This window comes from Hyalella azteca, unplaced genomic scaffold (genome assembly GCF_000764305.2).
Source record: "Hyalella azteca isolate HAZT.00-mixed unplaced genomic scaffold, Hazt_2.0.2 contig3780, whole genome shotgun sequence".
NCBI lineage: Eukaryota > Metazoa > Arthropoda > Malacostraca > Amphipoda > Hyalellidae > Hyalella > Hyalella azteca.
The window spans coordinates 187,770-259,858 of NW_025934016.1; the positions used below are offsets into that span (position 1 = coordinate 187,770).

General features: G+C 38.3%; 4 protein-coding genes across 10 annotated transcripts; 2 read left to right on the forward strand and 2 right to left on the reverse strand.

The window, feature by feature from the left end:
* Positions 1 to 2,174: 2,174 nt before the first annotated feature.
* On the forward strand, positions 2,175 to 19,013 carry LOC108676557 (elongation factor 1-delta). 4 transcript variants are annotated; one of them, XM_047879770.1, is made up of 9 exons: positions 2,175 to 2,258; positions 12,717 to 12,825; positions 13,284 to 13,310; positions 13,818 to 13,901; positions 15,226 to 15,313; positions 16,665 to 16,855; positions 17,702 to 17,900; positions 18,285 to 18,400; positions 18,945 to 19,013. In XM_047879770.1, exons 2-9 carry the CDS (start codon positions 12,736 to 12,738, stop codon positions 18,981 to 18,983), a joined length of 834 nt encoding a protein of 277 aa, XP_047735726.1. In that variant the 5' UTR covers positions 2,175 to 2,258; positions 12,717 to 12,735; the 3' UTR covers positions 18,984 to 19,013. The 4 variants fall into 4 exon arrangements, with proteins under 4 accessions (XP_047735726.1, XP_018020135.1, XP_047735728.1 ...); XM_047879771.1 differs by lacking the exon at positions 2,175 to 2,258 and adding an exon at positions 9,641 to 9,717; XM_018164646.2 differs by lacking the exon at positions 13,284 to 13,310.
* A 7,730-nt stretch (positions 19,014 to 26,743) lies between these two features.
* On the forward strand, positions 26,744 to 32,372 carry LOC108676551 (dehydrogenase/reductase SDR family member 4). The gene is made up of 7 exons (XM_018164638.2): positions 26,744 to 26,945; positions 27,483 to 27,591; positions 27,742 to 27,762; positions 29,200 to 29,292; positions 30,280 to 30,360; positions 32,153 to 32,160; positions 32,333 to 32,372. Exons 1-7 carry the CDS (start codon positions 26,833 to 26,835, stop codon positions 32,370 to 32,372), a joined length of 465 nt encoding a protein of 154 aa, XP_018020127.1. The 5' UTR covers positions 26,744 to 26,832.
* A 5,362-nt stretch (positions 32,373 to 37,734) lies between these two features.
* On the reverse strand, positions 37,735 to 44,051 carry LOC108676556 (persulfide dioxygenase ETHE1, mitochondrial). Of its 4 annotated transcripts, none has more exons than XR_001931182.2 (7): positions 43,601 to 44,050; positions 42,921 to 43,065; positions 41,878 to 42,063; positions 41,508 to 41,690; positions 39,561 to 39,677; positions 39,186 to 39,342; positions 37,735 to 38,255 (listed from the first exon to the last, which is right to left on the reverse strand). XR_001931182.2 is itself a non-coding variant. In XM_018164645.2 (7 exons), the coding sequence occupies exons 1-6, from the start codon at positions 43,790 to 43,792 to the stop codon at positions 39,260 to 39,262; spliced, it is 906 nt and encodes a 301-aa protein (XP_018020134.1). In that variant the 5' UTR covers positions 43,793 to 44,051; the 3' UTR covers positions 37,735 to 38,255; positions 39,234 to 39,259. The 4 variants fall into 4 exon arrangements, 3 of the variants coding, with proteins under 3 accessions (XP_018020134.1, XP_047735725.1, XP_018020133.1); XM_018164645.2 differs by having other exon boundaries at positions 39,234 to 39,342; positions 43,601 to 44,051; XM_047879769.1 differs by lacking the exon at positions 37,735 to 38,255 and having other exon boundaries at positions 38,572 to 39,342; positions 41,508 to 41,645; positions 43,601 to 44,051.
* A 16,733-nt stretch (positions 44,052 to 60,784) lies between these two features.
* On the reverse strand, positions 60,785 to 68,496 carry LOC108676554 (blastula protease 10). The gene is made up of 12 exons (XM_018164642.2): positions 68,481 to 68,496; positions 67,764 to 67,870; positions 66,768 to 66,927; positions 65,745 to 65,935; positions 65,509 to 65,576; positions 65,267 to 65,393; positions 64,329 to 64,455; positions 63,945 to 64,079; positions 63,507 to 63,605; positions 63,010 to 63,166; positions 62,468 to 62,626; positions 60,785 to 60,893 (listed from the first exon to the last, which is right to left on the reverse strand). Exons 2-12 carry the CDS (start codon positions 67,863 to 67,865, stop codon positions 60,890 to 60,892), a joined length of 1,329 nt encoding a protein of 442 aa, XP_018020131.2. The 5' UTR covers positions 67,866 to 67,870; positions 68,481 to 68,496; the 3' UTR covers positions 60,785 to 60,889.
* Positions 68,497 to 72,089: the final 3,593 nt, after the last annotated feature.

Sequence of the window (72,089 nt, forward strand, 5' to 3'; positions counted from 1 at the left end):
GGCTTGGCGAGATCTCGAGGTTGCGTGAAGACACGTGTAGTGAGTGGTGCGTGGTGTTGTCGGCGTCACGTTTAGAGGCTACTGGAGGTACGTGGAAACGTAGGCACTTGGAGATGTGGACACGTGGAGATGGCCATAAAGGCACGTGAAGATAACACCGTAAGCACGTTGTAATATCGCTAAATGCGCCTGGAGAAAATCACTAAATGCACGTGGATGAAGTCACTAAATGCACGTGGTGAAAATCACTAAATGCACGTGTTAAAAATCACTAAATGCACGTGGAGAAAATCACTAAATGCATGTGGGGAAAATCACTAAATGCATGTGGTGAAAAACACTAAATGCACGTAGAGAAAACTACTAAATGCACGTGGTGAATGTTGTTCTCGCCTAATATCAGGCGAGTCCAATCGTTCAACGTAGACAATAAATTAGTGGTGCAGGATCTACCGGCAATAAAATCATGTTGACAATCTGATAGGAGATGGTGAACAGTCAAGTGATCAAAAATCCTATCCCTCACAACAGATTCGATTAGCTTACAAACAACACGTGCTTTCATTGACCAAATCCTATTTACAAGCGGAATTTTATCGCTAGAAGTTAATCTACAAATTCACTTCCAGCGAATCGGTCAGTGCTACTTGCTTGGCGGCCGTACCGCAGTGTGAAATGGAATCGCTCCTGAAGTTTAACACAAGACGACCGGCGCGGTCGTCACTCGTGAATAATTGTTATTAAACGTAAATTATCTGAGTAGCCATCAATATCCTTTTTTTAATTCAGAAAAAATATCGAAGTTAATAAAGCAAAAAGCGACTCTGCGTCACAACTCAGTTTGGTTGAGCGACGGAAAGTAAGTGTTTTAGTTCGGTCAAGTTAAAAATGTTTAGATGAAGTCGATATGATTAACCAAGTTTGGTTGAACAACTAACAACAGTGTCCGGTAAATTAAATGATAATTGATCCGGTGAAATGAAGGAAGATTAGCCATATTTATTTGAAAGATGTAGAACAAATAGAATCGGTGGAGTGGAGGATAGAAATAAGTACAAAACCCGTACCTTTCTCATTACCGCACAACTGATCTAAGTCTTCTGGCCACCGGGCTCCTATGGGGAAGCCATGCAGGCGGACCCATCGTAGCGTGATCGCCTCCCACATCGCGGAAACCACCACACCACACAGTCCTAGCAGCCTTAACATCTCCAAGTCTTACTCACTTCCCCCTATTGCTCGGTCCTGGCTCAGCTACTGTCAGGCTTTTGCAGCCATCTCGCATCCTTCATTTTCAGGATGGGGTGCTCTCCAGGCACTGCTTACTCTGTGCATGGGGATTCCATCCACTCCACGGAGCACCTCATCTGGAGCCTGTCATTTCTACGTACTTTCCCATCTCCTCTTTGTAGGACAGAACTCCCCAATACTGCAGCCTTCTCGCCTCCCTCCTTTCGTAATCGTCCCCTCTCCTGCGCCCTCTCCCGCTCCCCTCCCTCCACCTTCAGCGTGACTGTTGTGACCTGATGAACAACAACAACAACGTCTCTGGTAAAATAGGATGTTTAAGGGACATGCATTTATCCATGTATACATTCGGAAGTCCTTTTCTGTTATAGTAATCATAGCAATCATACTTAAAGTTGGGTGCGTTTTGATTACTAGTATTTAATCAGTGATTAATTGCAACTCTCTCTCTCTCTTTATATTATTTCTGCCGTGACCCGAAATTAGGAGAAATTTACATGCCCTATAGCAAGCAGATACTTTTCATGAATAAGATACATTTAGATACTTACTGATATTGAAACCTATAATTCGAAAGTTGACTCAGAAACAATTTGTCAGATTCCAATATTTCAGTCTGATAATTAGGAACGACCCTCTACTGTTATTGTTTATGTTGAAATCGACTAAAATATATTTTCGAATGGAAACCATCGTATTATTAATAAAAACATCAACGTTGCTGGGCCTACGTTTGTGACAAGTGTTCAGGACAAATTTCTAAGTTCGCCCATTTGCATTGTGGTCAAGGGTAAGAAAATAGCTCAGTTCAACCTTCCAAACATTATTTATGTGGGTTAGTAATATCACTAATATGTACGTTTATTTCGCTTCTATAGTCTCGTTCGCTTATATTTTGTTAGAACTTTTCGCTAGATTACACTTCTCTTGAAGGTATTACCCCTCAAGTCTCCAACTCGATGCTTTTTCTTGAAGTCTACAGCTAGTGTAGTTCGGTTCTCAAGCAATAAGTAAGTGAAATTATAAAATTTGGAATGATAAAGTACTGATTAAGAAACTTTTTTCATTCTTAAATGATTTATACGTGCTTTTATTGACCAAATCTTATTTACAAGCGGAATATTATCACTAGTAGTTAATCTAAATATTCACTTCCACTCTTCCAGCGACTCTGTCGGTGCTAAGTGCTTGGCGGCCGTACCGCTACCGAAGCGTGAAATGGAATCGCTGAGCGCTCTTGAAGTTTACAAAAGACGACCGGCGCGGTCGTCACTCGTGAATAATCGTTTATTCGTTATTATACGTAAATTATCTGAGTATGCTTATAATTATGTTAGTCGTCGCAGACTCGCAGTCTTCTAAGCTCTGATTTATTTGTCTATGTTTATGTCTGTTTCAATTCTGTTAACTATAGTAGGCCTAGCGCCCTAGCCCTACTGCCCCTACATAAACATGGTCATGGATGATGGAAGCTTGGAGATTAGAAATTGCTATGGCGGTAGATGTTCATTTGATTTTGTGTCCTCTGTGGCTCTGTCAGTTGTCAATCTAAACTTGGTACGTACAAGCCACAACTCACAAGGTAGCTACTTACCTACATCCAGAACAAACAAAAAAATTAATTTGCTCAATTTGCTTTAATTGTTTCTGTTGCTTGGATTTTTTCATGGCTCTATTAATTGCCTAATTATACCTATTAACCTCCTCTCCTGAGGCTCCTGGAATCCTGGCACATTGGCACGGTGACACCTCACACGTCACACCTGACAGCTAGTATGGAATATATCTACTTGGCGAGCCGTGACTGAATTTTTCGAGCCGTGGTTTTATGGATTTGCCAGCCGTGATTCCATTTCATGCGAAGTGCAAACCGCGATTTTTTAATCGAACAAAAATTTATGACATTCGAGCCGCGAGATTTCATACCTACTGAAATTATATGATATTAGAGCCGCGATATTTCAGACAAAAATAGGACTTTTCCAGACTAGCCTGACAGGCTGACAGTGGGCGATAGGTTTAACTTCGTTTTGTGCCAGTTATTTCAATAAATATTATGTAGAAGCCCTTTCTTCATTATTTTTTCCACCTTTGTTTTTGTTAACAATCAAACACAATATGGAATCTCGAGGAAGCTACAGAAAGTTTTCATAATAAATGAAAGAGTTGTACTGAATGCGGCAAAAAAACTTACAGGCACGCAAACTGCTTTAAAGGCCAAGCCTCCTGCGATTTATTATATTTGAGTTAAAAATTAATATATGTATGATCATTAATTTGTATCTGTATTCAGTCCTCCTTATATTGAATTTGTCAGTAATTGTGTAAAAAATATAATGATTGAAATCGGCGTGAATACGTATGGTAATACATATAGCGAATACGTACGGTAATTAAAGATGAATTAGAACCATCTGGAACTCGATTGTTCAAATTTATTGCCGAACATTTCCTTACCTTATTACTAATTAATATGAACAATTTTGATGATGATTTTTTCAGCTGCGGAACCCAGCATGGAGAAGGTAGTCCCACGATGGTCAATGGAAGGTCCTGCATCATCACGTCATGATATGTTGTCTGTCTGATGAAATCATCAGCCTATGTGGGTCATGGGTCAAATCTTAAACTTACTTCAGTAGAAATTTTCTTCTTACTAACAAACAAAATTAAGTTTGTATCAACGAATACAATATACACAATGGAGTAGTCAATATTAATAATACGTTTTTCAAAGGTTTTCTGAATTAATTTTCATATTCAAACAAATGTACTAAATCAGTTTGATATGTATCGCTCCACTCATGAGCACTGAGACAAATGGGTGGGTCTGGATGACCCACTTTGATGAGTCAACCATGTCCAAATGTCGATCCACCCATTAAATTTCAGGCATGACTCTCTTGTGGCATCAAATCTCCTTTGAAGCCACCCGTAGCACGGATACATAGGGAGCGTCTGAGTGTCAGAGCGACTTATCGCCACATGTGAGTCATACCTGAAATTTAAAGGGCCCGAAATAGGTCAGTATTATCCACAAATGTGGCAAGCGAGTCGAAAAAGTGCATCGCTATTCGGAGGCGGTTCACTCGTCAAAGTAAGTCATCCAGACCACCCATTTCTCTCGGTGAAGCATTCACTTTTACACAGTAATTGTAGGTGTGTTATGAAAGGCTTCGTAAACGATTTAAAGATAAATAATGGCATCTAATATATTAAAATGCATGCCAAATTAAATAAAGTTATTTTATTACCACATTTGTTAACACGAATACCAAACAAGATATTGTTGTTTTATTTCCTTACATGTGATATGCAATACCAAACAAAACATTTTTTCTTCACCCTTGATGAGTTTCGTTATTATAATTGGTACTCGTGCTTTTCATATGAATATTAATCTTAGGTGTCAAGTCGTGAACACTCTATGTAATTGCTTAGCATTTACTTGCACAATTATTTGCTTAGCATCCACTCGCACAACTCGTATAATGAATATTTCCATAAGCCCTCTGCAAGTTTAAAGGATGTGTCCGCAATGTTAATCGCGTGTCCGCAATCCGCATTATGAGAGAAGCCACCAATTGACGGCAATAGATGGCTATTTAGATGCTTGCAGTTGCTGAGTTACTTTAAGTTTATCTGTGAAAGAAGTTACGACGAATTCAGTACAGCCTTACATGTAAATGTAATGAATTATTTTTTGTGATGTGCTTTTTTAGGGCTTTTGACCATTACTGTTGAAATTGTAGCTCTACGGGCACGGTTAAATTTATCCATGGCGATGGGTGAAAATATCCATGGCCATAGGCCACGGGTGAAATTATCCATGGCCATGGGTGAAATTGTGCCATGTGCACGGGTGATTTTTGCTCTTCTACGGGTGGCTCCTGCCCATTATTCCAGTCTGGCTGGTAGCCTAGTGACAAACCAGAGATTTTTTAGAATCAGTTAATTTTCAATTTCCTAATTTTCTGACGATTTAAACCAAATTCTTATGTATGATAATGCTGGTATCCATGACCATGATACTTTACTGGTCTACTTATAGGACTGAAAAATGAACTTGAGAGAGAGTCTAAAAAACTCTCTGCTTTGCCAATTGCCACTATGGCTGGTAGTGCCGTAGTGGACTAGTGGTAAACACCATAGGCATAGTGTAAACTGTAAAGTGACAAAGCAGAGAATTTTTTAGACTCTCCCCCAAGTTCATTTTTGAGTCCTATAAGTAGACCAGTAAAGTATCATGGATACCACATAGGCTACCAGCATTATCATACTTAAGAAATTGGTTTAAATCTTGAGTTTTTGAGCAAATTGAAAATGAACTGATTCCAAAAAAGCTCTGGTTTGCCACTATGGTCACTTCACTAAAGTGTAAACACTAAACTAGCAACTGGCATCTTGTGTCTGGTATCCTTATGATGCAGGCACTGTAAGAGTATTTTAGTAAGTTTTTAAAATTTAAACTGCTGCTGAATATTTTTGAATATTGCTGCTTTGAATCCAAAAATAATTTTTTATGAATTTAACATCTTGTGGATGTGGCTCAATGAAGTTCCTAGTTTTCTTTGCAAATAGTACCAATCATATTTAGATTATTAATATATGTGGACAATATTTGTGCTTTTAACAAGTGTTAACAAAATGTAAAATGCTTGAATGGCAAAAAATATCAAACAATAATATGCAAATATAAATACTCAATAGAATAAAAGAGAATTTTTTTATCTATGTTGAAGTTACTTGAGAAAGTGGACATGGGTTATATCATAAATAATTGTAAAATACCTGCTATGAGGGCTGCCCTCATAGCAGGTAGGGTAAACGCGGTATATTCCGACACATTAAGGACGCATCGAAAAATGAAAAACTATAAAAAAACCGTATGCATTACGTAAGTTCTGTTGCCTTCACATGACTCTCAAATCACTTCACTACGCATCAGCAACGATGAAACGTCACAAAATGTTGCCATATTTATTAAAAAGCCTTTAGAATGGAAACCTACCAAATCCCTATATTCCGTCACATTGTGTGGCAATATTCGCCACGTGGTGAGTCGTATTGCGTCAGCGCTTCAAATTTAACTGATACGTATTGCCGACATCCACGTGTTCGAATTCCGTTTGCTGTGTGAGCTGTATTGGGATACAACACGGCTTTGAATTAGAACACTAACGAATATTGAACACTACTTAATTACGTTTTAATTAACAGCTATTAGGCTTTTAATTAAGCAAATTTCAATTTTTGTACAAAGCTTTGAACGATCTGTGTGTGTCCAATTCAAGTTGTGTCGGAATTAGTTTTCATGTGTCTAAATGCAACATCTCAACTTAATCATCTATTAATTTATTTATGACTTGAAATCAGCGAATACAAGTATACTTAAAGGATTCCTAATATATTCACAGACGTATTTAAAAGTCTCAAACCATAATATTCTTCCTATAAAAACAGTTATTCACTATTTGTCAACTGTCAAATTTGACACATTTTTTGATGATCTCACCAGGTGGCATGCATTGTCTCTCTTTGGATCTCAATATTTTCCCACTAGATGGCCAAGACCTAGTGTTTTTGCAGTATTTCGACACGCAAATGTATGACGTCACAATTTCAACCATCAATGATTGCATGGAACTAAAACAAAGCTTAATATAAAGGAAAAGCTGGAGAGGTGACGGAATTACCTACGATGTCGGAATATACCGCGTTTACCCTATTTTACAATCATTTATTTACAATCTCCTTGCCCTCCAAGGGCAAGGAGAATGGATGTTGGTGTGCATGTGGGTGGCTTAAGGTTGAAAATGCTTCTGTATGCTGATGTTGCTGTGAATATGACTGAAAATAGCAAAGAACTGCAAACTGCAAAGTATGCTGGACCAGGTTGGGAAAAGTCCTACTTTTTTCTGAAGTATCGTGGCTCTAGCATCATAACTTTAGTAGGTAGGAAATCTCATGGCTCTACTGTTATGCATTTTTGTTTGATTTAAAAATATCACAGTTTGCTCTTTGCAAAAGTGTCATTCCATAAAAGTTTCAACTTCCGCAATTTGCATTATTTCAACCCTCCTGCCAAAATATTCTGCAAAACGTAATAATTGTAATGATAACAAGTCAACCTAAATGTTTTGTTGAAGATTGCGCATAGTTGTGGTCATGTCAGAGCAGTCAGACTGCATTAATACAGCAATCCCTTGATTAACGCAGTTAATAAATCCCAGAGTTTTACCATGTTAAGCAGAACCGCACTAATCAAACTTAAGAATATATGGGAATAATTATAATGAATCCTCAAAAATAACAAAGTTACATAATAATTTTTTTTTCCACTAAAATTCATCATATTTTGCTTAGTTCAATTCATCATTCAAGCTTAGTCTCCATAGTGATATTTTTACATTTAAGCGTTCCCTTTTTGTCCATAATTATGAAGGTAATTTATCAAGGAAAATTATGTAGTTTGATAAAAGTGAGCAGTAGATATGGCAGCGATCTTGACCAGTTGAAGGCTAACAAGTAACTAGAGCACCGGCATGGCGCACTTACCGGCGAACGTTGCCAAACTCGACCATTCGAGGTATGAACGAGACAAGTCGCGGTTAAACTGACTGTGTAGTCAGTACGAGTGCCTACGGAATGGGACCTTATTTAAAGAATTATTGGCTGAAATTCATAAAGTAACAACATTTGGCAAATTTTTCCAAAAGTCGTAACAAAAGTAACAACATAAGATCTAATAAGCAAAAAGTAACGCTTTTGTTACAAACGTAACACCTCTGGCTAGAGGCATGAAAATGATGCGTTGTGAGAAAAAAAGTTGCCCTAATCAAAACTGGCACTGCGTAGATTAAGGGTAGGTTGCAAATTTTTATTCCGCGTTGAACAAAACTGCGGTATTCAAAACCGTGCTAATCAAGGATTTGCTGTACGTGTTCAGCTTAGAGTAAAGACAAATGTTATTGTTGCAGTTTGACTGTTTTAGGGCAAAATTAGAGATTTGGAGTAACATGTGCACACACTTTGGCCTATACTTTCGAAAAAAGTTAAGAGATTGTAAGTTATACAGCCAATCATTGATGGCTTTTCAAGCCAAATCCACCAATCATAGACAAGACAATAGAGCGCAAGTACTTGCGTTCACTTAGCAAGTTTTGAATGTATGGCCCTTTGTAAATAAGTTTACTGCTTGTAAATGGCTTTTCATGGCTGAGATATGGAATTCACTGCTCAAAAAAAATTAAATCTTGGCTAAAAGGAATGGAATCACGGCTGTCAAATCCATAAAACCACGTCTCTAAAAATTTAGTTGCAGCTCACCAAGTACCGGTATGGTAGATATATTCCATGCGTATGCTGGACTGTGACCGAGTATGGGAGTGACTTCAATGCGTGATTCAGTGCAAAGAGCCAAGTACTTGTTGTGAATGGATTGGTTGAGGATATGAGCCGAGTGTAGATGTAGGGAGGGAGATTGTTAGGGCAAATGAGTACAAGTACTTAGGGATGTGTGTGGACCAGGAGGGATGTCGGAGAATAAAGGCCAAAAATTTAAGCAAGGTGAATCAATGGTTGGGTATACTTGGAAGTGCAGCAAAAGTGAGAGCAAGTAAGTATGAAGTATTGAGGGAAGTGTGGCAGTGCCTAGTATTAGGTATGGATTGGATGTGATAGCAAATAGTGATGGTGAGCTAGAAAAACTGGAATTGGTACAGAATAGAGTGGCGAGATTGGCACTAGGAGCCCCATGGTGGACTGCAGTAGAGGCCCTGAGAGGGGAAATAGGATGGAGTACCTTTAAGGCAAGACAAATGAGATAAGTTTTGAGGTTTAAAGTGGGACTGGAGCAAATGGACAATGAACATTGGGCACAATAGATGTATATGTGGAACATAAATGTGAGCAAATGGGCACTTCGATGTTGTGCATTGGTACGCAAGTGTGGTATGCATGAAGCATGGGTGTGCCTAGGGCCTGCTGGCCTAAAGGATGAATGGGTGGGGGCAGTATGGGGTACGTTTGGGATAGAGTGGAATGAAAAAGAGTGGAAAAGAGAAATAAATGAATGAGTGAAAGACTATGGGCTGAAGGTGGGGAAGCAAGGAATAGAGGGAAAAAATACTCCAAAACTGTCTCAAATGAAAGCAATGCCAAAATATGAATGCATGTATGATGGTAGTAAAGGTGAGGACCTTATGTTTTGTGTGAGAGCAGGGGTGCTAGGTGTGAATGGACATACATACAGGTGGAATAAGAGGAGGGAAGATAAATGTTTTATGTGTAATGGGGATGAGAAGGAAACTGTGGTGCACTTGTTGATGGAATTTGGGGCTATTAGTTCTTCTGGACTGCAGCCTCATAAAGAAAGATTGGCCAAGTTCATATGACACCCACCCACCCAAGTTCACCCAGCTGCTTGACTACTGTACTTTCTGGTGGAACTGATCCTTTTCCTAACTGGTGAGACAACTGTCTTGTGTTTTAGCCAATCTTCATGCTGTCATCATAACCCAAACCTCTCACTGTTTTCTAGCAACTTATCTTTGTGAATCCTAGCATGCTGCACCCACAATCCAAACCATTCTAGCAAATTCCCATCAAACGCCTTCATCTCAATCTCGGATAACTTTAACAACCTCATCTTGGTCATGCTGCTGTATTCTGACAATGGTAGTGACTGCAAGAAACTCAATTTAAAACTGCAAGGCTGCTTCCACCTTCACCTCTGCATCGAGAAAAATTTTCTTAGAACATATTTAGAATTCTCCCTTAATGATACTATCTTCAGTTTCCATTTGATATTATCTTCAGCTAAGTCCAGTTCTTCTAAAGTTGGAAAACTAAGTATACTGTCAAACAGAGTAAAAAGGGATTGTTTTGAGTGTTTTTTTGGTAATAACTTCTTACCATGAAACATTTCCCAAACAAATTTAGGCTCATTTTATAGCTCTTTGCGAGGGCTATCGAATGGCATCTTAAAAAAATTCCATATGCTAATTATAAGGTGCTAGATGCAATATAAAAGGCTCCTGAATTTATCTGGAAACGGGGTAAAAAGGGACATTTGAAATAAAACTCAAATTTAAATGTTTGAAGGATGCAGAGTGTACTCACCTATTACCAGCAGTTCTCCTAAGTCCTCCTTTTCCTTTTAGATGTAATGTAACAACGAGGAGCTCAACAAGCTTCTTTAGGGAGTGACCATTGCATTGAGTGACCTGGATGTTAGGAGTTCTGCCTAACATCCAGGCTGTTCTGCTCCCCAAGAAAATTTTATTTAAATTTGAATTTAGGATTTTTGCTCAAATTTAAAATATAAGTGAAAATCTTTGTGATTAACCCATATATTATCTTAACTGTGGCCTTTGCTAACAGAGGATCTTCTGTAAATGTGTTTTAGGGGTTGTCCCTAATTACCCCGGGGGTTGTCCCTAATTACCCTGGGGGGGGGGTGTCCCTTCTTACCCTGTCGCATGTAAATGGCTGCCATTTTTTTGGAATGAGGCAAATTCTGTCGATTATGTTTTCAAGCTGACACCTGTGTGCAACTTTTATGTAAATGAATTTTTTAATACGGCAAATATTTTTTTTGCTCCAGACTTTAGTAGAAGTAATTTCCCAAAATCATACTTTTCACACTTTTTTTCAGCAATTTTTTAGAGATGGTAAACGTTTGATTTCTTGACTAGCTTTATACATACCGTCAACCAGGGCTACTCGGGACGGGCGGGGTAACTCGGGACAGTCCTCCGACACAGCGAAAAACTGTTTTAGTAGCAAAACTAATTGAAATATTGCAAAACTAAATATAGTGGCGTAAACGTCAACATTTTTCCTATCTATGTAGTACGTATAAAGGAAGTTCAAAAATACTACATTCACTAGCTTTGAAAAATTCCTGAAAAAAATGGTGAAAAGCGATATTATGAAAAGTTACTTCTGCTAAGGTCTGTAGTAAAAAAATATTCACCGTATTAAAAAATTTTACTTGCATAAAAGTTGCACCCATGTGTCGGCTTGAAAACGTAATTGACAGATTTTGCCTAACTCATCAAAAAGAAATGGCTGTCATTTCCGCACAGCGGGGCTACTCGGGACACCCCTCCGGGGCTATTCGGGACACCCCCAAAAGCGCATTTACAGTAGAACCTCAGTTAGCAAAGGCTCCAGTTAAGAAAAAAATTGATTAAAAAACAAAGAATAATAATTTCATTTACCTTGCTGAGCAAAAAAAAGTTCACTTATCAAAAAATTAGTTCATCATCGATCATCACAAAATTGTGCATAGAATGTCATATTTAGAATTGTGCACCAGGCATCATAGAATGAAAAGTAATTGACCTAAACTATGATTTATTTCTCCAAAACATATGATGCTTGTCACTAAAACATTCCTTTCTGTTTCAGGTATGTTTTTCGCGATCTTTTCATTGCATTTTCTCATTTATGGAAAAAATGCACTATTGTGCTTGCCATGTCCATCTGTCTGTCTGTCCGTCCGTCTGTCCATGACCTCAAGTTTTTGTCAACGAAAAAATGCGCTCTCTGTCACTCACTGCAGGAGTACTGAGTTATATTTTTTTATAGTAAATTCACTTAACCCAATTAAAATGGTGTGAAATTACAAGCCATCCTGTAAGCTTACAGATACAGAAAAAATGCTATAAGGCTGCTGATATGAAGCTTGCAATGAACAAGGTTGTTGTAAATGCTCAATGGCATGTTCCATGGATAGGGTAATATCGCATCAATAATACAGTAATATACAGTAATATATAATACTGTATTTACTTAATATTATACTGTATATAATATACAGTAATATAATGTAATATACAGTATAATACAGTAATCATCTACAATGAAAGAGGAGGACTTCAGAGTACTGTTAGTAATGGATGAGTACACTCTGCATGCTTCAAATGTTTTAAAATGAAGTTTTATTCCAAGTGTCCAAGTAGCCCTGTTCGACGAGGCTACTAAGGACACTCTTTTTTTTTGCTTCTGGCACCTTATGAATAGCATATGGAATTTTTTTGATGATGCCATTTGATAGCCCTCACAAGGAGCTATAAAATGAGCCTAAACTTGTTTATGAAATGTTTCATCATAAGAAGTTATTAACAGCTAAAAACAAAAAAATGCTCAAAAACAAAAAAACGCTCAAAAACAAAAAAAAAATGCTCAAAAAAAAAAAAAAAAAACGCTCAAAACTGTCCCGAGTAGCCCCGGTTGACGGTAATAGATAGTAAAAATGTTGAAATTTACGCCACTATTTTTAGTTTTGCAATATTTTGATTAGTTTAGCTGCTACAACATTTCTACAAAATGTGGGACGCGCATCCTGAGTTACCCTGCCTGTCCCCTTTTACCCCGTTTGATGGTATATGAAAGTCTACTCTATATGTATTACCGTATATGTTTGGCCTGTTGCTTAAATTATGTAATTTTTATTTCAGACTCTTCACTAGTCAAATCATGGCCCTTGAACTAGCTTCAGAGACTGTTTGGTTTGAGAAGTGGCGGTATGATGATGCCGAGTGCAAATATCATGAACAGAAAAATCAGGTCAGTTCTTTTTATTCTTTTCATGTGATAAGTAAGAAGTAAATTTTGGAATAGCCTGTGGGTGCAAGAAAAGGTATTTTCCTGTTGAGATATTAAATCTTTTATCATGACATTTCTCTTATCCATATTATGCATTGAGTTGGTGTAAAAAGTGCTAAACTATTACTTGATAAATATTAGATTTTATGACAGCACAGCTCTATTTGTTTAATCCTGCACAATTACTACTTTTTTCTGCAGAATTTTCATTGGATTTATGGGAATGAACTGTATGGACATCTTCATTTTGTAGACTTTGGCAGCTGAATGATTTGTGTTGGTTCCTCTCTTTGAACAGAATTGTATAAATAATGGTAAGATGCTCCTCAGTATGCCATTAATGGCGGTGTTTATTTTGGACCCACACTATAATACTTTAGCTGATCTGATGTTTCTTATCTTTCATGCTGCCTTCTCAGAGATCAAGCTCAATAATGAGCTGCAAGGTGTGTTAATTTTATACAGCCACTCTTACCATCCTCTTATTGTTGCCTTCTATCCATACAACCTTTTAATTATATTAATATGTACTTGCTCTTTAAGGTCACTATTTATTAGTTGGATTGAAAATTCCCGAACATGAGACTGTAAATACAGAAAAATACCTATTCAAAAATTGTGAATAATGGTTTTCCAGACATGAACTAACTCTAATTGTAAAACTATTTTATATAATGTAAGATTTTAAAACAGTAAGATTTCATAACACATCCACTTCTATACTGTTTCTGGCTATTGTTTCATATGTTTTGTTCTTGATGTCAGCTGCTCATATCACTAAATTTCTCCTATCACAAATATATTCTTGAAATCACATCCTTTCCTCCAAAGATAAATTAGTTCTTAATTCTATACAAACCATAAGTCAACTTTCATCTGACATTTTCATCGAAGATGTTATTGGGTTGAAATTTTGAAGGATTTGTGGTAACTGGAGGTTGTCTTCCTGGCAGGCTTCTGCAACCCCAATGCTAGGTTCTTTGGCCAACCAGATTGCAAGGGCTCGAGAAGACATACAAAACAGTCGTGCTGCCTCAGTGAGTGATCAGATCCTGCCATAGAGCTGCTTCTCTGGCTAGTGCATCTTAACTGTTGCTAAGTAGTGGCAAACTAGAGCCTATTGTCAATGGCATTGATGTTATGCACTGCTTCAGCATCTGCATCCTCATTTATGGTTTGGAATAATTTTACCATGCTAAGATATTGGATGGCAGCTCCAGTTCTTCTGAAGATGCTGGATTAAATTGCTTTGTAAAAGCTCATGTTTTCTACTGATTGTTTACCTGTGGCTGCATCTAATTGTTAGTGAAGCCCTTCTCAATGCCATGATAATTCCCTTGTCTGCATGATCTAATCAAGGCTTTATGTACATACCTTTTCTTTTTGCCTTGCTTGTGCCATTGTGTCTTCTTGGTTGTTGCTCATCTGCTTTGCTGTTGTTCCTTATGGATGAATAATTTCATCCCTACACTCGCTTCCTTCTAGAAAGATTTACTTCATTTTGCCACTTGTATTTTCTATGTATTTTGCTTTTGATGTCTTGTTAGCTAGGAGTTAAGAATCCAAAAGAGCAAAATTTGGTAATTTAATGCCATTTCATAAGCATCTTCATCTCTTTTTTTAAGTGTTCATTTTCCTCAATGGTAGTAACATAACCACTGCATTTTGTTGTTTATTGCTGCAATAGGATGCTCTGACATTCTTTTATGTTGAGATTAGAAGTTTATTGCATATAACTCCAACACTTGTTTAAGTTCTGTCATGGATGTTATGATTGAGTGACTTTCTTTTGTGTCCCATGTCTTGTTGATGTTCTTATACATCTGGCTCTTTTAGCATGTATTCTTTGTATAGCTAGTAATTCTGTCTTCACTGTACTAATAAAATGCCATTATATCATACTGATTTTTAATTTAAGGCTTTTATGTATATTCTACCCTAATATTTTGTCTTGATCAAAATACAGAATCAATGATTATGTAATAGAGTGAACAAAGGCACTAATCCCACATTGACAATTTGTAATTCCGCATTCAAATAATCTCATCAGTAAGTAATCTTTCGACAATTTACATTGCGTTAAATCTCTATTTGCTGCTAATCTTAGTATCACAAGCTATTGTTTCTCCACACAGATTTGTTAGCATGATAAATGTTAATGTGTTCCACCTCTTCGTCTCAGCTTATATTCATTTTAGCTTATCGCTGTGACTGCTTCCTTCTTTCAATGATGTCATAATAAACCACTTGTTTTGATATTTTTTGCATCATAGGAGTGAACAGTTATTACATTGTCTTCTCTTCTGTTCAATGATTTAAATTTAAAAACAGTTTTGCTCTAACTGCAGTTTATTGTGACAGAATCTTCTGCCATCAAGCATTGGAGCTCCGGCTGATGTTGTCAATCGTATTACGAAGCTGGAAGGTGAAAATGCTTCATTACGTAAGAGTAAGTTGTCTATGAACTATTCCAAGTTTATTGTTTGTTTAAATGCTGATTGTTATAACCAAAGGCTGTGCTTTCTTCACTAATTTTGTGATTGTCTTCACTTCTGGCAGTAAATGAAATAACTTCTTGTTCTGGCATCATTCATTATAAAACTGTGCACAATGAAATTTATAATCAATGAGAAAATTGGTAGCTGGAAATACTCTCTGGTTTTCAAAGTTACATTCAATAAAGAACTAGGTATTACTGCCAACTATACCAATACCGTAAGAATAAATGAATCAATATGACAGGCTCTAGTTTAGGGTTTAGATAATTTTTAGCTGATCAATAGGGATTTTTACCATCATGCTTCAGTTTAGAAACATGCATATGATGAGATTATGTACCTATTCCTATATTTAATTCTAGATCTTTTACAAGGTCTTAACAGCCCTTTTGCAAGCATTAATGGCTACCTAACCGGAACTTTTTAATTTATTCTATTTTATCCTATTTTAACACGTTGACTACGATTGGTTCACCTTGTACTTTTGTTTCATTTTTCTAGTACTATTATGGAACAGGGTTGCCAGACTTTCTTTTTTTACCGGACAAATTCCGCGATTTAGTTTTTTCAATTTAGGTAGTCGGCTAAAATTTATGATAGGGGTTGTAAGGGGCGCTTCCTAATTAACTAAAAAAATTGAATTTTTACACCGGAACCTACAAATATACTAGTATATATTGAGTTATAGGCCTTTTTGGCCTTTTTGTTCACGGACTTAATTGGCCGTTTTTTAGGCCATCTGGCAACCCTGAATTATGTGCCAGGAGAAATACATTTCGTGGTACGCATATGTACCAATACGTAGTCAACGTGTTAAAAGTTATTCTGGAGCTAATTATATCCTGTTTACTGTTGGAATGTTGCAACGTCAACAGAATCTTCAATGTTTCTTGTGCAAAGTCAATTATTAGATATTTTACAGTAATCCTTCAGTCACATATCATTTGTGAATTGAAATTTTTGTCTAGATGTACTTGAAGAAAGAGCTAATCAATGATAGACGAGGAGATTCCTGTAAGCCATAAAATTTCCCAAGAATTTCTTGTGAGAATTTTAATCAAGACTAGAACTGAAAAGAAAGAGAAACTTGACAATTGTTTGGTAGTTTTTGTATAGGTTTCACGTAGGCTACTTTTTTCCTTCAAATTATAATTTGGATGACAATAAGATTCGATATATTGTGAATGCAAACGAGCAACTTGCTAATTAATCATAATTTCTAGTTGTCCATTGAACTTATTTTTAAGAACAAATTCTGCCGTGTTGTGCTAATATTATTACTATTGAATCCTTATTTTTCAGGCGTGCAGAGTTTAGAAACCACATTGGCCCAAGTGACAGCGCGGCTAGCGGCGCTCGAGTGTTCCTGCTCTGCTACTGCAAAAGCCTCCCCTCCTCAGCTGCAGAAGCCGTCGTCTCAAAAACAAGAGCAAGACAGCAAGGCTAACGACGACGACGACGATGAAGATGTAGATCTTTTTGGCTCTGATGAGGTGACAAAACTGTACAGTTGGTGTTGGTTCAATTTGAATTTTTTGACAATTTTCAGTAGTTATGACACAAAACTACTAGTACTCAAGTGATAACATAGGTAGGCCTAGGATATATGAATAGCTATTTTGTAGTTTTGTAGTTAGAATTACCATAATGTGAATTGGTTGGAAGCGAACAACCTAAGTTTTGGTTACATACTAATCATCTAAATTTGACTGAATCTTTTAATTGTTATTAGATGTAAAATAGTTCATTCGGACCAGCTGTGTAGCCTAATTTATTTTAGTAATGCAACAAAGCAGAATATGTATGGAGGAAAAAGTAGGTCGTGAAAACAGCTCATTATTCTAACAAATGAGGCTTGACCTCTTCAACGACTAGAATTTTGGAACAAAATTTCTAGGCTATAATTATCTTAATATTTTTTTCATTTGCGTTAATCTAATGTAATGTTGGTTAAGAAACCTCAGAAAATCGAGTGTCTCTTGCGGCAATAGGTTAAGTGATACTGTAACTCAAGGATTATGGATGATAGTGTGCCTTGAACCAATATGAATTGGTTTTACTACTGATATTTATGATTAATGTGCTCTTTAGTACACGATTTCTACTTTCAAAAATTGTATTTTAATCATTATTTTGTTCAATCTACCCTGTAAATGATTAGTTTTAAATAATTTCCGATACTTCATAGTTTGTATTGTGATTGAAGTTAATGATAACTTAAGTACTCCACTGTGAAACGATCTTTGCCATAACAATCCGATCAGTTACCTATTTTTTTAAGAGTTTATTTTGCACGTAGGAACTTTCCAGCCCATGTGCATTAATGTTGTTGGTTGCAGGAGGAAGAAAGTGCAGAGGCAATCCGTGTGCGAGAAGAGCGACTCAAGTCATACGCTGAGAAGAAGAGCAAGAAGGCGGGACCCATCGCTAAGTCGTCAGTCCTGCTGGACTGCAAGCCCTGGGATGACGAGACAGATCTTAAAGTCATGGAAGAACACATCAGACGAATTGAGATGGATGGACTTGTTTGGGGAGCAGGTAAGTCTTTTATTTAGTTTGTATTTTTTTAATACTGTTCATGACAAATTTTCTCGGATTTTACTGGGCACTGGCTTTCGTTGCGAATTATCACTGTTATTGTATTCAACATTGTGCGGTTTTGTTGACCCTATCGTTCGAAAATTGGGAAACTGGTTCTAAAGAAAATATGAATTAATTTTCTTTGGATAACTTGTAACTTTGAAACTTAATTTTTTTTTTATAATTTTAGGCATTTGAGCTCAAACGAGGTGTAGCATTCACAGTTTAAAGAGGCATTACAACGCAACAGCACTCATTTGTTGTTGCCTAATATGCTAACTATTGCTACGTTTATGACTAAATTATATCACTAGCCTTCGCTACACATTGCTTGTGTTACAGCTAAACAAGTTCCTCTGGCTTTTGGCATCCACAAACTATCCATCCTATGCACGGTCGAGGACGAGAAAGTTTCTATCGATGACCTCAGCGAGAAAATTCAGGAGCTCGAGGATTATGTGAGTAGCATCTGCCTCTTACTATCATATTTTAATTAATACTGATTTTATTACAATTGCATTATGAAATGCCTATTCTTTGTGGCTTCACTGGCTATGGAATATGATTAATTCCATGCACCGGCGTGACAGCGTGTTGTGTCCTGTTCCGTAATTCAGCCTATAATTTGATGCACTAGAATGACTAAAGCTTCATACCTTGGAAGACAGCATAGAAACTTTCTTTCTGTTCAATAATATGAAGATTGAGCCTTACATGTTATTCATAATATGTCATCGTGCCTTTTTCTTGATGCACGGATGTTCGTGCTGGTATAGCGTGCTGAGGATATCATTTCTTCTGATGAATGAGATGAATGTTATTCTTTTTTTTTTGCCAATTTTGAGACATAAAACATTTTTAATGGGAACAATTATGTAACATAACAAAGGAAAAGCGTTATATCTGATGCACTGGCTAAATTTGTGCCCATTATACTGCCAATACAATTTCACTCGCCCCGTGGAAGTCTGAATCTATTTAAGTTTTCCTTCCTTTCAACAGGTCCAGAGCGTAGATGTAGCCGCCTTCAACAAAATCTAAGCAGCCTTGCCATTAAATATTAATGATTAATGCTGACTTTTTTTATCCATTGGTAATATTAAGCGGCGTGCTCCATATTTTTTGCGTTAATTTGACTGTATTACGACAATATGTATAGCGTGCTCGTAGTTCGTAACTAACAGAGCCTTGTGAAAGTAATAAATATATCTGCTTGGTAACGTACAGCATTTTAGTACCACATGACTTCTACATACATTTTTGGTTAACATAGAACCGTTTATGTTAGAATGTTTAATGAAGAGAGAAACGCATGAAGTTGATGTATTAACTCGAGCTATTTATTGGAACGTCAGTTTTTGTCAAGTTCTGGTTTATCTCAATTTTAGTAAAGAAAAATCCATTACTCTTCAAAAGTCTATTTAGCTTCTGGGATTTTCTGGCGTATGTTTATACGCCTTGCTGATAACAATAATCTCGGGGACTTCATCGTATCGGAATTTCTACTGTCGAAAAAGTGAAGTGTGTTTTCCCGTCTCATGTCGAAATGCGGTTGTCAGTTGGAGTGGCCCCAACGCGTGATCTGTTATTTTGGGCGTTATCAGGTATTGATAGTGTCAGGGACATGTCATCTGATTACAATCTTAATAATGTCATGGTGTTTACATTGCTACGTTAGAGAGGTGCATGCATGGTGAAGGTCACAACTAGAAACTTTTCTGCTACCCACCGAGTCTTTGGCACATCTCTTTACTGGGCACATAAGATTTGTTGAAGAATAATTGGTATTTTGTTACTACTGGTATTCCAGCGCGTTGATTCGAAACATCGCTGGAAAAAATGAATTTCTATTAGAAGAATAATATTCATAATACGGTAAACAGAGACTGTTCAGCGCCACCAATGCGCTCAGATCTGAGTGTTATTTTAACAAAACCGTCCTTTTCATACCGTCTGCCACGGAGCGTGGACGTTCTGTGTAAATGTGAAATAGCTTTGGTTTTTTTACAACACTTCTACTTATCCTATCGATCAGATTTTGTACGCTTGCGTAAAGTTGGAGTCAATGCATGAATCAAATGACAAAATAAATGATTTTCTTCACCTATGGACACTTCGAAGTGGAAACTCGATTATATATATTTCTATGAAAATTACAGATCAATTCATTAAAAATATTCAGAGTTGCTTCATAAACTAAGGAAACAAACTGTTCAAAATTTCATAAGACTGCTTGCTGTAGGTGTGGAATTATTTAGTACCAACCCTAATTACTTGGGTGTATGGAAAAACCTTAAGATGTTTTGAACGGAGGGAAACATTTTTAATCAAATCTTCGTAAGCGCGTCTGACTGAATCATCCATTCCAAGTTCATGAATGATGTTATCCTCCATTTCAGATGTCTAATGCTTCTTCATTTTCTCTAATTATAATAGTGCCGGCGCTGATATGCCAAGTTTTCACTGTCGCCCATACATGTTATTTTATTTCGTTGTTCACGAGAAGTCCAAAAAAATTTAACTCAGTACTCACTGCAGTGAGTGAGAGAGAGCGCATTTTCTCGACGAAAACTTGAGGTCACGGACGGACAGACAGACGGACATGGCGAGCACAATAGTGCATTTTTTCAAAAATTAAAAATGCGCAAAAAATGGCCTTTTGACTAGAGCTTTTTAAAGCTAACGTTACATTAAATAACTACTGGACTGGATGTCCGTTTGGTGGATGGCACCGTGTGGTTAACCTATACGCCTGTTCGCAGAGGTAAAATTCTATTTCGGTAATACCTAGAGCCAGATACTCTGCTATATGATTATTCTCGTACTTATTGGATAATCTGTCGATAATTCAACCGCAAATTAATCGAAACTATGAACAGACATGTAACTCTGCTTGACAGAACGTCAATCCCTAACCTTAAGTCTAAACTGATTAAATGAGTGGCAGGTATGAACACGTTTTTATCTGGGTTGAAATAACGGATGTTTCCATGGCGGTGATATCAGGATAGGAATGAAAGAATAACGAAACAGCTGCCGCGCAAATACTACGGGATTGGGCCGGCAAGGATTGTAAGATGAACGGAGTAGGACGTTTGGGTCACTGCATCTTCGTTAGTTCTGATTTGATTCTTTGAAAAATTTCTCACCCTATAGTCAGTTCTTTATAAAAAAAATAAAATTAAAAAAAAAATCCATGAGTTAAAGTTACGCAATGGAGGCGTCACTAGATTCTTTAGGATGGGGGGCAAAGCCCCAATATTTAAAACCATATTTAAATTAATAACGTCAGGTTGGATGGTTATTTATGTGAACTAATATTCAGGCATCATGACATTACTTTATTAGTATTAAAAATAATTGTAATAATTTTAAGGAATGAACATACAATTATTTAGGGGCCAAAGAATATTTTAGGAGGGCTGTAACTCCCCTAATACTATCCCATGCATATGTTCCCATAGGATGATCAGAAAAAAAACCTTTTCGTAAATTTCTGCCTCGTACTACGAACGTTTTCATGACAAAGATATTTACTGGTTAGTACAACGTATGTATGGGATGGCGTGGGTCTCTTTGACAACTTATGCCTTTAAATAAATCGACGACTGTAATCTAAAAAACAGTTATAATGATGAACAATGTCTACAATGCACGCTACGCAGTAAAGAACACGCTGCGCAATACGAAAAGTGGCGCCCCTAGGATCTAAGGCTTGTCTTGAGACGCAACTCATCTTTTTCTCTGATTGATCACGCGACAAAGTTCAGGGCAAGTGGGCGATCAAACCTTGACCTGTGAGGCGTCGCCAGATATGAATCCACTGTATTTCAACGTAACCACGGAATTTTGAGGATACAAGAGCGTTTGTATAGCGGTTAAATTAAATACGGCCGGTATAGTTTCATCCTTCGTTAAAAGCATTCTAATTTTTTATACAGTACTAACGTATTTCTATTTTATTAAATTTAAAATTGACAGTCACGATAACTTTGCGACTCCAACCATTGATGGAACCTTCTTGTATTACTTAAACTTGTCTACATCTTATCGATATCAAACCTAATCTCCTTTTACATTTCTTTTATACTTCTGATGGAATAATAAATTTTATCATACTTATTCGTTATAATGTCCTCACAAACTCACACATGACATAAAATATGAATACTTTATATAAAAGCACAAATGTTATTTAACTCATGAATTATGATCATGCCCATTTATGTTATGTACTATATTTATTGACATAACATTTTTCTACACTAATTATGATCCCTCGTACTTCAACATAATATATATTTCCACACGAGTAGTCATAGCTATTTTCTCCGTCAGTGATAACTTTTTTCAATATGACAAAAATAATACGCTTATCATTACTTTTCCAAATAATATCGTAACCTAATTCTACATGACGAGTTACCCCACTTACTTATATTTACGTCGCATATATGAGTTCTCATATATGTATAGGAACCTTAAAAATAATCAGTTTCATCATGTAAAAAAGTAGAAATTAGAAACTTCTCTAAGGAAGTCTAGGTTAGGCAGTAATACGATGGATACACTGGAATGATTATAATTAATAATTTGAATTAAAATGCTATAGAATCCAAATAATACGCTACAATCAATAAAAAAAATAGTGCATCAAAAAATAATGATTGTGAGAATTTCCCGAAGGTTTTCTTCCTTATCTGGAAGCAAGTCATGCAGCGTACGATTGATAAGGAGATTATTTGTATACCGTAATTACGTTGATTAGTTGAGTGTTTATTAGAGAAATCGAAACGTGTGATAGCTTACTGGTGCAAACAACATGAATTGCAGATATCAGTTATTAATAGATTCTTCGGAAAATCTGCTGCGATTCGGTTCTTGAGTATGAAAATCGTTGCAGTAGCATTTATAGTAATTAGTCAGCTTACATATTACTCCCGGAAAATAATACGTTATATTATATGTGCAGTCCATTGTAATTAAATATGCTTCTTCTTCACCTTGCTTCTTGTTTAAAATAGAATTGATCATTTTGAATCTTGCGTTCCTTATTAAAATTTATTCTATCATGCCGAAGATAACATTTGTTCTAACTATATGCCGCAATATCATATTTGGTAGAGTTTAGGGTGCCTGGAGTTTAATTTAGCTTCGTTCACGATTTTTTTCTTGAAAAATTGAATTAAAGAAGAGTTACGGCAGGTGTTCTGAAAAATTTTGCAAAATCCGGATTTTTTGTTCGAAAATTTTGCGATTAACTTGCCAACGAATTTGTATCACATTTATATATAAAAAATGATAGCAGAATAACCCCGCATTGTTCTGAATTAAGGACAGGTCAACAGGTTGAGGTCAGCCTGGCATGTTAAGAACATGAATGCTGTACAATCAAATATAATTGAGCCATGCACTGAGAATGATATGCGAGCATTTATGAAAAATGTGTTACCATTTCCTCTGCTCCAAGTCTGAATTAATTGCGATGAAATTTGTTCTTTATGAGGAGCTATTAAAAAATAACTATCCGACGATGGAATCTCTGATACCGAGGGAGGCTTGAGATAACTGGACACCGTATATAGAATTCATGTTAGATAAGTAAATAGAATGCGTAGTGCATGCGATTGTTGATCGTATAGGCGGATATGAAAAATAGGTAAGATATAACAACAATTGAGTGAGCGCAAATCAAAGTGTAGGTATGCCATCATCAGTATAATCAAACAAAATAGAAATTTGGCAGGTCAAATAATCCAGATGTTTCATTTTCAGCATTTGCAAAATAAAAGACAACTGGTTGTCCCTTTAATAATGAGCTGTAATGAGCTTATTTTGCACTGAATAAATTCTCGGGACTAAATTCGTTGCAGGATTGTAGGGGTCACGCTCAAGCAATACACCGGTGTGTTAAGATCTTGCTTTGGCTTCCATTAATGGCACAGCTGTGAAGTTCTCTCGCAAAAATTCGATGAGTCATGAGGAGGAAGTACATACATATAGCTCTCTGCCTATATATGAGTGGATGATTCCTCTTATCTTTTATCTAAAATCTTCTCGATAGATGAGCTGTCAACCGGATGTCCACTTTCAGGATGAATTCCGATGTCATCTCATTCAAATTCCTTCCCTTTAGCAACACAAATGTCATCAGCTCCTGTGTACAAAATAATAGAAGAAATACTTCCAGAACCACGCATCCAGAATACGAGCGAACTCACCAATTTTTTATACCTACCGATATTTTATTAGGCCTTAAAAAAAGGCGATGTCCAAATTCAACTTTTATCCGCGTACTACATCTCAGACCAAGTAGGTCCGAGAAAAGAATTCGAGCACACGTTCTCGTATACAGAAATCGGGAGGAATACAACTGAGTCTTTAGGACAGTACAGCATCGTTGTATCAGACGAACACTCGGCCCAACATGACTGCAAAAAGAAATTAACTAAACTCTAAAACGTCCAGAAATGGAAGGGTGCGAATCATATGGTTTTAACAAGATTTCAAGCTTTGCCAATATGGACACAGTCAAGTATAGACAAGTAATTTCTCAGAAAACACTCCTCAAACTTATAAATGCAAACAAATAATTAAGAAGACAAAGTCAAGGCTGTAGCAAATCTTAATCAAGTTTTGAGTTTCGAGAATCGAAAATTGTATTTCACTGTGTCACTTCAATTAATTACCCTTTCTTCAACGCACCTTAAAATCTTTTGCGACCAGCTGTTAATAATTTAGAGAGGCAATTAAGAGACCATGCATATATAGTGGAAAAATATGAAATTATAAATAAAATGTAAGAACTCGGTTCTTCTTATCAAGGTAGGAATACATATTAAGATATTCAATTAAAGTTAAAAAGGCTAAGGCCAAGGCGGTTACCTATACCACAGTAAAGGGCAAAACCCAAGATTAAGTCCGCGTTTGCCTCCTGAGTAAAGTAAGGGCAAACATGCATATAAACGTAATTATTTTGGCAATTATTTAGAAATGCGTCTTGTAACTTGATAATAAATGATTGTTACATTCGAAATGTCGCTAACGAAATAAAAATGTCCATCGGTACCCTAATTTTATATTTAACAGTGCAAATTAAAAATACTGTTCGATATATTAAAAAAAAACGAATAAGAAAATTATCAATAAAACAAATTCTCTGGTCTTCAATGAAACCTGATTAAAGGAACAAATTCTGCCAACCTATACTAATTTAACGTAAATGAACATATCGAAAACTAAGAGTGATCGCTAAAAAAATTAATTAAGAAGGTATATATGACGTTAATTACAGAAGCGCGTCCAAGACAATCGGTCTTTCACCTTCTAGTTACAATGCCAACCACTGAACCACTATTTATAAACATATACTATCAACAGGTATGGAGGAAAATAATATAAGAGTATAAACGCAAAAATATCGGAATTTTCTAACGATCTTGACGTAAGAGTTTAAGACGATAATTTCTAGTAATAACAGAGAATAGGATTTTATGAGGCAATCATTGTATCGCCGGACCTTCATGATCAATTTCAGCGGTTTCGTATTGTAGTGAGGTGGTTCCTTCTGTGGATTCACTATAAATGAGAAAAAGGTAAAATTCTTGAGAGAAAAGTGAAGATTTTTTATTTTGTTTTAGAATAGAGTTAAAAGTTTAACTGACAATCTTGTGGCAGGAGCAGCATGACAGCGCTCAACATGCTTCGAAGCTCCACACAAGTTTAACTCATCCCCGGGCAATCAAAAGCGAATATGATTTATTGTGATTTCAAAATAAAATTATTTCTCATGGTAGGAATTCTCGTATTTCTTACCTTCCAATATTATATGACATATAATATGCAATCGTAGTAACTTTCTCAAATCGTTCACTTTATTTCACCATACGATATTATGTGCAATCTAAATATTTCCTCGCGAATTTGCCATACGCATTAGAACTGAAATACAGTTTCTCAGCGTTTTATATCGCTATTCAAAATTCTGTTATTAATATTTTTCGATTCGCAATGACGGGCTTAATGTTTTCAATTGTTATCAACAGATTTACAAATTCTTCGTTGCATGGTTTTACATACAACTTATTCTATTTACTTGTTCAAAACAACTTCCGGCTGCTGGCCTCTGCATGATGGGAGTATGGAGAACAAATGCGTCACGATGACCCAGTCCCACGACATTTTGATGTAATATACCGAATAGCATATATATACTCAACCTATCGATAGAATATAAGAAAAAATTTTGAATTAGGAATACCCACACGTACGATGAAAAACAAACATCATCGTGCATATAATACAACATGTGCTCATTTACATCCCAATTGGCTGCACAAGAGATCATGGATGATAGCGATTACGAAGATAAGAAATCTAAACCAATAGAAATTAGTCATCGCAATCTTTCGAGGTGGCCGAGACTGGAGATTTGCCATCAACCTGGCACGAATTTTCTTCCGAGGTTTCTTCGGTGGTCGCTAAATTCTGTTGGTTAGTCGAAAACTTCATAGGCGCTTGGAAACATATCTGCTCCTCTCACCTCACAAATCAGCGTTCCCTCAATGATTGGATGATTTAGGAGATAATACTATGAAAAGATGGCTGAGTCCAGATTTCACGAACGACAACGAGTTAGCTAAGCTACTTTATTCGGTTTACAGTAATTCTTTGTAATTTGGTTTCTCCGATCAATTTTTGGTTCCATTACCTGATTTCAGGCGGATCTCCTGCTAAACATGTTTTCTAGGTTTAATTCGTTAAGTTTGGAACTTTGTACCTATGTATGTATGTATGTATGTATGTACTAACTGCATTTATCTTTTTCAGGATTTCCAGGTGAATTTCAAAGATATTTTGCAGATTGTTAAGCTAAATTTACACCACAAAGATGTTCTCTTCAAGCAGATCAGCCCTCGCCTCCGCACGCCAGTGCAGGCAAATGTCGCACGCAAGCAACAAACTCAGCGGTCAAGTGGCCGTCCTCACCGGCTCTACGGACGGGTAAATAATGTTCTCCACGATCTAATAAGGAATTTATATGCCATTTCAGGTTTTAATAACCATATTCCAAAAAACTAATTCATCTGATCAATATAAAATTCAGCAGAAATTTTTAGATTACTTCATTACAGCTTCGAATTCTTCTATCTCGCTGTCTGAAATGTAAGAAAAATATATGAATACCATCGCGAAATTACCACAATAAATAACTGCTTAATATAATATTATATTAAAATAATATTTTCATATCCCTCAACTTATCTGTACCTTAAGGTGAAAACATGGAGACTTCCACATGATATTCATATCGTCCCACATGAAAAAACACACTTGTTAATTATTCATACCGAACTTCCCCCCGTAACAAACTAACCTCTCTTTATTCACCATTAAGATATTCCTCTCATACCTTCCCAACCTGTTATTCATACCTAAAGTTCAAAATTACTTATAGTTCTTATAATAAACTACTTATTACTTATAATTAATACAATTATTTATAATAACTAATGTTCAAGTTGCTGCGTCAATGTACAGCATGGGGCTGGCGATCGCGAAGCGCATGGGCCAGGAGGGCGCGCGCGTGGTGGTAAGCAGCCGGCGGAGCCACAACGTGGAGCGCGCCGTGCAGGAGATGCACGAACAGGTTAGTGAACTGTTTACTATTGTTTAAATGATTATCATTGGCGTGCAGTGCAATGTCAGCAAACCCGAGGACAGGCACAACTTGATCGATCAAGTTAGTGAACTGTTTACCATTGTTTAAATGATTATCATTGGCGTGCTTTGCGTGCAGTGCAATGATGATCATCGTAAGGTGCGTACGATGATCTAGCTGGTCTCCGTAACAATTTGATGGAAAATGTGATGCAATTGTTTGCCGTTTTCTTAGCTTTGATTTCTAACTTGCGATTTGAGCAGACTAAACGCTTAACTACATAAGATGGTACAAATCGCAATTAAGCGTTCAAAAACAGCAATTGAATCTATTTTTCTCGTATTTTTTTTTCAGCCCAAAATTAAGGCAAATTACTTGGGAAACATTAAAAATGCCCTGAAAGATGCTTGACTCGATACGCATACATCGCGCTCAGATGAAATTCCTAACGCAGCATTTCCATACATTCGTGAGATTTTACCGACGGAACTAGTCTCTCATGAGGCATAAAAATCGTTAACTAAAACTAAAAATTACGTTAACTTAACTAATTAAAAAATCGTCGAAAGACGAGTTAGCAGATGCAGAGATGTCGATCGGTCATGAAAAAACTAAAAGTTACCTATGTTCCTCAATTAAGATTTAACATGTAATAAAAATTGTATGGAGTCATGAAATTTAAATAATTATAATCAAACACCTTTTAAAGTCCTAAACAGGTTACCACATCAAACAAAATTGACCTGATAAAACTAAAAAATTATCGTTATCGCTTAGCTCTTGAGGGACCCATTAGGCAAATCTCCAATTCTGTACTGCTTATCAGCTCCCAAAATGCCTTATCAGAAGAGCATGTGATCACAATAGCTCGCATTTCTGGACCCTAATAAATTGTTCATGAATGTCTTTTTTTATAACTTTAAACCGGTCACGAACGTTGAGAATCTATCTCTCGTTAAGATCAAGGAAAATTTCAAAGTTTAGCATTAAAATTCGTTTTTCGAATCATTACTTCAGAGGAAAGTTTACGATGAAAATATTGTGCCATTAACTTATCGCAATGTAGATGTGGAGCAACGTCTTGGAGTAATGTTTTGCGATCGATATTTATAGTACACTTACATATATTACTTTACATTTATACACCACTTGTATAACATTAAACTCATATAAATTATCACTTAATAAGATAATAAAATACTTAATTATGCAATGCAACATGTTTCGTGGAAAATAGATACAGAAACACGATTGACTTTTGTAACTTGTCTGTATTCTTCCTCAAAAAATATACTGCGCACATATGATAGTAAACTTGACTTGACGTGCCCATCGATCGGCCTCGTGATGGACAAGCTACTCCGTCATGAATCGAATTATATATTCCGACAATTCACTGAATCTATAAATAAAAATTTATTGCAATATAATTATTTTGCTTCTTGTATTCAATGAACATTCGGTGAAAAAAATTAATTGTTTACGAAAGACAATTTTTTGAACGCCCAATTTTCCATTATTTCCTTTGGAGGTCAGTCAGTGTTATGTATTAAAATTAGGTATTTTCTTCTTATACTAAGATGATTTTAATAGTAAATTAACATCTTGCAGGCTGTTTCTAAGTGGGGTACCGTTGACATCTTCGTGACAAACGCTGGCGTGAATCCTGCCACAGGCTGGCTGCTCGATGTAAGTTGCAACAGTCACGTGATTCTTATACAACTTAGTCATTATTATTGCGCTACTCATTTTTTTATTCTATCTTACAATAATAATTTTTAACTTTTATTTACGTCTTTAGTATATTTTTGTCCCTCCACCATACACGTCAATGTTGCTTTACTGCCCGCGCAGGCAGACACGATTTGTTTTACCAGAAGTGCATTCCGGATCCTGGAAGTAGACTGGAACAATACAATTTTCTCTTTTATATGCATTGATCCTACGTTGGATCGAGTAGAAAAAGGCAGTTCTCTATGAGTTCTGATGTAAAACCGGCACCCTAGTAATTTTTAAGACTTTCTTACTATATGATTAAGTAATAAAATAATTGGTTTTGACTGTGGCTCGCGCGGGAGGTATATCAAGCCCAGTTTTCACAATATCCTAAAGCACCGAACTATTAAAAATAGACTAGTAGCTAATTGACGCTCGGTGAGACAGAGTTACAGTTATGTGATCGATATCGGTGACATGTTCCCTTGGTGACATGACTGAGTTCTCTGTGCGACAAACTTTAAATTGTTTTTATCAGATCATGGGGGGCTTAAATAGCAAATTCGTTTTCTACACTTAGGCGTACAAAATTTGGGAATACACGAATATATGTCAAGCAAATTCAAAATATAGTAAAAAATATGGCTGGTTTTATTGACATTTCCTTTGGAATTATGATTTACTTATTCTGTAATTTCATTGTTATTAAATTCTTAGCAACATTTTTCGTTGCTGAGTTAACGGATCGTAGCGCAATCCGCACGCATTTTATCAATGCGACGGTACTCAGCCCCTGAGTACCGTCGGCTCATCATTAAAAAGTTTCGTTTCAGCATCATTAAATAGTTTCGTTTCGCCAATTGCATGAATTGTTTTCATACTCTAAATCAGTGTTGTTCCAAATGCTTAATATGAATTTAAGTGGAAATCTTTCGAACTAACGGTGCAAATTGTGTGCAGTGTTCGGAGTCAGTGTGGGACAAGCTCTTCGACATTAATGTGAAGAGCACGTGGGCGCTCACGAAAACGACGGTTGCCAGCGTAATTAATACCATTTTCTACTTATCATTAATATTTTCTTGTGTCGTCATTTATTGCTCAAAATGCATTATAAAATTATGCAACGATGAACTCATACCCAAAGAAGCCGTCATCAACGGTCAATATCTGGATCTGCAGAGGTTAGACCTCCTGCGTTTTATCCTTTTTCCATTCGAGACGAGACGAGACAACAGAGTTTGTCCCGGTTAGCAATAGAAACAGGGAAAATTCCCAGTAGGCTCCTGCGTCTCGAAATAATTTTCTCGAAATGAACCGGGACAGACGAAACGAGACGAGAAAATTCCAGGAAAAAAATAACGGGACAGAGGGTAAAATTTGTCCCGGAATAAACGTATGAACCGGACTTTAAAACTTGTGTCCCGGTAAATTATGAACCGGGACGAGACAGACAGGTTTGAAACGAGACATAACGAGAAGAGACAAGATATGTCTTAATTATTTAAGACAAAACAAGTTTTTCGATTACGATACGAATTGCTTCGAAAACATGGGTTGAAGAATGACAAGTTTGCCATTTATTGCTAATAGGGCCATAGACAGTTACCAGTTAAATTGAGTTAATTGCAGATTTGGCAAAATTTGTTTGACTAACTGACATGACAGTTAATTAGTGGTCCGACAAACACCGCAAACCTGTCGATGAATGGCTGAGTATTAAGTAAAAAATGTTACCCTTAACTAAGGCTTCCATAGCACTTTATGGGAACCGTACGAGTACGAGTCGAGTTCACTACACGTTCGGAACGAATTCAGGCGCCACGGAGCGTATAGAGACGCAGTGTCTAGATTAGTCGGTCAATTAGTAGACAGTGGAGTGGAGTCCTTGTAAGATATTTTTAATAATACTAAAGCTAGTTTTAGATTATCTCTGCCTTTAGTAAAATATTGTGCTACGCCTCCAGGAAATCTTCACGATTGCGCAGTTTCCTGAATTGTTATTAAACGCTTGTTTAAGGGGGGTATCGCCTAAAATTTGGATTTTGATTTTTCCAGTTAGTAGTCTCATCTTAAAGCTGACATTCTGACCTATCCAACGGTACCATAACCATCACTGTACGTTGATTTATGCGTTCACGACATATCGCTAGAGGGTTAGGGGTGGTGGAGTTCTTTAACATTTAAGATAAGGGGAAATTAGCTGCCGAGCACTTAAATAGAGTGTCTGCTTAAGCTGCACTTCAGTTACCCGCCTGGCGTCGTATGGGGTGGTGTGCATGCAGTCGTTCCCACCATCCTTGACTGGAATCAAGCTCCAGTAACGTTTAGTTTTGTATCCTTGCTACATTGAGTGCCTATTTCGATGCGCGCGGGACTTCAGGCTCTACCGAAAAGTTAACTTATTGTCACCGCAAACCAATCTCCTCCTACAGTTTTCAAGCTACAGCATTGAAAGATATACCATTCGATTCTTAAAGACCATACCTGTCGAACAACGAAGTCCCTTTTTTAGATTTGTGCATAGTTTGGATTGAAAATGGGGGGGAGGGGGTGAAATCAGAAGAAAATGAGAAGAAAACGGGAAAATACGTGTAAAAAAAACTAAGGCAAAAATAAAAAATCAGGCTGTGTTACTCGATTGGTATGGTCTTTACGAATCGAATGGTATTCTTTCGATGCTGTAGCTTGAAAACTGTCGGCGGAGATAGATTTTTAAAGTACCCTCTTTTTTCCGTTTTCTATTAATTTCACGTTTTCTATGAATTTTTACGAAAAAATCATACGAACAAAATGTGCTTGTATTTCGGTTTTACATATATGTGTGAAATTTCAGAAAGACCCGTTAGTAAATGAGGAAGTTTTTCTGGAGGGAATATCTCCCCCCTTAACGTTATTTAGAAAGGATATACATGGATATTTCGAGTTCTTTTTTTTGAAGATCAAACTATTACATTTTTTCCAACTTGAATTTTGTTGTATTTTAAAATGTTGTTGATATTTCTTTTCTGTCCAGACTTTTTTTGAAGGAGATTGATCAAGGCAAGATCGATTAATCTGATTCTGTGATTGAGCTGGAGGCAAATCAAAGTCAGTCCAGTCAGCCGATGTCACCTCACCAGCTACAGCTAGTATGGCCTCCTCCAGACCATCATAGAACACAAGTTTTGGAAATTAAATAACGTGCTTTTCCATTTTATTTGCCTGTCAAGGTTAAGTAACATATTAAACCACAACATGTATTCGTAACAAAAATCATTTCAATTACCGAGCTCCAATCAGAATAGTAAAAGGATACGTCTCAAGTTATTATGTAAATGTATGACGGTAAGCCAAAGTTTACACCACATCAATAATTGATTCGTCTCGTTATTTCTCGTTATGTCTCGTTAAAATGGCTATAAATTCCGGGAAAATTTAAGCTACCTATTTTAACCGGGATGTCTCGTCTCGTCTCGGTATCGTCCCGGAATTCCTACGGGCGGCTGAAAATTGTCCCGGTTTTTATTGCGAACCGGGACAGAGCCTGTTGTCTCGTCTCGTCTTGGATACAAAAAATACCAAACGCAGGAGTCTAGGAGGAATAGGGAGGCGGGGCAGCGAACAACGGTGGCAAGAATGATTGAGGGAGGTGGAAGAAAGGATGAATGTAGAGAGGAATTGGTGAATAAATTGCTTAAATAATTGGGTCATGTATCGAGTGCGCGTAACATATACGGGACAGAGCTGCGTGGTTTGTCAACAAGTGTATTATTCAACGCCCCAAAGCTAAGTAAAAAAATTTGAAGACAGGCTTATTCTAAGCTTTTTATTTTACAACAGCCTTCACTTTACATAAGTCTCTTTGTCTTTCCTGAAACCTTTGTCATATGTCATTCATGGCAATGATTCAGTCTGTTCATTGATATTGCATATTTTCTTATGTTTGGGAATACTTCGTCATTGTTTCGAACAATGGGAACTGGTCAAGAAATGAAAGGCTAGAGGAATAGAACGCCTCCTCTCCCCTCCAAGCTCACCCTGATCCCCTCCCCTACCCGCTACAATTATAAACAAACAACGTTCAGTGGTGCCAGCGTCACAGCCGACGTGGGGGTGAGGGTGAGGGTGCCCTCATACCCTCAAATAGGTACGCTATATCTCGTTCACACAATCATACCCTGACAACAGGTTAACAAACACACGGACAAATCCAGTGCAAATATTGTCTCATCCCTGTAATAATAAAATATATATATTCAGTCAATTTCAGCCAAGGGGTAAATAAAACAGGAATATTGAAGAGTATATCCGCTTTTTTCAACTTCATGGGGGCTCACCCCAACTCCCTCCTCGCCTCTACATTCATCAATTGCCTTTTGTTTTCTTAGTCTCTCAGCCAGTGATCGTCGCCCCAACACAGGTTGTAAATTTGTAATAGATGCTCATGCTCTCAAGTATGGCTCTTTTGTATACTGTACATAATACAAGTGGCATCGCCTTACCACATTGTCACGCTGTGCTGTAAAAATTCTGCCAAAAGCTGTGCAAAAACAACCTCCAATGATTGCTTTATTACTATTATAGGCTATTTCTGTTGATTTTAAAACTTTTTACAGGAATTGAATGGTATGCAAGTTGTAAGGAATTTACACAATCGAAGAATTTGAATATTTTATTTTAAATGAAGTAATTTAACAAGAAACTCCAACGAGAACGGAGATGATCAATCCGCAAGGATATGATCACTCAAGGTTAAGCTTCAGCATTCAAGTTTTATTAATTTACAATCTAGATAAAAATCAGAGCATCTCCCACTCCTCTGGTCGTTTCAATTTCTTTGGCGTATAAAATATTGGCAGTTTGAGCAACAAGTAGAAAGTCCACTGCGTTACAGCTGCAGGCAGGCAGGTAGGTAGGATTCAGGATTCCTTATGATTCAGGATTGGTCGAGAAGCAGTAATGACGTTGGCATGACGTAACGACGAAAGATACCAAAAATGAAGTCCCGCTATGGCGCCCGAAAGTCGATACTGCAGAAAAAAATAAAAACCTAGTCAAAACCATATTGCAAGGCAAAAAAATCTCTCAGCACAAATGTATAGTCACAATTTAGATTCACTTTCATGCAGCAACTGACCTGAGGTTTTTAATGCCCAGTGTTTGTACTTTTGGTAGAAGAAACAAATTTAGGAAATTTAGAGGAAATCAGTAGAAGGGGTAGGAAGTTGGACTGAGAAATACAGAAAGAATAGTACGAGGTTCAACTGCGTTTGAAATTAGATCAAAGACTTAAACTAGCATAGCACAATCCTTAGCAGTAAAATCTTAACAGCCTAATCGGATAACACTACCCCGCTATCTGAATATATCTTTGAATAGAACTTTGAATATAATTTTGAGATAAATTTGAATAAAAGTAATTATAAATTTGCGTAGAGCTTTGAGATAATTAACGAGATTAATTTATTAATCTAATCGGACCAACAGAGCTTTGATTTGCAATATTAAACAAACTTGATTGTGCTATTAACTTAAAAGACGTAGCCTTAAACTAACGTCCAACTTTCCACAGAAGCAAATTTGGCATATAGTTGATGCAACCAAAAAAAAATGAAAATTGACACGACACTCACGCAAACCAAGGGATAGAGAATCAGATTTGTAGGAAGGGTTTTAGAGATACTTAATAACAGGTGAGCATGTCGCTGTTGCAGGTACTGGTTCGTAGGAAACACTGGTCAACACTGGAACAACACGGAACAAAATATTCGGATTGAAAGCTCATTACGTAGGACTGATGGAATCTACCACTGCTCTGCACTGCATAAAATACGTGAATCTCTTGAGATTGTTCTCTCAGTGCCCATCATTGACTAGTCCGCACAGTCGGACAAAGGACGACCGCACTGCGAGTCAAACAAATTACTTTATATTTATATACCCTGTATTATCATTGATTAATTAACCGAAATTTCAATAATTTTCGGTGAGAAATTTAGAATTTCTCACAAAGTAAGGCTAATTCCCTAACCCTATGTAAGGTATTTATGACAATGAAAATTTCCACATCAACATGAATGCTCCAATAGCGTGTTGTGCGTATGGAATTTGCATAGCGTCTTGTGCTACATTGCACCAGATGCATAGCGTCATATGGACTGCATAGCGTCTTCTGCTACACTATAGTTAATTTATTTCAATGAATTGCATTAAAATAATTGTTACAATGATAGCAAACGAAAACTTTTTTAAATGAATTGTGTTGTTTACGAATTTATTTCCTTCATATTTTATTATAAACTTACGATTGTGTCTCCGTTATAATCCTAACGCAAGACTCTTATTTCATATTTCATAATCAGTATGCATCAGTCATCAGTATGCATCAGACATCAGTATGGTTCAGTCATCAGTATGCATCAGTCATCAGCATGCATCGGTCATCAGTATGCATCGGTCATCAGTATGCATCGGTCATCAAAATGCATCAGTCATCAGTATTCATCAGACATCAGTATGCATCAGTCATCAGTATGCATCAGTCATCAGTATGCATCAGTCATCAGTATGCATCTTTTTCTGCACGATCTGCTAGATTATTGGGACGAAAAATCCAAGAAAATCCACAGATTACTCGAGGAGAGTTGCAAAGTCACCTGAGTGCCTCAGGAATTCAATGTCCGCGGCCAATCACTTGACCTGATAGAGATTGAGGACGAGTCAACATCTGATAGACACGTGATAGATCACGCGATCAAGACCTCAGTAGTGGGCGGAAGCGAACGTTATAAAAGGGCTAGCAACCTAGAGCAAACCCCCCAGTAGCTGATAAGCACTCCGCGATGTAGCTACACGTTCTCCGACCTTACGGTCGATGCCGTAGCTTATTCTTCTGTATCGCAACTCTGTATTACCACCCCGTATACAAGATACGTTATCTGGACTTATGTGTCTTACTTATCCCTCACTACCTTAGTCAACGAAACCCGATCCTCAGGTAGAGCTTAATATGAAGAGCTCAATATCATAGTTTGTAGTTAATTTACAACCTGTGACATCAAGTAACCAAACGAACGATAAGCACTGAACTTCACAGAAACGAATTAAAATCACGCACCCCAAGAAAGACCCCACTCGTAATGAAACGACATCGAGATGCCAGGCTGAAATTCGTCAAGGAGCATAAGGACAAAGACTATGCTTTTTGGGAAAAGGTTCTTTGGACGGACGAAACAAAAATTGAGCTTTTCGGTCGAAATTATCGTCACCATGTGTGGAGGAAAGACGGTGAGTTTGGTGTAAGTGAGTGAGTGAGTGACTGAGTTTGGTGTGTAAAGTTTGGTGGTGGCAACATCATGATCTGGGGCTGTTTCTCCGCAAAAGGTGTTGGTAACATATCACTTATAGATGGTAGGATGAATGCTGCAAACTACCAGAGCATCCTGGAAAATAATTAGACGACTTCTGTTGAGAAACTAGAGCTACCTGGTGATTGGATTTTCCAGCAGGATAACGATCCTAAGCATACTGCAAGATCCACAAAGAAATGGTTCGCTGATAGAAATGTACACGTTATGGAATGGCCAAGCCAGTCGCCGGACTTAAATCCGATTGAAAATTTGTGGCGGCATTTGAAGATTCAAATTAAGAAAAGGTCCCTAACAAACATTGAGAATCTTAAGGTGGTGTGCCAAAAAGAATGGTATAAAATACCAGTCAGCATCTGCAAATCATTGGTCGAGACGTATAGAAATAGACTGGTATCTGTTGAGCTGAATAAAGGGTATTCAACCAAGTATTAAATTAAAATAATGCGGATTTATGGTTTTGTACGAATACTTTTTTCACCCGAAGAAGTTAACATGTTGCATTAATTTTTGTTGCATTGAGATTTAATTTCTATTGATGCTCTTTTTGAATACAATGCGCCTCTATACATAATATAAATCACTTCTCCTGTTCAGTTTGTGTACTTACATACATTAAAATACGATTTTTCAAGTGTACGAATATTTATTTCCCCCCACTGTATAAGGGTATCTGTTTTTTTCTCCGAGCAACCAGTGTCGCAACTGATGAACTAACAACAGAAGGCTGTTATTCAAACGTCTCGGACCTTTAAAATCACCCCCTCTCGAGCACTTGGGGAGGGGCTTGAAGGAAGAGGGTGAGGAATTGGGACGTCCCTCTTGAACCGCCGAGTGATTATATATAATTGGAATGTCGGTGTAGCGGGCAACCGCTAGCATGTACTGGTCGTAATCGAAATGTAAATACTGGAATGGAGGGCAGTGAAAGGTCTGGTGCAGCTTATTGTAATACAAGGATTCTGGGTACAAGTAAGTTTACAATTAAGCATCGGTAACACGTCGAGAAAATAAGCCTTATTTTTTATTATAATAGAAATATAATTTATTATAATAATAGAAATTTATTATCATAGAAATCAGCATTTTTACAATCATGGCGATAATAATTGAAATCAGATATTCAGTATGAGAGTAATTCAGTGGGCATGGTCTGATATTATAATGACATTTTATGAAGCGGTGTTCAATGCATTGTTACGGACTTCTTTTTATCCTTGAAAAAATTTTTACAGGAATAGAACGACATGAAATGAAGAACATTTCTTAACCATATTCAATAAATATCTGACATGGATAATTTCCACATCGAATGGAATATTCCAACGATTACATAGAATCCTGAACGTATAGAATTTAATATGCTATACTCTAGCTCATTCAATTCAAAGATGTGCATCAAAATAATTATTCATGTGGTAGCAAATGGACAACTTTATACTAAATTGTGATGTTTTTGCATTCATTCTCTCCATATTTAAGAACATAATTACGCTCATAAACGACCATGACGTTCATAGACAAGACTGCGAAGTGGGCTGGGAGAGAAGAATGCATGTTTACCTTGAAGTGAAGATTTATAGCCTGCGCCTGCAGAAGAGTATAACAATCAGAGGTCTGGTCGTGCTTTAATCTACGGAAGTTTCACCTACCTTTGGGCTTTGAAAGCATATATCTAATACTAGAATAATAATTAAGAAATGTTTGGGGTAGTGATCAATGGAGAATAAATAGTTAAACAGACGTATATCGAGAAAATGCTAGAAAAGTCACACGCTTTACGAACATTGGGGTGCATAATTTTATCCTCCCTGATAACAGTTGATATAAAAAATTTACATAATTTATTTTAATGTCTGCGTATTGAAAATAATTAGCCAGGACAGCATTCCAAATTTCAGACTTGTATCTTATTTATGAGGGGAGTTACTGCAGTTCTAAATAGTTAAAAAAAACTCCATAGCGACTATCGCGGCTGAGCGCGTTGATGTCGAGTCCACGGGACTCTTAAATAATCCTCTGATACGAGTCTAATACGATATACATGGATAGGTAACGTAAATAATCCCCATAGCCATGTGAATAAATCCTAGTACTACGGATAAATTCTCGTAATAAAATTCGATGAAGACCACGAAGAAAACTTTTATGTATTGCTGGACAGTAAGGCACTTAATAGGCCATGCGTGCTGAACTCTTAAATGGTAACAGACCATTTCATCATAATGTATCACGTTGAATAAATGTTGAAAGATAATTAAAGTAAATCTAGACTACATTATCACACTTGTTCCAGGCATATAGTTAACAATACATCAGCTGAGGTGAATCATGTACAAAACATTAAAGCTTGCCTGACTTGATCGTCTAATTCGTGCAGTGTGATATATTTTTCTCAAGTAATAAAAATATTGACGGTAACTTGGGCTAAGATATTAATGGCATAGAACAGGTAGATATTTAATTACATTGAAACCACGCACGTTCACCCTGTTTCCCAACATAAAAAAAGCAACACACATGAAAGTCAGAGAACCGAAAGCAAAGAACTGATAGAAGAAAATCTGCCTGGCTTGAATGGCATGGCGTAAAGTCTATGATGCTTTTTGCAGCTCGGCCGCAAGATCATCGGGCAGATTGTAGAGACCACACACTTTGTTTGCAGGCAGGGAAACATCTGCAATAAATTTACATGAAGAAAATGTAAAATACATTGACAATTTGCAGCCATTAAAAACATCAATTTGAAAGCATATAAATAAAGTGTGTATGCAACTACTATTACTTATAATGAAATAATCTGCATCAAAATATTGCAAATTAGGTATTAGTAGGACGAATTAATACTAATAATACTCAAGAGACGAGACTTCTCGGAAACCGTGGCTAACCTACCTATTTTGTCCGGGTATGGCAGCCCCAAGTTGTTCATTATCTCCACGAATTCAGTGAGACTTTTGGTGAGCCGGGGGTTGTACTCCTTCTCCTCCTTGACAGAAGTAACAGTGAGCCCTGTAATGGAAACAAGTTTGTATCAAGAAATATCCACACCGAGAAAGGAAAAGATCAAATGATAAAGGTTCCTGAAACGATAACATAAAAAGTTTTTGAAGACATGATGAAAGACACTTAAAACAAACATTGACGATGTGAAACCAGTAAAAAAAAAATTAAAAATAATTAGAGCTGATATGAAAATAGTTAAGCTGATATAAATTAAAAAAAATAGAATTATTCTATGAACAAATGAAAACACGTTCAATCTAATCTAATCCATAAAGTCTTTAAATAAACAAACTAAATGTTTCAGTAAAAAGAAATATAGGTACTCTAGTATTAGGTGGCAGATTTTCATACTGAAACACAAGAAAATACTTGTGTTTCAAAATCCACCAAGTTCATTAATCGAACGTGTTTATGAAAGAAAATTCTAACACTTAATACAATATGTATTAGTGTAATTCTGCAGAAGCTTTCCTCTTATGCATTCAGCATGGTTTTTATTAACAATCTTCTTGTTTCTTTTTTCAATTAAACAAACAAAATTTCTTCTTGGCCCCCAGGAGATCGAAAAGCAGGTTACCAAATGACATTTTAATAGAGTGGGACGTTTCAAATATACAATATTCATTATCAAGCAGGTGAAGGGTTTTGCAACACTTGAAAATGAACTTTTGGAAATGATAGTAGTACAAATCAAGAGTATTGTGGATACCGTTTGAAATCTAAGCTAAAAATTACTCTGAAAATGGGTGAAAATACTCGCAATAGCTGAGGCCTTCATAATCAAGAGCGAGTCGTCAGCCATCCACCACCAAACTACAGGATTTGGCAGGAACCTGAAATTATTTTCAGAGTAATTTTAAGCTTGGATTTCAACCTGTATTTAACAACAATACCCTTGATTTGTACTACTGCCATTTTTCTAAGAGTTCAGTTTCAGGTGTTGCAAAACCCTTCACCTGCTTGATAATGAATGTTGTATGTTTGAAAATATTGGCTTATTGAAAAAAAAAACAATAAGAAAGTTGGTAATAAAAAGAATGCTCTGGTCTTCAATCGAACCATATATTATATATATGGTTCGCTGCCCCCACCTTCCTATAATCACTCGACGATTCAAGAGGGACGTCCCTATTTCTTAACCTCTTATATATAATTCGGGTATATATATCAAACACCGAGAGACGCAGAACTGAATTAATATACGTACTATAAATGTATATACATTGTTGTAGTTTGGCAGAAGTTTTTCTTTAATGCAAGTTTCATTGAAGACCAGAGAGAATTTCTTATTGACAATAATTTTCTTATTGTTTTTCTCTATTTGGCAAATTAGGCTCTTGATAGGAATTTATAAGTCAAATATAAGGTTTCCAAGGGACATTTTATTATAATTATAATTTTACGACGTTTCGAATGCAACTTCATTCATTATCAAGTAGAGGATGAGTTTTGCAACACTTGAATTTGAAATTTTGAAATGACAATATTGTACAAACATAGGGTATTATGGATACAGATTGGAATCAAAGCTTGAATTACGAGAACAATTTAACGTCCTGACAAATCCGGTAGTTTGCAAATTAATAGCTGGAGACTCATGCTTGATGAGAGCCTCAGCTATGGCCAGTCTTGTGGTGTCTGGGCAATAGTGGGTATCATATGTACATACGAGAAGGAATGCAGTAAAAATTTTCATAAAAAATTTTGTAATTAATGAAACTAAAAAAAACATTTTAGTAGGCAGACGCATAAAAAATCTCACAGTAATTGAACGACATCCTAAGGAATAACCCTCACAGCCTTGTGGATCTGGAGGAACTAAACCTAAACAAAAACCTTGGTAGTCATGGGCAGGGTAGAGGAGATAATGGTCAGGCAGGGTCAGGATCTGAGAGTGTACAGCCTTGTAGAGGGTCTCGGGGTTTCCTTCCTGGAAGTCAGTCCTGCCACAGCCACCAATGAGCAGCGCATCACCTGTGAACGCCATGCCGTGGGCGTGGTCCACAAACGTTACGCAGCCTGACAAGATCATTCATGAAGCAAACCAGAACTGAAACCTGTTACATACAAATAAAAATAACAGCTTTTTCCCAAATCTTGATATCCAAATACATTTTCACAGCTTGGAATTAATTCACAAAACAGCATGCCTGACTTTTTTAGGGTGCAGTAATTTGAGTAGTACCAGAATTCCAGTAATGTTCACCTGCAGTGTGACCGGGAGTGGCACGCACTTCCAGCTGCACAGCCCCCACTTTGATTACATCGCCAGGATTGACTTTAAGATCAGCATCTCCGCCAGAAGCCTCAGATAGAACAGACACGCAGCCTGGCACAAGCTTCTTCAGCATACCTGAGCCGGTGATGTGGTCTGCATGCACGTGAGTGTTGACTGTAAGTAAAGAGAAATTGATTATTTGAGAGGCCACTTATGCCACTAATATCTTTATATATCATTAGCCTTAGGTCTTTCTCTTAGTTGTTCACATTAATGAGTTACTAATGAGTGTAAAAATCATTTTTCTAGTGTACATTATTAAATTACTTGAACATGAAAACATTTAACTACTTTAAACTCTACCACAGGCCACAGCCACATTCATTGGTAAAATTTAAAGCTTAGCAAACCATCATTTCTATGGCTTCAAATCCCATTAGCTTTTCTCTTTAGTTTTTCAACCTTATGACTTCCATCATGATACACCTATCTAAGAATAAAGACTTAATTATTTGTAAGCCTGGTGGCAGAGGCTGGTAAAGGATGTCATGGTATTGGTTGACCCAATCTTCAAAACCATTTTGAAAATTTAGGATCAAATTAACAATTTCCTTCATTTGCCCCTACATACTATGATTGCAATAAAGTAGAATTTGTTCATGCTAAATTCAATACTTTGAGCAATGATAAGTCAATTAAATATTTAACGTTACATCTAAATATTCATTACCAAAAATCAAGAAGTGGACAGATGATGCCAGCAATTGTAAAAAATATCTACCTTCTTTTCAATTATTTTTAGAGCAGTAAGATTCCTGATAGATGAAAAACCTCCTATCTAATTGGTAACACAAGTAAATGATTATTCTGCAAGATTCCAAATATATTAAAAATGTCACATTGGACCAATCATGATTGGAGCTGTAACTCATATCAGTACCAAGTTACCAACTTACCAAGTAGAAAATTCAAGTTTTGATGTCACCTAATACGTATAGTGTTACTTTTAGTAACCACTACTCAGTACTCACCGACATATTTGAGATTCAATTGCAGCTGCTTGATGAGAGTAGCATCTCTCTGAGCCAATTCAATCACAGGGTCAATCAAGAGGGCTTCTTTTGTAGCAGTATCTGCCAGCAGATAAGTGTAGGTGCAGCTATCCCCATCAAAAAGCTGAAATTTTATGTCATAGAAAAGGAAACATGAACATGTGCTTAGAGAATTTCACTTTTTCAAATAATGAAACTATCATATATTGTTATTATTGTATATATATATACATAAATTTTTACTCCATTATTCCCAAGCCCATATCTCCTAAATAATATCTACCAAATATTTTTCCAATGATATGGAAGTGTAGTGTAATAGTGGTCATCAGTCATCACTCAATAAAACACTCATCCCTACTTCCATAAGTAAGGCAGAAATGGCACATTGACATTATCAGACTGATTCAGACATCGGTTGGACAATTTTAATACATAATTATCTCTTATTAGCTAGTTTAGTGTTTACTGATTCTGACAAGTGACAAATAGCATATAGCAGAAATAGCTGTTACTTACTTCCTTGTCCCTATTTTGGCAGTAGCCAACCGAAACAACACTTTCTGATAATAAATTTTAAACTCATTAGAAAGTATAACCATCGATCGCAAACTGTGGCGCCCGCCGCCCGGTGGTACGTATTTTTCCAAATATCTCACCTGACGGAACAGAAGACCAGAGTTCGACCCGATAAACCCGGAGGCCATTATTGTACTTGTATTCAATTCTCTCAGATGAGATAGATTATAATAGCGATTAGTGATGATTGCTCTAGTTGCAGCGGGCGAGGCTGACTGATAACACGCACCTAATCTTCGAACAGCCCGGAGAAGTCTTACTGTAGTTGCCATCGTAACGATGAGCGACAGAACAAACAGACCGGACAAGTACAGAGTGATCACTGATTAAGTCGTATAGCCTAAAAAGGCTCATTTGCATTTAAAATGTAAAATTTTCTCCCAAGTTTGTAAAATTTTATCCCAGTCTGCTCTAGGTAGAAAAACAGATTTCAAGACTATGTGAAAGTTTTATAAAGCGTATTTATATGTTGGTATAAACGAATTCTGTTAGCATGAAATTCCGTCTTTGTGTGCAGACAGCTGTGGAAGGTTTCCAACTAGTATATTTTTTCATTCTGCGAGTTGATTTTCAATTCTGCATAAATATCTCGGGTGAACTCATTTATATTAATTGTATAAAAACAATCTAAGACTTCTAAGAGATCCATAATTCATAAAGCGATTCTGCTAATATTTTCACGGAAATTAAATACAATTTGTTACTCTACCATAGGTGATTACAATAAATTTCTCTATTGAGCCTGGTAAAAAAGGTAGAAAAAAAATTGAAACTATTTAGACTTTAATAAAATAAGATTGAGATACAATATCATATATTACTTCATACTTCTGACTTCAATCTTCTGACATTAAAATTAGTACTTGGCACCTTTACTCAGCTGTTGGAGTTTTACTTTCTTATGTTTACGAGACGCCTGTAGGAGACCACCACTGCCTTGCTTCGAATGGACTATCATGATACCTTCTCTGAAGAACGTAGCCTACAACACTTCTTGACTGTAACATTATCAGCCGCACGCCACCAGATAGATCACATCCATTGAATTAGATTATTAGACCAACAAGCCCACAGGAAATAAGACTGACGTCGTATGGCTCCAGCGTCGTCTGCCAATACGCGAAAAAAAAATTTACACTACCCGGACGGAGCGCGCCGAAGCCGACCGTATCTGTCCAGTGTGTCGAATCAGCCTGCGGTCGAACGGCCACGCGTCGTACGACGATAAATTTTTGAACAGAACTATGCTATCTGTAACCTAACCTCAAATGCTGTGAGCTAAAACTTACGTAATTTAGCGAAGCTGTGGAAGTCGCTCGTCGAAGGACGATAGATTTTGGAACAGAACTAGGCTTTCTGAAACGTAACCCCAATGTTGTGAGCTAAAAATGACGGTCTGGTGGTGCACGGCAGGATGCATGCAGTTCCACTGGCGACCTGGGCTGGTTGGTCAATGGTCACAGTCCGTTGTCCGCAAGTTACAGTTCGAGCTAAAACCAGGGTATGAAGTGATGATTCGATGCAACGTTCAGTGGTGCATAACCACTTCTCTCTGGGCAATTCGCTTCAGAATGTGGTGGCGTAAAGCTCCTAATATTTAAAGCAAGATGATGTCACGGGCAGTCACGGGCTGGTTACCTACCTACCGCGGCTGATTGGTGGTCATCCGGAAATATACTAGGCGTTTCTTTCAAGGTTGATTGGTGCACAATTTTGGTGGTGCACGGCTGCGTACCCGCGTTTACATTGTTCAGTATGCTGGTCGATTCGGTTATTGTAGGCGTTAGAGTCAAGCTCTACTGAACTTGTTACAAGTTTCATTCGTTTTATTTATTGTGTGTCCTACGGTTAATAGGAAACGTAAATTTAATAAGCAAGGTAAATATTTTTAAACAATCGCGTGCGGTTATAACCCCATCTCCTGTATTTTGTACTATTAACATCTTGCATCTGACAATTTCTCAATTTCAATACGAAATGGGTCTTTCATTTATAAATCAGCCTAGAAAACGAAAGACTTATTTTCAGAGGCGCGATTGCTTATCATGACACGAGTTTACTTGATGAGATTTAATTCAACTGAGATGAAGTCATACAGTTTGTGCTTTAGAGCACATCATTTTTGTCTTGGGACGCCTGTCGGAGACCACCACTGCCGTGCTTCGAATGGACTATCATGATCCCTGCCCTGAAGAACGTAGCCTACATCTCATCTTAACTGTAACATTATCAGCCGCACGCCCCCAGACAGATCACATCCATTGAATTAGATCAATCAGCCCACAGGAAAATAAGCCTGGCGTCGTATGGCCCAGCGTCGTCTGTCAACACGCGAAAAAATTTTACACCACCCGGACGGAGCGCGCCGGATCCGTCCGTATCTGTCCCGTGTGTCGAATCAGCCCGCGGTCGAACGGCCACGCGTCGTACGACGATAAATTTTGGAACAGAACTTTGCTATCTGGAACCTAACCCCAGAAGCTTTGAGCCAAAAGTTACGCAATTTAGCGAATCTAGCGACGATAGAGTTTGGAACAGAACTATGTTTTCTGAAACCTAACCCCGGATGTTGAGCTAGAAGTGACGGTCTGGTGGTGCGCTGCAGGATGCATGCAGTTCCATTGGCGACCTGGGCTGGATGGTCGCAGTCCGTTTTCCGCAAGTTACAGTTCGAGCAAAAGTCAGTGTATGAAGTAATGATTCGATGCAACGTTCAGTGGTGCATACCCATTACTCTCTGGGCTATTCGCTTGAAAATGTGGTGGCGTAAAGCTCCTAATATTTAAAGCAAGATGATTTCACGGGCTAGTTACCGACGGATGGCCTAATCTGCGTCTGATTGGTGGTAATCCGGAAATATGCTAGGCGTTCCTTTCAAGGCTGATTGGTGCACAAATTTAGTGGTGCACGGCTGCGTACCCTTTCCTTTGTCTTCAGCCAATGGTGTGTATTATATGAATACAGTCTTATGTATTCTTAAATGATGCAGCATGCAGATATTTTAAATGTGATTCATGAATAAGTTTCATCAGAGTGTTCAGACCAAAGAATGATATTCATTATAATTAGAAATGGGAATTACTCAATATAGATAGCCACCAAATAATTAGGGTATAATTCTGGTAATGTGAGTTCATATATTCAAGATTGATGATCATTGATCCAGCCTAGTAGCATGATCAGTCAATGCCCAGGGGGCAGGGTGGCCCAGTGGTGGGCAGGGTGGCCCAGTGGTTAAAGTTCAGAGTACCAAGATATTGGCGCAGAGAGGCGCGGGTTCGATCCCAGCTCTGTGCGCCAGTTTCTGGTCAGAATCGGCAAGGAGGCCGAGCGGTTAAGCATAGCAGAATTGTAGCAGTGAGTTGCGAGTTCGCGACCGCAAAATGCTGTGAATGTTCTGCGATGTTAAGAATCGGCGACAGGCCTACGGCTTAATAACGCTGAAACCGCTATTATTATTATTATTAATGCCAATCAGGTACAAAATGTTAGCTAAATATAAAATAAAATTTAATTGCACATTTTTAAATCAAATGTGATATGTGCACATAGCCCATGTTTGTATATAACCCCTTCCCCCTTAGGGTCCCTTGCCAAATTTCACCTTGAGGCATTAATCCCCAGAATGCACAAATATTCTAATAGTAATATCCAACTATGATGATTATTTTTCTTTGACATCAATTATATCATCATCATTCATAAATAATTTGGGAGCGCAGCCCTACACCACAAATTTACCTCATAAACAAGCCCTAGCGCCAACGCCTACCCTATAATGCAATAACTAAACTCAGCTCACACTCAAGAAGCTGTAGGTAACTGATTCATCTCCCCACACCAACTTTAAGCAACACCTACCTCACTCCTCAGCCTGCTGAATCAAATAGTCAATTGTCAACAGGTCCTACTTCACAGAATTTTACCTCATACTATCACTTCTTACACACGCCGTAAGCCTTACTGGCCGCAGACCACGCCGGATCACCGTAAACCTGCTCTGCTATCTGCAGGACTGACGTAATCCCGCCGCACTCCACGTGCAGAAGCGCAAACCGCCGTCCCGATAACGCCATGCTCCGGCTCTCCCCCTTCGCAGCCCTAAGGCTTTCTTCAATTGCAGATTAGTTGTACGCCAGAGGTTGGGTCCCTCCATCGCGCCAGGCGCATTACTGATCGGGCAACGAGAAAAGCCTTCTGCGGGCTGCGAAGGGGGAGAGCCGAAGCATGGCGTAATAGGGACGGCGGTTTGCGCTTCTGCCTGTGGAGTAGAGCACGATGAAGCAGTGGCTGTGACGTGACGGCGCTGTTGTGTTATGTCGGGCGCTTATTTTCAAAAGTTGCGAAGGCTCCAGGCTGTGTTTAATACAAGCACGCAACAGTTTGGCTATTTGCCCACGGCTGTTGCTTTGGCGGCTTGATGTTATCTGGCTGATTGATTCATTTCCAGGAAAAGAAATGGCACCTATGGCTTTAGGCACTAAATCACACAGGCTAATATGCCCTCTAGCGTGATTACGAGCGGAAAGGAATAGATATTGAATTATTGGCAAGGGCTATGCAGGGGTCAATACTGCGTCCCAATAATTTTATTACCTAAGTAATGCTACATAACCTGGTACCTAATTTTCCTCACTTTCTTAGCCCCTAACATAAACACAAAACAGTATTTTGATTTAATCTGTAGGCATGCCATTAGCCTTACCTGCTGCTTTAGTAGCCTAGGCGCCAGTGTCGCATCAAATACAAGGATCTGATACTCAGTCTCACTGAAACATGCACAACATCGTAAATAAATTGAGAAGTATCAGATTAAAACTGAAATAATTAATTAGAGATAATTAGAAATCAACTCGCTTGACTAAAGCAAGAGTCGTTGAAGAGCGAGCTTCATTTATTTCGGTCATCTTCTGAATGATCGGACAGGCACTCATTACGGCCTCTCAGCAAGTCGGTCGGCCTTGTTTGTTAGTATCCAATTTATTTTTTATACACGATAGAAATGCACTATAAGCCCTATATGCTTAGAGACAGACTAGCAGAAGTTACTGGAACTTTCTATAAGGATTTTGAGGAGGGCAATTTTTTTTAATTGATCTCAAAGACGATACAAAAACAACGTCTTTCACGACAGTATTTGCATTTTGGGCCCACGGTGACGTCACAGTCGGAACAACAAACGACATCCGCAAGGAGCAGCTGCTCGTGGGTTAACCTTGTATTAATTCAACCATGGGCTTAGCAGCGTCTGCCAATACGCGAAAAATTTTTACACCATCTGGACGGAGCGCGCCGGAGCCTTGCAGTGATTATGATGTCCGCCATATACTCGTCCTTATCTTTCCCATGTGTCGAATCAGCCGGGACGCAGTATAAACCCCTGCATAGCCCTTGCCCACAATCCAATATCTATCCCTTTCCGCTCGTAATCACGCTAGAGGGCATATTAGCCTGTGTGATTAAGTGCCTAAAGCCATTTCCTTTCTTGAAAATGAATCAATCAGCCAGATAACATCAAGCCGCCGAAGCAACAGCCGTGGGCAAATTGCCAAACTGTTGCGTGCTTGTATTAAACACAGCCTGGAGTCTTCGCGACTCTTGAAATAAGCGCCCCACATAACAACGCCGTTACGCCACAGCCACTGCTTCATCGCGCTCTATTCCACAGGCAGAAGCGCAAACCGCCGTCCCTATAACGCCGTGCCCCGGCTCTCCCCCTTCGCATCAGCAGAAGGCTTTTCTCGTTGCCCGATCAGTAATGCGCCTGGCGCGATGGAGGGACCTAACCTAACCTGGCGCACAACTGATCAGCAATTGAAGAAAGCCTTATGGCTGCGAAGATGGGGAGCTGGGACATGGCGTTTTAGGGACGGCGGTTGCGCTTCTGCCCGTGGAGTGCGGCGGGATTACGCCAGTCCTGCAAATAGCAGAGCAGGTTTACGGCGATCCGGCGTAGTCTGCGGCCAGTAAAGCCCGGTCGCACACGCTCAGTTTTACAAAACGATTTGTCTGCGCAGTTCTAATCGTTGCAGATAAAACGTTGCGTGTGGACGGGAAAACTGCGCAGTTTTGGAGCCGGCGGGAAAACTGCGCAGTTCCATCGAAATCTGAGCTCCAGAGCATTTCGATTAACTGCGCAGATAAGTCGGAACGTGTGGACGGTAGCACAGTTTCTCGATTCGATTTATGCCCAGTTGCAACTTGTCTGGCGACAAAGGCGGACTTTCGGTAATGTTCTCGGGAATTTTGCTCTTCTATACGAAAGTTTTTCTTGCATTTGGCGAGTAAAATTCAAGGACTATAGTAACAGGGACAAAAAAAGTGGAGACATACGATGGCTTAGTAGAAAAATTCAAAGAAATCGATGAAAGCGCAAACAGAGAAACAGCAGTAAAATAAGTTGAGGAGCATTTACCGTAAATAATTGGGAATGAATAAAAAAATCGATTCCATCTGGACCTGGAGAAAAGACATCTACAAGCCATCTCTCTTACATTTTGATTCCTCGCATTCCCTAAATGATCCAATCTCTTTTTAACAAGGAACAATGCAAAAATTGATCAAAATACTGCCTTCTCCATGGCACGTCTAGGATAAATTTACGGCCTGACTCGCGGCCGGTCTCCCCAAATTCGATGAGCATGGAATATCTCCCAAAGTAATGAACGTAGCTCGATAAAACTTGGTACACGTATTCATTAGGACTTAACGGTGATGTTTAGCACGTGACAATTTTTTTCGATTTTGCCTTCGTTTGCGAGTTATAAGGCTTTATCTAATGTAAAAAATTATCACGAGCTAAACATGGCCGTGGGAGGTTAGGTTTCTATATTCAAAGTTTCGTTCAAATCTGTACAGTAGTTAAGAAGAAATGTCATACTCACTGCAAATTTCGGCACGTATCGTCATATAACTCACGAATGAAGGTGAAATTCCAAAAATGTTCACGAGCTAAACATCACCGTTAAGTCCTAAAGAATACGTGTACCAAGTTTTACCGAGCTACGTTCATTACTTTGGGAGATATTCCATGTTCACCGAATTTGGGGAGACCGGTCGTAAAATTTGTCCGAGACGTCTCCATGGCGGCGAGATCGCGTAAAACTGAGCAAACTACTCAGATAAGTCGGCACCGTGTGGACGCTCTAAAAATTGCAACGATTTCATTCCGACTGAAAACTGCGCAGACAAATCGTCGTGAAAACTGAGCGTGTGGACCGGCCTTTAGGCTTACGGCGTGTGTAAGAAGTGATAGTATGGGGTAAAATTCTGTGAAGTAGGACCTGTTGACACTTGACTATTTGATTCAGCAGGCTGTGGAGTGAGGTAGGTGTTGCTTAAAGTTGGTGTGGGGAGATGATTCAGTTACCTACAGCTTCTTGAGTGTGAGCTGAGTTTAGTTATTACCTTATATGGTAGGCGTTGGCGCTAGGCTTGTTTATGAGCTAAATTTGTGGTGTAGGGCTGCGCTCACGAATCAGCCTACGGTCAAACGGCCACTCGTCGTAGGACGATAAGTTTTGGAACAGATCTATACTATCTGAAACCTAACCACAGATGCTGTGCGCTAAAAGGGACCGTCTGGTGGTGCACGGCAGGATTCATGCAATTCCACTGGCGAGATGGGCTGGCTGATTTGTCGCAGTCCGTTGTCCGCTATTTACAGTTCGAGCTAAAGTCAGGGTATGAATTTATGATTCTGCAACGTCCAATGGTGAACGATCATTACACTCTGGGCTATTTGCTTCAGAATATGGTGGCGTAAAGCTCCTAATATTTAAAGCAAGATGATGTCATAGCTGGTTACTGACGGATAACTTATTTCGCGGCTGATTGATGGTCATCAGGAAATATACTAGGCGTTCCTTTCAGGGCTGATTGGTGCACAAATCTGGTGTTACACGGCTGCGTGCTCGTCTGTTCTTGAACGCGTTCATACACGGAGCGGTGACGTGTTCATTTTCCACATGCCGGTAACTCGAAGCCAGACGTGTTGTCGCGACGATTGGTTGCAACGCAGTTTTTTTAGTTTATGGCTGTGGCCCCTGGTGTTGGTTCTTGTTTCAAATTTAAGCAATTCTTTTGAGACCTTATTTCCTGCCTAAGACATCATAATGTTTCTTGTCTAACACAATATACATAGCTAGCAATGATACAGTTGCCACACGCCGCCATAAAAGTTCCAGTGACACACCATTGAATTCGAATTGAACGTTTACTGGATTCTCTTACATTAGAGCATGAGAAAGAAAAAAATGCAAATATTAAATTCATGTGATTGTTTAAATCGTAAATTTAAGCAATCGAGAATGAAAGCTCGAATAACAAAACAAACACGTACGTGCGCACGCACGCGAACGGGCACTGACTGTATTCTGTTATATATATGTATACATATATGTCGTGCCGAAATCGCGGAATTTTCAATTTCTTGCAATTCGGCAGCTAATTACCGAATCTGTAGAATCCAGCATTTTGTTGTTGATTCAGAAAATCGCACGTTAGAGTTAAAACATAAGTCAAAAGTTAGAGTTAGAGAAAAGGCCAGATAAAGTTCGGTCAAGTTTTTTTATATTTGAAAAAACTTGGCTGACTGACCTAACCCCAGAGTCCTATAGTATAGAAATGATGATTCTACACATTCGGCTTTAACTGGCGGCCGATTAGATGGAATCGGCAGTTCCGCGATTTCTGCACGACATATACATGCAATTAGTTACGCAAGTGCAGACAAGCTCGCCCATGCACCTCCGGTATGATTCTGCTCATTTCTACTGTGGGCTTGAATGGCAGCCTCTGGGCAGTTTATAGGCTGGGTGTGGGTAGTGGGTAGGTTCGGCCAAGCCCATTCTTGCCATACTCTCAGGAGACGGTAAAGTCGGCAAAGCGACTCTGACTGTTCGCTGATTGCAGATCTAGAATAACCTTACCCCAACCATTGCGAGTCTCTCGCGGAGTCTCTATCATACCTTAATTTTTGTTAGGGTTGGAACCTATTAGGTGTAAAATATTCAATTTGCTCAATACGTTTTCTTTGTTGTAGATCTTAGATTAGCTCAATGCGTCACATATGAATTAACTGCTTATATGTTGCTAGATATGGCATTTAATTAAAGATTGGATCTTGAGTCGTATTTAGCAGCCGATGACGAGTAAACTCTGTCTTGTCTGGAGGATTCATCATCAATAGAGCACATATTTTAAGTGCATTTTAAGCTCTAGTAATCCAATGGACGAAATTTGCAGCAGTCATAAATAGAAGTATGATGGCTCGGAGTGACCGAGCGACTGAGGTTACCATAATTTGAACAGTGAGTTGGGGGTTAGAAACCCACAGCTAGTTGTGAAACTTCTGGTCAAAATCGGCAAGATGGTTAGGTGGTTAAGAATAGGCGACTGGCCAATGCGGCCTAGTCAAAGCCACCTCTATTTTTTACTATAATAACAATTTTTTATTAGGTTGACGATTGCACGTACTGTATATTTTATACCTAGTTTTTCGTTTACAGTGTACGTGTCACAATTTGTTTGGTATTTCTTATTTATTTATTTACCACATGTGTTTTGTTAACAGCTACAAGTTTGTGCACTCTGTTCAAAGCCTACGTCGAGGTGCGATGGCAGGGCCATCCTGCGTCTGCGTCTACCACAACGCATGACGCTTGCTACACGTCGTGGGGGGAACCCCCGGGACATAGTCAGGACAAACTCATCCTTCACTTACTCTTCCAATGAGAAAGGATCATACCCGAAGTATGGCACCGATGGATACGCCTGTTCAACCATTCCTACTTACTTCACCACTCTTATGACTACTAACACCTTTTCGCAGATAAACAGACCACTCGAGTGCAAGCAGTGATCTTAGTCACCTCGTGGGGAGGTCTTATTAAAGACACGGACGTGTTCCTCAGCAACACGAGTAACTACAACCTCGGCAAGAAAATTGGACGTGTTAATGGAGTAGCGTCGGAGTGGTCGGCGTACACCATCGCCACCAACACCAGCGTGGTGGGGCGGTACCTCACGTTCTTCAAGGCCGTGGACGCTTTTCTTGGCTTCGCCGAAGTACAAGTCATTCCTCAGCCGTGAGCAACTCGTTGCATATTCAACCAACATCGTTAGCAGGATGGAATGTCACTCAGCTTAAACGTAGCTCAGATTTACTTATAAGATACCTGGAAATAAAATTCATTTTTTAGTCAAAAATAGTTCAGGCGAGGAATGTTTGACTCGCAGTCTTCAGTCCTTGAACGAAGGAACTTGGCCGTCCGATTGGAAAGAAGCTCAAGTTACACCTTTGTTCAAGAAAGGTGACAAAAGTAATCCCGGTAACTATCGCCCTGTCAGTCTGACAAGTGTTGTTTGTACGGTAATGGAATCTGTTGTGAGGGATAGGATTATCGAACACTTTACTGTTCACCATCTCCTATCAGAATTTTCAACATGGTTTTATTGCCGGTAGATCCTGCACCACTAACTTATTGTCTACGTTGAACGATTGGACGAATCGAGGTACAATTGGACTCGTCTTTTGGACAGTGGACGCATTGTACCTCGATTTTGCCAGAATAATCCAACAGCATTTGACAGTAATCCGCATGAGCGGCTGTTACGTAAAGTGAAGTCTCTGGGAATTGAGGTAAACGTACTCCAATTGTTTTCCAAAGTTCATCTCTCTTGCCTTGGCTGCTAAGTCAAAAGAAGCTCCAGGCTGCCCCCACCCAGGCTGGACCTTCAATTAGCATAATGATTAAAAACTTAAAAGCAAAGAAAACTCCACAAAAATTCATAGTATCTTTAAAGAAAACGTTTCGGAGTCCAGCTCCATCGTCAGTTCGAAAATTCTAGAACACAGATAAATCAGTAATTAGTACAGTCATGATTGCAACAAAAAACCTAAGCTGTAAAACCTATCTATTTACAATCGTTACATTCAAACTACATATTTGCCTGGCACCACCTTAGCGATTTTGAGGTATTAGAGGCTTGCGGTTTCTGGATTCCCTTTGAATGGAACCCAACTTCAAGCCAATCGACTAACTATCCGCAGTCTTCTCTAGCACCTCATCCTGTGACCAGTTTTTCCGGTGGCCGTCGATTTGTTATCAGTATCCCAGGACGCTATGACAGGAGTGACGGTACTGCTTCGTCGTCGCACGTGAAGAGAGTCATGAGGTGCTGAGTTCTCCACGTCCGCATGTTCTCCTGAGCCCCAGTTGGACCACTTACCTGCTTCAGCCGACTGCGCCAGCTTCAGTCTTTTATGAGACGTAAGTCCTCGGTACCACTTAGTCGTGCGGGTGTGTGCCAGACAGTTTCAGAGACTGACATAGCTAACTCTGCCCTCTGACCTCAAACTAAAATAAAGGTGTTGCCAATATTTAATTTAAATGATATTTAATTTTAATAATTACACCTTAATGGATATTTAATGGATAATAGGAGAAATTTAATATATTGCATGCTGGCATGCTATTTCTTTGTTAATTGATAAATGGGCTGTGCCCTTAATATCACTAAATGATAGTTGACCTAAAACTATATTAGTACTAAATTGATGAATTGATAAGTTAATAGATATATTTAATAAATATGGAGAAATTAAATAGATGATAAATTTGATAAGTATGATAGATCTATATACAAATACTGTTACCATTAACGTTATTTATGATTTTAAATTCATTTCCATATTTTTTTGTGGCAGCACTGAACGAAACTGCTGGGGGCAAATGGCTGCAGATTTGGCACGTCACGCTTTGGTGGGGAACTTCCTTGACCACTATCCGTTCTCGCAGCCCGGCCAATCTTCATATGCCTATGCAATAATATACGTTGCAATTAACTTGATTAATAAAGAAAAGAAAAATTTAGGAAACTTAACTTTGTTTCACTGCCATCTCTAGCCCCCATGCGCTTAGTTTTCGTTACCAGTTTAGGCAAGGGGCTTTATACTGGACTAGCTTCCAGTGCTCCTATAAGAATAAATTAGAAAGAAAAACGTACTCCAAGGGATCAGACTTTCTAGTGGGTAGACGACAACGTGTCAGCATTAACGGAACCGTGTCAGACTGGGCATCAGTGCGCAGTGGCGTGTCACAAGGAAGCGTTCTTGGGCTTATTTTGTTCGTTGCTTTTATAAATGATCTGCCAGAAGTAGTGTCCAGCGTGTGCTCCATGTAATGATGTATGCCGACGACACAAAAGCTTATAATACAGTGAAGGATGCGTCATATAAAGCGCAATTGCAAGATTATCTTGACAGTTTAGTTAATGTCACGTTCATTTCAACGTGTAAAAATAGTATCAATATATCGTTGACCGAGGAGCTCGAGATAGTAACTTTAAACTGTAGAGTAAATATAATGTTAAATGAGTATCGTAGTATGCAAATTATCGAATTGCTTGCTAATTCCGGAAAATTCAAGTCCGGCAGCAGCGACGCACCCGATCATCCGATGCGCGCTCAGTTGAAGTTTGGATCGGCAACGAGGGAAGCTGTGCCAAATTTATTTCTGTGTTTCTATGTGTTAAATGTGAAATATGTGTATTTACTGGGTGATTGAGATTTTATGAACGAGCAGAAACTGTTTGTGAGAATATCAGTGATTACTTTTTATTCCTGAAGCTGTTGTGTGAAGTTGTACGTCACTTAGTCAAGATGGGCGCCTCTAAGCCAGCGGCATATCACAGAATGTCCGTTATATTTGAATTATTTGTTCAATCCATTAGTGTTTGATTTGAATTAACTTAGTAAATCAACCAATACAGCGTCATCTCAAGGCGAAAATTGTCGTGAGCTAGATCTAGTAGTTTCTGTTCTGCCCTAAAAATAGAATTCTTGTGGAGAATGCTTTGTAATGGCTAGTTGCTACAGATGATCATTTAATCATTGCAAATTGATTTGGTTTCTTTTTTTAGCTAATGCGTGTCAAGTGGGCCTTGGTTGTATGGAAATATCGTCGATTTGAGAATGAATGGGATTATCAGAAAAGCTGCTGTGCTGTGAAGTTAAATGGTCTATAGTTCCAGTCTAAATACTTTATTCCATATTTGCTGGTATCGTACGGTATTTCTAGTAGTAAAAGCTATTCGTTAGAAAAACATTGAAGAATTGAAGTCCACGTTCGTCTTTCTAGAGCCTCAAAGACCGTAAGTTAAAGAACCTACGTATTTACCCTGTGTCATGTTAATTACCGTGTTCAGCCAGTTTGGAAAACTAGGCCTGTAACCTAGCAGTTGTTAATTACCATTAGCAGTCGGCCTGTATGTAAAGGTGCCAGTAACGTAGTACACTAGCAGTAGCCTGCTTCTGTCAGATCCTCAAAAAAAATCATTTTGTTATTGCTAATGAGAGTAATAGTGAATAATTAAATCTGTCGGAATCATTTGGTGTCGGCTAGATGTGATCGCTCTACCGTTCATTATTGCCCGCTCCGTTCTGTGTGTCTTATAATGAGGCTATAAGCTATGTATTCAGTTAGAGTCATGAGACAGACCGACGAGATTAATTAGATTAAGTAGAGTACGATTGATCTCGTGTCTTGAATGTTGCACTCGCTTGAAATTAGGCCGCTCCCTTCTGGAACTGTGTTCATAAAACTAATTATCATCCTAGATGATCATGGTGCTTCGTATTTTCGATTTAAAGCAGCTCTCTTTTAGAACTGCGTTCATTAAACTATAATTATCATTATATGATCTCGGTTTCTTGTATGTTCACACTCTAATAGAATCCTGTACGTGCAGGTTTCGACGCCGAAATATAAGGAAACAAGGATCAAGTCTGCCGACTTCATTACCCCTTATTAAATCGTGCGTCACAAAGCTCCCGAACTAACATAATTACTCCGAGAGCGGAACAGTTAACTGGGCTGATATGCTGCAGCTGCGGTTTAATGCTGACACGTGTAAAGAACTTCACCTCGGGAGGAACAATGAACAGAAAAAATACAGTATGAGAAGACATGATTACAACGAGAGAGTTATGATTGAGAAGCCTTGCGTGGAAAAAGATCTTGGAGTTTGGATCGACAAGGAGCTAAAATTTTCTAGACTTATTGAAACGCAAGTTAATAAATAAAATAAACTGCTTGGGCTGATCAGATGCTCCTACGAGTACCTAGATATAGAAATGATGAAGCTGTTGTTCACCTCTGTCGTGCGCCCGAACCTAGAGTTTGGAAACGTTGTGTGGTCACTGAGACTTGATAAGGACAAAAATTTAGTTGAGAGTGTTCGAAGACGTGCAACAAGGATAATTCCAGGCTTAAAGGGCAAGTTATATGAAGAAAGATTGAAGATTATGAAGCTTCCCAGTCTCCGCTATCGTCGCCTGCGTGGTGACCTCATAGACCTCATTGAAGTATACAAGTATACTCATGGTTTGTACAAGGTCCCAGAAGGATTACTAGAATTTGAAACAAGAACCAACACCAGCCACAGCTACAAACTAAAAAGACTGCGGTGCAACTTATCCACGCGACAACATTTCTTTTCGCTTCGAGTCACCGACATGTAGAACAGCCTCCCTGAAGATATTGATGACGCTCCGAGTATGAACGCTTTAAGAACAGACTAGACAAGGCCATGCAGGAGCATATGTTTAGTCTTGAAATGCCTCGTATCCTACGGAACAACTGAAATCTAGAAGCGATTTTAAATCTGCCGTACATTGAAAAGATTTGATCGAAAGGCCAGTCTAGTCAAGAAAAGTACAAGAATCGGCGACAGGCCTATTCTTCAATGCCGAAGATACTATACTAAGATAACATTAATGTAACACTTTGAACTTTGTTTTGGTCAGTATATACTATACTGAATCTATTTTTCCACTGTTTTTTACTTTCAAGTTATGTTATCTTCATTGTCTATAGATTCATCTTCTTCATTGTCATTGTGCACACCAAATCCCTTTAATCAGTGGTTGGTGTCGTTCACCACCTAACAAGCTGAGTTTAATTGCTATTGAACGATACCCGCTATTACAGTGCTTAAAATGATCCCAGTTATAGCGTGCAAAATGCTCGCAGCTGGGAGAACTGGAGTTCACTCTTGCAACATTGAAAGGATGACTGGACGAGCTTTTTTCGCAAGATCCCGGATTGTCCAGTTTTGGAAAACTACCCTCAGCAAGTGACAAGCAACAGCATCTTGCATCAGCTGGCACAAAGGATGACAGATAGACGAAACACATCCAACGTTACATCTGGGACCCGAGGGCGGGGTGACCTGCCTAGCGATGACTCGGAGACGGAGGACGACGAAGGCGACGCATCAGTGTGACCGTGGACTAAAAAGTCTTTAACTCGTCATTAATGTTATAGAGTGCAAAATGATCACTGAGTGTGCGAAATTCTCGTAGTTATAGTGCACAAAAAGAGTGCAGTTACAGCATGGTAAATGATCGCTGTGCAATACGACAGTGACAGTGTCAATATGACAGTGTGCAATATGATATCTATCACAGAGTGCAAAACTAGGGCAGTTACAGTGTGCAAAGCGATTGCATATCTCAAAACTATCGCAGTTGCAGTGAGCAATACGATCTCACTTACAGTCTGCAATAGAAATTGCAAGTTATTATCCAGCCTTATATGCTAAATTTATTCAGAATGTCCAGTTCTTAGAGATGACGTTACTTATTCGTTATTTCCATGAGTGATTTAAAACAAGTTACTCAAAGGCTAATCAAGAGAATGAAATTTGCGATAAATTTCATGGGAGGTGAATTTAATGGGAGATAGAACTTCAGAATCTATTTGTCACCGTACTTAAATCATTCAGTATTTCTGGCTTTGAACAATTTGGTTCATGCACTCAATGCTAGCAACCCTTAACACGACATTTTGCACACTTTTAATGTATGTAATACTGGACTTTGATGCATCTTATTCCTGATGTCTCGCGAGTGGTGCATGTAGGTGAGTGGTGCGTGTAGGTAAGTGGTGCGTGTAGGTGAGTGGTGCGTGTAGGTGAGTGGTGCGTGTAGGTGAGTGGTGCGTGTAGGTGAGTGATGGGTGTTGGCGAGTGGTGCGTGTAGGTGAGTGGTGCGTGTAGGTGAGTGGTGCGTGTAGGTGAGTGGTGCGTATAGGTGAGTGGTGCGTGTAGGTGAGTGATGGGTGTTGGCGAGTGGTGCGTGTAGGTGAGTGGTGCGTGTAGGTGAGTGGTGCGTGTAGGTGAGTGGTGCGTATAGGTGAGTGGTGCGTGTTGGTGAGTGGTGAGTCTAGGTGAGTGGTGAGCCTAGGTGAGTGGTGAGTGTAGATGAGTGGTGCGTCTAGGTGAGTGGTGCGTGTTGGTGAGTGGTGCGTGTAAGTGAGTGGTGCGTGTAAGTGAGTGGTGCGTGTTGGTGAGTGGTGCGTGTTGGTGAGTGGTGAGTCTAGGTGAGTGGTGAGTGTAGATGAGTGGTGCGTGTAGGTGAGTGGTGAGTCTAGGTGAGTGTTGAGTGCAGATGAGTGGTGCGTGTAGGTAAGTGGTGCGTGTAAGTGAGTGGTGCGTACGTGTAGGTGAGTGATGGGTGTTGGTGAGTGACGAGTGTAGGTAAGTGGTGCGTGTTGGTGTGTAATGCGTGTAGGTGAGCAGCATGTATAGAGGCATTTTTGAGAACGTGTTTTTTCAATAAAATAATTGAGAACACTTCTTTCCAGCACAAGTCTGCGCTTGAAACAGCATTCATTTCAATCCGTATCAAAAGTGTGTATCACAATTTCAGTTCGTCAATAAATCTCAGAAAAACGTACATTAAAAAAATCATTTCTGTATCCCCAACACTCTTTCAATTTTGTGGAATTCTAAAGAATAAGGGATCTCTAAGAACTCTCAGAATCTTCTACAGTCCGTTGCCGTAGAGTTTGGAAGACAAAGGTTATCAATTTTGTTGTCTGTACGTCGCAAACTTCCCTACGTTTCTGCTATGCAGTGTTGAAGGGAATATCAGACCGACTATACTGCAAGCTCCCAAAAATAATTTTAGGAATGTATGTAGGTCGTAGTTCAGAAGCAGGTTGTTGTGAAGTTGACAGCAATAATAAATTCCATGCAACATTAACTGCAATAATAAATATTTTAGTTTTAAAAATAAAATAATCAAATATCCGGCATGAAATCATAAATCGTTCCAACTGAATTATGATTGATGTGATATAATTACAAGCGTTTTTTACCAATGAACTGCTTCAGTTTAACTCGTACCACAAAAAATTCCATGTAGCGCTAACAATTACGAGTTCGTTATTTTTGTTGTAAATAAAACAAAATTAGAATTTGCAAAACAATTTTTTCGCACACAACAAACGTAGTTAATTATCTGATACAACATTCCGTTGCCTTCTGTCGCCAAGACTCTTCAGCCAAAGAATAGGGAGAAATCACCTGGAAAGAAAAGTAATACGTCATTGCTGTTTTCATTTGCATTTCTTCAGATCGGCTAGAAAACTTAATCACTGCCAAGCTGATAAGTGATCCTTACACAAAAGATTTTTTAAACGATGTGCAATTAAATTTTACTGATATGGTAAAACTGAATTTTCTCTTGACAAAGGAACATTATCGAGTTAATGACTATAGGGAAAATCACTATTTAGATCTACGTGTGGAATAGTTCGGAGTTGTGAGGGCACTGCCTCATTAATGTTTCGGCTCGATTTGTTGCACAAGAAGATGCCAAACAGATTTAAGTAGAGCTGGATTAGATTTTGGATACGCGCTCATGCTCGTATTGTAAGTAATCTCATACATCTTGCTCATGAGTAGACTCATACGTCCAGCTCATGAGTAGACTCATACATCCAGCTCATGAGTAGACTCATACGTCTAGCTCATGAGTAGACTCATACGTCCAGCTCATGAGTAGACTCATACGTCCAGCTCATGAGTAGACTCATACATCCAGCTCATGAGTAGACTCGTACGTCCAGCTCATGAGTAGACTCGTACGTCCAGCTCATGAGTAGACTCATACGTCTATCTCATGCTCTAGCTCACATTTCTAGCGCATACCTTTAGTGAGCACACACAATGTATAGGCGCACAGCGAGAAGTGCGTTAATGCTGTATGACACAGTTGTGTCCTGTGCAATATGTTGAACTAAATACTCGAATCTCTTGCGTGGAATACTAAAGTACGGAATAAATAGATTCATCTTGAATTTGCTTCAAATTTCATGAGCATGAGCCCGAATATTGAATAAAATTAAGGATTACTATCGCAATAACCATTTATTCCACCACACAATCGTCACTGCACACAATCGCCACTGAACACAATCGTCATTGCACACAATCGATACAGTACACAGTCGCCACTGCACACAATCACCACTGAACACAATCGCCACTGCACACAATCGCCGCTGAACACAATCGTCACTGCACACAATCGATACAGTACACAGTCGCCACTGCACACAATCGCCACTGCACACAGTCACCACTGCACACAATCGCCACTGAACACAATCGTCACTGCACACAATCGCCACTGCACACAATCGCCACTGTACACAATCGTCACTGCACACAATCGCCACTGCACACAATCGCAACTGCACACAATCGTCACTACACACAATCGTCACTACACACAATCGCCACTGCACACAATCGCCACTGCACACAATCGCCACTGCACACAATCGCCACTGCACACAATCGCCACTGCACACAATCGCCACTGTACACAATCGCCACTGCACACAATCGCCACTGTACACAGTCGCCACTGTACACAATCGCCACTGCACACAGTCGCCACTGTACACAGTCGCCACTGTACACAGTCGCCACTGTACACAATCGCCCCTGCACACAATCGCCACTGTACACAGTCGCCACTGTACACAATCGCCACTGTACACAGTCGCCACTGTACACAATCGCCACTGCACACAGTCGCCACTGTACACAGTCGGTACTGTACACAATTGTGAGGTGTTCTCAACTTGTACCTGCAGCCTGGTATGTCCTCGGTGGTGAAGACAGCTGTGTAGCCTCTGTACGCGTTCTCGCCACCGTTGCCAAGAAAGTCGTAGTTTTTGTAGTGGAAGATGAGTTCAGAGTTGTCACTCTTGAATACTTGTTGATTCTTGATTCCTTCACCACAAAATCTGAAGCAAATTTTTAAAAGAAGGAGAATGAAGACGAGGGATTAACTTTAGACGCTGAATTGGCAAAGATTTAGACGATGACCAAATATCACGAAGACTAGATTATTCTGTGTGATGCATTAGGTTGAACGGTTCCTAAATTGTCTCAATAGTTATACCTATGAGTTTTGTTTTTAATTGCAACGGGGGTGAAACTCGATTATGTCATGTGGCTTAATTTTTCTCCAAATACAACGAACATTATTAAATCGAAAGCAAAAATGCATGAGAGATATTTCAGTAAAGTGTTGCAGTAATAGATATCTAAATATTTCCAGAATCTGCTCATTCACTCGTTAATATTCATGTACACTGTAGAGTTCATCTTAATAAATAATTCGTACATTTTTCCATCCCCCACGGAAACATCCGTGCGGATTTCAAGGGTCGAGGTGTACTTGCAGTTCGGCATGTCATCCTCTTCTCCGAGCTGGAAGTCCGTGAACGTAACCACCGCTTTCTTGCATTTGGGCGCCTGCATCACTTGAGTGTACCGTATTGCTGCAACGCAGTTTATTATTATTTCAATATTCCAAATCAACGTTAAAAATATGTTTTAGCGTAAGATTCTTATTATTATCTAGTAGCCAGGGTGCTCTCAAACGCGACGTAACTTTAACGTCCCCAGCTCAGAAAAATACACGGTCCTGTGATGGCCCAGCTCACAGGAGTAGTGGCCCAGTGGTAACAGTTAATAACATGGGAAATAGCATGTGCTGCAGACGTAAAATTATTAGAATTAGAACACATTGTTTAGCTGACCCCGAGGATTAAATCGGACTCATGCATAAAAACAAGGATAAATTAATTAAACTATTCTTAATTCATGAGAAACACATACCTTCCTGTGGGCCGTCATTGGGGTAGCCTGGAGACGTGACCTCTGCACCCGGGGTATTGATGACAGATGTGTACGGGGAGTACTTCTCCAGCAGGGCATCTAGGGTGAAATTTAAACGGTCAAAATAAAATTTATTGAAAAATTATTGGTCATGTGGATGCTATAAAGGTTCCATTTGAACTGGAACGAGGCAATTCAACTCTAGGTCTGGATGAGGCGATAAAAAATTTTCAGAACAAACTCCGGTAAAATACAAATGAGAAAATTTTATGGAACTTACAACCCACTAGGCAAATGACTTCGAAATAATGTTAATTACAAGTTCATTTCGTTGGAACAACGTATAATCAATGCAATTTCAGCATCAAATGTCTGGAGGGAAATCGTGTATCTGCAATCACGCCAGTTGTCACACACTTGCTGCCGTACGATGCTGACCTCTGTAGCTCATGGCGAACTCTTGACACTTGTCGCCAGATGTGCCCAGGGGACAAGCGCAGCTGCAGTCCTTCTGTATGTAGCCGCCGTTCTCGCAGGGATCAGATGTTTGACCGCAGGCCTCCAACCAATCATCTTGATTAAATGAAGTTAATATATAACAACTTGTAGCTTCAAATATGCAGCCGTATATGATGTTCCTATGACTCACATACGCATTTGTACATGGTGTTCCCATGACTCACCTATGCATTTGTACATGGTGTTCCCATGACTCACCTACGCATTTGTACAACATGGTGTTCCCATGACTCACCTATGAATTTGTACATGGTGTTCCCATGACTCACCTACGCATTTGTACATGGTGTTCCCATGACTCACCTACGCATTTGTACATGGTGTTCGCAAGCTTTGCATTCCAGTGGGTGATTTCAGTGCCTTCTCCCATGATGTCTTGAAAACGAGGATCTTTAGCCACCAACACGCGCTTACCGTTTATGCTAGCAGCCTGCACGTGTTAAAACCAGTATGATTTATTTAAACTCATTATCATTAAAAATATTTAACGGTAGATGAACTGGAAATTACCATGCAAACGAGAAAGTAGGATTTTGTATTCATCAAGAAACTATAATACTTTCAATAGACCTTGAAAAAATAGCAAATAATGTTCACGTTGAACTAAAAAATTCTGCAACAGAAAGTTCGAACATCAGTTAATGTATATAAGATTAAGCAACACCATTTGGTGTTATTTATTTATCTAATGTATCCATGTCATTTTATGGTTATTCTTCATATTTGTGGTACGCTTTGTTTTACACGCAAGTGCTCCCGAAAGTCGAACCCGACATCGTTATTCTCTGGTTGTCTTAAGAGCATGTGAACGCATTAAGATTTTTTCCAATTGTTGAAATCAAAAAGTTTTTTAACCCATGGAAAATCAAACAGGCAAAACTCATCTCTTGAACTTTATACCAGAATAATACGACTATTGTTCCTGTGGTTTCAATACGACAATCCACGAAATCAATATTCGTGCTTTCAATACGACCATCTTCCTATCTTTCGAGTTAAGATTTAATATTTTGTGCTGGAGGAATTCAGTGATCAATGACAGCATTTATAAGGGAACAAGTGATTATTCATTATTGTATAAAAGCGGCAGCACTTTTAAATGCTAATTCTTTTAAGCCGGTAACCGACCAATTTAACTCATACCTAAAGTTCTCCAGTAACGGGTAGGTGTCTGAGAAGCGTCTAATGATCAGGTAAATTGTAATCAATGTTGAGTGTACAATTGCTCGCACTGTGCTCACCGTATCCTGGTAATGCATGAGAGAAAAGTAGTCGTACGGAATCCCGCAGTTGATGGTTTCAGAAAATTCAAAATTACTGGCCATTTTAGGGTCTATGTTCTCCCGAACCACAATGACGTTGTTGTCCCTGTAGATTAGTTTAGCATCAATTATGAACATTCCGGTGTATATACCTAAAAATCTTATCAATACTAATGATAATGATAACAATGATGACATTTTTTCGTGCACCTGACGCGTACCTGTCGCTGCGTTTATGTTCGTGACGCATGCCCAAGGCGTGGCCGATCTCGTGCTTGACACTCCGACCCTGGAATTTGTGCGTTAGAAGTTCACTTTCATTATTGGAATGCAAATTGGGGAAGCATTAATTGCAATGCAAAGCAACAGTACCTCACCATCATCCCTCACCATCATGCCTCACCATCATCCCTCACAATCATGCCCCACCATCAAGCCTCACCATCATGCCACGTACCTTGCACGTATCGACTATGGAGACCGTCACTTCACCCTCGACGTAGCCGGTGACCGTGAAGCAGCCTCCTCCCGCCCTGAACTCCAGGTACTCTGCACGCTTGTCGCCCTCCTCCATCTTGAGGAACTTAATGCAGGTTTTGGCCTCCCAGGCGCCGATGGCCTCTTCTAGCATCGTCATGTTCATTTCCTCTGTCATATATCATCATTTTAAATTCCTCTGCCATACATTATCATGTTAACTTCCTGCCATACATCGCCATGTTAACTTCCTACCATACATTNCCTGTTAACTTCCTTCCATACATCGTCATGTTAACTTCCTTCTTTACATCGTCGTGTGAACTTCCTACCATACATCGTCGTGTGAACTTCCTTCCATACATCGTCATGTTAACTTCCTTCCATACATCCTCCTGTTAACTTCCTTCCATACATCGTCATGGTAACTTCCTGCCATACATCATCATGTGAACTTCCTTCCATACATCATCATGTTAACTTCCTGCCATACATCGTCATGTGAACTTCCTGCCATACATCGTCATGTGAACTTCCTGCCATACATCGTCATGTGAACTTCCTGCCATACATCGTACTGTTCATTAAAGAAGAGTTGCATGTTTATAAGCACAAGCGTTCAGGAAAAAATTGTAAGTGGATTGGCGTAATCGACCGTGGTGTGGCATATGCGTATGGGAATAAATTAATTTATATAGGAGCCCACATGTGTCCCCCGTTATTTGAGTGTAGTTAGCGCTGATGAGTTCTAATTAAGTAAGCCGGGTAATGTATATATAGCAACATTAACCCGAATATGTGTCGCAATGTAGCAACATTAACCCGAATATGTGTCGCTATGTATCAACCTTAACCCGAATATGTGTCGTAATTGTGTTTATTTATTTTTATCAAAAATAATATCTACTTTCAAGCTAATTAAAATCAAATGGAATATGGTTAGACCGATTTGCACAGCAGCCTAGCCAGTTGAGTAAGAGCTACAGCGATTGTCTGGACTCACTGTAAGTTATGATGTATGGGATTTTCACTTCTCCCTCTGTTCTTGGCCAAAGACGTTCCACTGACATCAAGTTTTTAGCGTGCAAGCAGGCCCAGTCCTCAGCAGAATAGAGGATGTCCCCAACCGGGACATACCCGTCGTCGAGGCGTTGCGGCGCACCCTGTAAAAATTTCATATCTTATCTTTCTGTAGAAATTGATACTTTTTTGTCTGTATGAATTGATACTTCTTTGTCTGGAAAAATTAATACTTTATTTGTTTGCAGGAATTAATACTTTGTTCGTGCATTAAGCACAAAGAAACTCTTAAGACATTATATCAAATATATTTAAACTTTTAGTATTCTTCATTGAAACCAACATTCATCCAGGTGCATATCCTATGCAGCCATGATTATCAATTAACGTATCTTATAAACCGCTATGTCATATATATCGCTATATTGTGTACACCTATATACCGTAATAAGCATTGTACATTGTAAATCGCTAAATCTATTATATGTTAATAAATGAATTATCACCGAGTGATATTAATATGAAATACAAATTTCACTCCAGCCTCGAAGTTTACAGTAGTAAATCTGAATTGAAAAATTCTATCTACTAAACTTAACAAAATTTTGTTATTGATTGAATTCTTAAAAAATTTCGTTCAAACTTCAAGATAAAAGTGATACATGAATTTTATGAAAATTAAATATCCTTCTATCTAGAAGAAAAAATTTCAGTGTTTTATATAGTAGAGAAGAGATATTTCTGTTTATATTGGCATTCTTGCTTTAAGATTTAGCATCGAATTTAGGAGAACAGTGTTCATGCAGTTAATTATGAAACTTTAACTAAAATGTAGTTAATTTGATTTTAAGTCAGAACAAGAGCCAGAACAAGAGCCAGAACAAGAGCCAGAAAAAGAGCCAGAACAAGAGCCAGAACAAGAGCCAGAACAAGAGCCAGAAGAGACAGGAACATGAGCCGGACTAGCCTGGAATGTTACCTGCAGCGGCGGGGCGGCGCTGAGAGGCGCCACGCAGCAGGTGAGGCAGAGCGCCAGCAGCGCTTGGGGCGGCGCCCCTCGGACCATCTTGAGTGCCATCATAGTGACTGCTATAAATGAAGTTAATATCTTAATGATGATAGTAAAAATAATGACAATATCATTAATAGTAACAGTATTACCATTTTAACTATAACATCTGATATTATTATTATTACTTATACTAATATAACAATTATAATAATAATATACTATATAATAATTCAACATTATCGTCGTTGACTATTCAGTAATAATTATAAAATAATAATTTTATCCTCGAGATTTGGTAATTTATTGAAAAATTAATGACTTATTTTTATTTATTTCAAATAGCTTGGCAGCTATTTGAAATAAGACTTAAACTTGAGAGTTTAGAAGCAGGGCATAATCTAACACATTTAACAGTTAATTCTTATTTAACACATGCACTGAAACCTTATTGTAATTGTAATTTATAATTCAATTTATTTAAATTAAATTTATTTAATAAAATTATGAATATTTTAAATTAAAATTTTATTATAATAATTAGATTAATTTCAAATACACAGTTCATTGGGAAATTTTACAAATTAAATTTAGTACAATTGCAAATCACAAATTAATGGGAAATCACTTTTTGGGCAATGTAAACCAATCATATATGTGAGTGTATTAGAGAAATTGATGACACACCTTGACCGGCGCTTGAGGGAACACGTCTGCTACTGAGGGCATGGCTGGACGCACGCTCTATTTATACCCTCACTAGGAAGAGGAGGGAGAGGGTGAGGAAATTTTGAGGGGGAAAGAGGGAAAGGAAAAATGGACGAAGTGAATTATAAGAGTAAAATATCAGGCAAAATAATATATAAACAATAATTATTTGTAATGTTTAATGAATCATAATTTAGCCGAAACGAACAAGAAGGCAGAGACGTAACTAAGTTACGTCGATGTGTTATAGATACACAAGTATCATATTAATATAATTTGAAATATGATCGTATTAGTAACTTAATATATTTTATTTATAAGAATTATTATGTATTATTTATTCATAATTATTATTATTTAAATTATGTTCTTTATTCTACCAGCATTACCCTGCTTCATATCGCCCATTTATCGTCTCATATGCGATCATAGAATTCGCCATTATGCAAATCAAGGACATCTTGTATCAAAAATATATCGCAACAATCATTTCACTTCCAGTTATTATGATCGTTAATTTGTGCCATTTTCATTCATCGATGTTTCTACAAAATTCGTCTGTGACACGATGATTGCCTTTTGTATTGAAATCTGCATGATTTGTAATTTTTTAATAAAGAAGAAATTTAAGACAGACAAGGTAACACGAAAATCAAAATTAATGCCAGCGACGGTTAAATAGTATTTTTTTATTGGATATTATCATAGCAATATTATTATTAATTGGTAAATGTTTAGCAGAAAAATATTAAAAAAATGAAAATTTCTTATAATGTATATTAAACATCCATAAGGTTCGATATTATAAGCAATTTAATTAAATTTCTATTTTATTTTATTTTTTGCTCATCGTTAATGATGGTATGGTAACGAACAACGGAGTATGCTGAATCCGGTTTTAATTGGCCATTGGGGGAATAGTTATATCAAAAATCATGATAATGCTAAAAATCACGAACTAAATTTTCAGTAAAATATAATTTCGGGAAACATTCAATTACCGACACATTTGATAATTCCGTCGAGTTATTTAGTAGGCAGCTTCCTTCTTATTGCAGAGCATCGCATTCTACAAGTCAGTGCTAAAACTATCGACCTTTCTTTACGTGAGCACTCTACGTTATGGATTTCAAAAGATCAAGATTAAAGTGAGATTATAATGTTTTCATTGAATTCGAGAAATGAAGTGTAACTTAAATAACTCAAAAGCTTATTTATTAGCATTAACGGGTATAGTGAGAACAGGAATGACGGGATTCGGAATAACGGGATCAAAAAAGTTCATTGATTAATTAGCTCACTTCTAATTAAACTGCTTATTAGCTTAACTGCTTAATATCGACGTATTTCGACAAATTAATTCTGCGTATTTTCAGAATAATTCAACTAACTTTCAGGATCACTGATGGGGCATCTGCCACCTAAACTTCGAATACCTGCTCCATCCTCCACTACAACACGACAGAATACGAGAACTTATTCTTCATAATTGCTAGTCAATATGTCACAGATTATGTGGTGTGTACATTTATTTGATAAGACAATTTTCTGGACTACCAGCCTCGTTAGGAGACAAACTCTCGACTTCCAGAATGTTTGTCATTTCGATAACTTTAGTTACACGAGATAATGGCTCGCAGAATGGATGTCACGCCGTCAATTTTCGACTTTGATAAATTTTGATTACTTTTCGCTTCGACCAAATCATTTCACAAACTTTCGTTCTCCAGAATGTTTGTCTCTTCGATTACTTGAGTTTCCCATCAACAATGAAAGTAAATGAAGCGAACGTCGGTTCGATCTTGGCGATAGGCTCTAACAAGCAATAAATCTCTCTTCAAAAATTAACTATTATCTGGACATCCACAAACGCTCTTGACTTAACAAACTGTCCAGATTACATTGTATGCTCTGCAATAAATCTTTCCTTCACGACCACGCTGCCGTCTTCATATTTTTTGCCGGGGATGTTTTATAAATGATTTTCAATACTTCAATCTAATGTTAATTATTCTTATATTGCTAAATGAATAATTTTACAGGAGAGAGTCCTGAACTCTTTACTTTATTCAGATGATAAGCAAAAAAAATTGCAAGGAAATAGTGCAACAATTGAAATATTTATGGAATATATTTTATTTAAATATTGAATGTATATATATTAAACAGAGATTGTAAGTCACGGAACTTTTGTTCTCTAACGAGCTCCTATGTTTCTTCTGTCAATGACTGTTTTTTTCACCGAAGAATAAATCGTCTATTCAATTTCCAATTTATCAAAAGGTAAGTCTTCTTTATCAAATGTTAAATTTCTGCTGATGTACAGCGATCAACACCACCAGCTCTTTATCACATCACATTTTTTTGCTGGGTTTGTTTTGAAAAACTGGAGTATTTTCACAACCAACATTCACCACTGCCGTGTATTTGAACCCAGCATTTGTCAGTCAATATGGAGCTGGTTGTAGCACCTGTGTCATGGAGGTGACTAAGAGCAGGGATTTGGTGTGAATCATACATTTTCAGCAACGTTGAAAATTTTTTTTTTGGGGTTCAGATAGCAGGTTCATCCTAAAATTTATTTTGTTTCATTTTGTTCATAAATTTAAATTTCATCTTCGTCTTGAAATTTAATTTTTTGAAAAACTCATGTAGCAAGTTTGCCCTAAAATTCATTCTGAAATTATTGACTGGCACGACAATATTTCCGACGTGGATATATCATGTATATAATAAAAAATATAACTCAGTACTCACTGCAGTGAGTGACAGAGAGCGCATTTTCTCGTCGACGAAAACGTGAAGTCACCGACGGACAGACAGACGGACAGACAGACGGACGGACGGACGGATAGACGGACATGGCGAGCACAATAGTGCATTTTTTCCATAAATGAGAAACGGGCTAAAAATGCGTGACACTTTCACGCACAAGCCCGTGCGTACAACGTCGGCTTTGCAATTTTTTTCATACGGCCGACACATGCTGTGATATAATATTTTTATAATAATAATAATAAATAATAATAGCGGTTTCAGCGTTATTAGGCCGTAGGCCTGTCGCCGATTCTTAACATCGCAGAACATTCACAGCATTTTGCGGTCTCGAACTCGCAACTCACTGCTACAATTCTGCTGTGCTTGACCGCCCGGCCTCCTTGCCGATTCTGACCAGAAACTGACGCACAGAAGCTGAGATCGAACCCGCGCCTCGCTGCGCCAATCTTGGTGCTCTGAACTTTAACCACTGGGCCACCCTGCGAAGGAAACTTAGGTGTGCCATTGCAGCATATATAAATGACTATGAGTTTCAACAACAGGAAGCTCCTAATACCAGCGATCCTCATAAACAACTATGTATAATTTACTAAACGTCTCCTACTTCCTTCCTCATCATGAATGTTTGGGCCCATCTATGTAGGCTCTAACCCGTTCTGCATTATTCCATCAGTCGTAATGTTTTCACGATAAACTTCACGGATTTTTCGATAAATGTCAACTAATTTGAAGCCTTCAGCACAGTAATGCGTTTATATTCTCTGGTATACAAGAAGTGTTATCAACCGCAATGATTATTCACAAGCAAAT

Excerpts from the sequence above, each read along its gene's own strand:
- LOC108676551 (XM_018164638.2), top strand. The coding sequence starts at position 26,833 with ATGTTCTCTTCAAGCAGATCAGCCCTCGCCTCCGCACGCCAGTGCAGG. Across the intron at positions 27,592-27,741 it reads TGCAGGAGATGCACGAACAG|TGCAATGATGATCATCGTAA; the intron begins GTTAGTGAACTG and ends CTTTGCGTGCAG. Across the intron at positions 27,763-29,199 it reads GCAATGATGATCATCGTAAG|ATTAACATCTTGCAGGCTGT; the intron begins GTGCGTACGATG and ends TTTTAATAGTAA.
- LOC108676556 (XM_018164645.2), bottom strand. The coding sequence starts at position 43,792 with ATGGCAACTACAGTAAGACTTCTCCGGGCTGTTCGAAGATTAGGTGCG. Across the intron at positions 41,691-41,877 it reads CACTCCCGGTCACACTGCAG|GCTGCGTAACGTTTGTGGAC; the intron begins GTGAACATTACT and ends TGATCTTGTCAG. Across the intron at positions 39,343-39,560 it reads GCCATACCCGGACAAAATAG|ATGTTTCCCTGCCTGCAAAC; the intron begins GTAGGTTAGCCA and ends AATTTATTGCAG.
- LOC108676554 (XM_018164642.2), bottom strand. The coding sequence starts at position 67,865 with ATGATGGCACTCAAGATGGTCCGAGGGGCGCCGCCCCAAGCGCTGCTG. Across the intron at positions 65,577-65,744 it reads CCATAGTCGATACGTGCAAG|GGTCGGAGTGTCAAGCACGA; the intron begins GTACGTGGCATG and ends CACAAATTCCAG. Across the intron at positions 63,606-63,944 it reads GTTCGCCATGAGCTACAGAG|ATGCCCTGCTGGAGAAGTAC; the intron begins GTCAGCATCGTA and ends ATTTCACCCTAG.
- LOC108676557 (XM_047879770.1), top strand. The coding sequence starts at position 12,736 with ATGGCCCTTGAACTAGCTTCAGAGACTGTTTGGTTTGAGAAGTGGCGG. Across the intron at positions 12,826-13,283 it reads ATCATGAACAGAAAAATCAG|AGATCAAGCTCAATAATGAG; the intron begins GTCAGTTCTTTT and ends CTGCCTTCTCAG. Across the intron at positions 13,311-13,817 it reads GCTCAATAATGAGCTGCAAG|GCTTCTGCAACCCCAATGCT; the intron begins GTGTGTTAATTT and ends TCTTCCTGGCAG.